The sequence below is a fragment of the Gracilinanus agilis genome, chromosome 2, assembly GCF_016433145.1.
Source record: "Gracilinanus agilis isolate LMUSP501 chromosome 2, AgileGrace, whole genome shotgun sequence".
Classification (NCBI taxonomy): Eukaryota; Metazoa; Chordata; class Mammalia; order Didelphimorphia; family Didelphidae; genus Gracilinanus; species Gracilinanus agilis.
Genome location: NC_058131.1, coordinates 645,367,064 through 645,418,057, shown reverse-complemented (window position 1 = coordinate 645,418,057; position 50,994 = coordinate 645,367,064). Strand labels below are relative to the sequence as shown.

The 50,994-nt window shown below is 36.9% G+C and overlaps 2 protein-coding genes across 8 annotated transcripts in view; both read right to left on the bottom strand.

Moving 5' to 3' along the window:
- LOC123238234 (cytochrome P450 2C19-like) overlaps window positions 1–7,586 on the bottom strand; it is a 27,123-nt gene extending 19,537 nt beyond the window's left edge. The window contains exons 1-3 of one of the 3 annotated variants that reach the window (XM_044665720.1): window positions 7,146–7,586; window positions 3,996–4,158; window positions 1,410–1,559 (exon numbers count right to left, since the gene is read on the bottom strand). In XM_044665720.1, coding sequence (XP_044521655.1) covers window positions 1,410–1,559; window positions 3,996–4,158; window positions 7,146–7,325 — 493 coding nt within the window. In that variant the 5' untranslated portion in view covers window positions 7,326–7,586. The remainder of the gene's footprint in view (window positions 1–1,409; window positions 1,560–3,995; window positions 4,159–7,145) is intronic. The other 2 variants (XM_044665721.1, XM_044665722.1) reach the window with 2 other exon arrangements.
- A 5,035-nt stretch (window positions 7,587–12,621) lies between these two features.
- LOC123238233 (cytochrome P450 2C18-like) lies at window positions 12,622–46,782 on the bottom strand. Of its 5 annotated transcripts, XM_044665717.1 has the most exons (10): window positions 46,683–46,782; window positions 41,568–41,680; window positions 32,440–32,602; window positions 30,464–30,613; window positions 26,616–26,776; window positions 25,834–26,010; window positions 21,989–22,130; window positions 20,217–20,404; window positions 14,617–14,758; window positions 12,622–13,359 (listed from the first exon to the last, which is right to left on the bottom strand). In XM_044665717.1, exons 2-10 carry the CDS (start codon window positions 41,568–41,570, stop codon window positions 13,169–13,171), a joined length of 1,317 nt encoding a protein of 438 aa, XP_044521652.1. In that variant the 5' UTR covers window positions 41,571–41,680; window positions 46,683–46,782; the 3' UTR covers window positions 12,622–13,168. The 5 variants fall into 5 exon arrangements, with proteins under 5 accessions (XP_044521652.1, XP_044521650.1, XP_044521649.1 ...); XM_044665715.1 differs by lacking the exon at window positions 46,683–46,782 and having other exon boundaries at window positions 32,440–32,598; window positions 41,564–41,762; XM_044665714.1 differs by lacking the exon at window positions 46,683–46,782 and having other exon boundaries at window positions 41,568–41,762.
- Window positions 46,783–50,994: the final 4,212 nt, after the last annotated feature.

Genomic DNA, 50,994 nt, shown 5'->3' with positions numbered 1-50,994 from the left:
GAGGAGGAGGAGGAGGAGGAGGAGGAAGAGAGAGAAAGAGAGAGAAAGAGAGAGAGAAAGAGAAAAGGAAAGAAAGGAAAGAATGAATGAATGAAAGAAGAGAAAGGACACTATTTTCAATTACTCAAAAGCTTTCTGAGGCTGATGATAGAAGGATGTATCAAAAAGAGAAATCTTGTAGAAGTAAAATGCTATGCAAACCTCAGAGTGATATAAAATACTAGGTTGACTATAGTTATTATTTTAAATGAAATTGTTAATTATGAAACTGCAATGTGTTCCAACTACACATTTTTTTCTCTTCTGGGTCTTGGTCATTGTTATTTCTTTCTTTATAATGAAGAACTTCAATCTTAGAGTGAAATATATTTTACCATATATGCCTTGTTAAAGTCAATTGAACTGCTATCTACTGGCTTCAAATAAACAAAGGAAGTATGGGTAGTCTATGGTAGACAGAAGGGGAGTAGTGATTAAGAGATGTACAGGAATTTTTTCTACATTCAAATTGAAAAAATTGTGCATGCGTGTGTGTGTGTGTGTGTGTGTGTGTGTGTGTGTGTTTAAGAAAATGTTTTTAAAATTGCCTTTTGTGGGTAGGATCCTTTTAATAGGTGTTGAGGTAAAATGAATTGATCAGAAGAAAAAAAGAATGAAGTGGTGAGGCAGAAGTTTCATGAAGGATAAGAGAAGGTCAGAGCAATTCCACTTGATCTTGGCAAATCATAACATCCAAGTCTGATCCTCACTCTTCTCAATATAGCAAAGTATTAAGTTACAGAATTCTTTAACTCCTAAAAGAAAAAATGCTTCCCATGAAGGATTTTTTTTCTTACTAAGAGCAATAGAAATTGTGCCTATGTCTTCTATATAAAGGCCCCTTAATTTTTGCATGATGGCAGCACAGAGGTGAAAAGGGAGCAGTTGTCACAGAGCTAAGACTAACATCCTGGGATTTTGATTGTCAGCTCAGCCGTCTTTCTACCATGGCTTTCTCAATAAGCCATCAGGACTGCTATATTATGTCTGCTGTCTTTTTTTTAAGCCTTCAGAGTTCCCAAGAATGATCATGGGCTTTTATGGACTTCTACTAGAGTAGGACTTTAAGATCAAACACAGCCCATGTAGTTGCTAATTGCAATAGATTTCTTGAGATTATCTTAGTCTGACAACTAACAACTTTAATCAGAGAATTAACAACTTTTCCCATTAGTGATGTAAATAAATAAATTTGTTCAAACAAATTATTTGATTCATATTTATCATTTTATCTTATATTTATCATATTAAATATTGTAACATTGTTTAAATAATGAATAAAATATAAACTAAAAAAACTTGAAAATAAATATAAAGTGAATTGATTTAATAAATAAATTAGTAAATGAAAAAAGTAAATAAACACCAACCATTTGATTTTTTAAATTCCTCCAGCAGGTACTTTGCCTCTTCTTGGACTTGCTCCTCAATGCTCCTCTTCCCCATCCCCAAATTCCTCAGGGTCATGAGGGAGAAGCGGCGGAGTTGCTTCCATCTCTCTCCATTGCTGAAAACTACCCCTATGAGAAGCATCAGAGAAAGAAAAACAAGAGATTCCTCAATGTCTTGATTTCTAGCAGAAGACAAGAGGGAGAGAGAATGGAACTGACACTCTGGGAGGCATGGAAGTGAATACCTGCAGACTTACAAGTTCTTTTACGTCTCCTACCCCAAAGAGTCCAGACTTAAGGATTCTTGGCCCTTCCACCCCTATTTTGGAATAATGAGCATAAGTGTGATAGTTCTCACTTTGCTTTCCCCTCTATCAGCACTATTCTCTCTTCTATCTCATAACGTGGCCCTGTCATAATAATCAGATAATCAGAGAGATAATCAGACACTCAATTCACCTCGTTGTAAAATCTGGAGGCCACGTTTGATGTATGTTTTAGAGAAACCAAATACACTAACCTTATGTCTATATCTCAGTTTTGGTCCAGGGACTGCGATGCCTTTTAAGGAAAGTTGAAATTCTTACCTCCCTACTTTATGGAAAAAAAATCAAAATAGACAACTCTGCTTCTAATATTTTTTTGAGTTACTAAATTCTGGCAAGTCACAATAAAAAGAGGTGCTTTCCATAGCATCTATTGTCCACTGCCACTCCCTATTTAATCCCTATTATATCAAAATATAAAATACAATTGCATCTATGTGAAGAGAGAGACTTTCCATAGTTAAGACATAGATCTGTTGTAAGATAGATTAATAAATTATTATTTAGGAGACTTAGCAGGCAGTCCTGAAGGATTCTAAATGGAATAAGGACGCAAGAAGTGTGGTTGCTCTTTCTGGGATGGACTCCATGGTGGTTGGGGACAAGTTGTAAATGACCCCGGGGAGACCTCATAGGAAGTGGAGTTTGTACCTTGATTTCCTGGGATCCAGAGGGAAGACTGTCATCTGCTTGTGGGAGATTTTTTTTTAAACCAGAGGAGTTAAGTTAAATATTTATCAGGATTCAGAAGGGTGAGTAGGAGACAGGAATGGATAATAGTCTGGGACCAAATAAATTAGGGAAACTGGGTTTAGCTGGAAATGACAGTTGATAGAAGTGACAGTTAGGCCTTAACTGTCACCCTGTTCTACCTGGACAGGAAGTCTGTGAAACCAGCAAGTAAATGACTAGAGGGCTTATAAACAAGTTTTATTTAAGGAAATTATAATCTAAAGAAGGGAGAAGGGGTTTCTATTCTACCAGTTTATGGGCAAGCCTCAGGGACAGGGAATGGACTTATCTACACTAAGCTAAAACTATAGCAGGGCAGGGCACAATGGAGATCAAGATGGAAAGTGGGATCCTCACTGCTGAGTCCTGTCAAAATCCAGCAATGGTACAGTTTTTCCAGGTCTTCAGCCAGTACTCCTTCAGGTGGGTAGATCTGGGAGCTAACGCAGCCCAAGTTAACCAGCAACTCAGATTGGTTTTAATAGTCTCTACCAAAAATCTCCCACAAGCAGATGACAGTCTTCCTTCTGGATCCCAGGAAATCAGGGTAAAGCTTCACTTCCTCTGAGGTCTCCCCAGGGTCACTTACAACTTGTCTCCAACCACCATGGAGTCCATCCCACAGAGAGCAACTACACTTCCTGCTTCCCCATTCCATTTAGAATCCTTCAGCCCTGCCTGCTAAGTCTCCTAAATAATTATTTATTAATCTACCTTACAACAGATCCTAATGTCCTACAAACACAGGGGGCCTTTTCTGAAGCATCCACACTCTTGATACTCTCTGAAAGTGATTGGTTTTTAAGACTTGGAATAGTTGATTCCCTAAGGGTCAAAATGGATGTCTTGTCAAGCTCTGACATCATTTTTTTCTTGAATTTGGCCACTAGATTAGTAGATATAGAAATTCCTTGACATGTTATATTTGAATCTCAGTAATTCATTTGCCTTTCATGATAGACTGAGTGATAAGATAAAGGAAAAGACACAGGTCAGTTTGCCAGAGGATTTATGTTCAAGTTTATCAAGACCAGGACATACAAGGTTTGGGTAAGTTTCCAGTGGACTAAACTAGTGTAGGTATGAGTCTGTTGATCATTGGGCCTCTGACCAAAAAAATAATTTGCACCATTTAGAGGATGAGATAGATCAATGGACCTTTGAGAGTAACCAAAGCGTAGAAAGTTGTATAAAAGTATATAAGCTGGGTGGGTGAGACTCTGCTTTCCTTCATCCTTCTATAGTATGCACTACTACTATTTTCCTCTCTCAATCCCACTGCTTTTTTCACTCTTTTTATCTCTCTCCCTATCTCTTTCTCTTTACTTCAACTGAAAATTATTCAGATTATAGACAGAGATAGAAAGATGTTCTTTACTCCACTTTATCCTCCCCAATAGCCTCTGTTGTAAAGGATTTGGTTGGAAATGGGCATATTTCTACACATTTCTTTTCTTTGTCCTCTGTTTTATCTGGTTTCCCTACACTAAAACAAGGGGAAACTTACCCAATCCTTTGCTAACAGCATCGATAATTGGGAGGCTTCCTCTGGCAGCAAACTCTTCTCCATGAGCAATCAAAGCTTCTTTCACTGCCTCATACCCATGTAACACGACAACACGTTCAGAACCAAAGTATACAGTATACACTGAACCATAGACTTTTGCCAGCTGTGGGAGGAGATACAGATAGCATTGACAAAGTGACCACTGAATTGACTGATAAACAACTCAGGTTACCACCACTGATCTTATTGGAGAAGTTCTTGATCTATTATCAGCACCTTCAAGATGTTGATGTTGATAACAGAAAGGAGACAGACAAAACACATGCCCAACCCAGAACTCAGACGGGTCAAAAGCACAAACTCCTATTCCCTACTGAGGGGTAGTAGCCAGTAGGATGGTTCATGAAGGACCCCAAGATCTTATACATCCTATGAAAGGAAGGTTAAGAAGTTAAGAAATTTAAGAAGAGAGTGTCCTCAGTGAAATCCTGGACCAAAGGAGGCAATGTTGGCCAGATCCTTTCCCTGAATGGAAATCCCACAAACATGCAATAAGCTCATTAGATTTAGAAGTGGGATAATACTTTAATGGACCATAAAATCCATCTAATTTCGCAGGTAAGGAAATTCAAAGAGTGGACAAGGGCACCAGCTGGAAGACCTGCCAGGTCATAATGATTATATGTCATATAAAATTGCATGGTTATAGAGCATTTTCAAACATGTTAATTTCATTTGACCTTCACTCTCAATCCTATGAGGCAGATAAGACCTTTAACCATAACTTCCCTCTCAAAGATAAGGAAACTAGAAAGACTCAGAAAGAGGAAATCACTTGCCCAAGGATAGAAGGTCAGTAAGTGAGAAAAGCCTGGATTTAAATGCAGGCTCTTTCTAATTCCATGTCTGATGCTCTTCCTAGTCTCCCAAGCTGCACCTCAAAGGCTTTGAGAACTATAGAGTCTAGACCTTGATGTAGAGATACTTAAGAGCTCAGAACCTGCTGCTTTTCCTGAGTCCAGGCTTGCTTTCTGGCAGACACACTTAAAATTATACACAAGGCTGCAAACAGAAGCTATGTCAGTGCTCTCACAGAGGCATGTGCAGGGAAATCATTTTCCATTCTGATCTAACAGAGGCTGGAGGTTCCTGAATGTTTGCAGAACCCTTTTTTATCCCCTCAGTGATGAAGGCAGCCAACTCAAAAATATTTTCTTTTTACCTATGATAGGTAAATTAGTAATGATCTCTTAATTGTCAAATCCAATGGCCTTTTTTCAATCCTTATTCTTTTAAATCTCTCTGTAGCCTTTGACACTGTTGATCATTCCTCCTTGTTATTTTCTTTTCTATAGGTTTTCAGAATACCACTCTGTCCTGGCTTTCATCTTACCTATTTTACTTCTCATTTTGCTTTGCTGGCTCCTTGTACAGGTCACACCCTCTAACCAAAGATGTGCCTCAGGGATCTGTCCTGGGTCCCCTTCCCTTCTCCCTCCATACTACTTCACTTGGCAATCTCAACATCTCCTATAGATTTAATTGCCATCTATTCTCAAGTGATTCTCAAATCTACCCATCCTGCTCCTTTCTTTTTTTAAAGTAACATTTTGTTTTCCCCCAATTACATTTTAAAACAATTTTTAACAAAATTCTCTTAAAAATTCTACTCATTTTCAATCTCTAATTCTTTCAGATATCTTGAACTGGAAGTCCAGTAGACATCTTAAACCCTCTAAGTCCAAAACAGAACTCATTATCTTTCCCTTAAACCCCTCCCCTTTTCAACTTTCTTAATATTGTAGAAAGTAACATCTCCTAGTCTCTCAAGCTTACTACTTAGGAAACATTCTGGATTTGTCTCCATCTCTCATCCTCTTTACCCAAACTGTTGCTAAAGACTGCCAATTTCACCTTTGCAACATCTCTCAAATAGACCCTCTTCTCTCCTCTGACACTGCCATCACTCTAGTGCAGGCACTCATCACCTCACATCTAGACTATTAAAATAGTCTAGCCCAGTGATGGGCAAACTTTTTAAAGAGGGGGCCAAAGGAAAGGAAATGCTCATCTGTCAGTCTGTTTCTAAGGCAACTCTTTCAAAGTTTCATTGCATTGTATCCTACTCATGGTATTTTTGTCAGATTAGGAATAATGTCCCACAGCAGGATAGAACATTTCAGGGGGCCACATCTGGTCTGTGGGCTGTAGTTTTTCCATCACTGGAATCTAGACTGTTAGATCTATCTAACAATAAGTTCTAGTTCAGCCAGCAAATAGTGCAGGTTTAACTATGGTATTCCCCAACTCACTAAATTCCAGTGGCTCCCTATTGCCCCCAGGATCAAATACAAAATCCTTGGTTTGGCATAGTACTTGTCTCTTTACCTTTCTAGTCTTCTTACATCCACTCTTCACCACATACTCTTTGATCCAGTGACACTGGCATATTTGCTGTTCTATAAAAAAAAAGACACTTCATCTCTCTACTCTCTGCATTTTCTATGGATGCCTACCAACCCTTTAATGCTCTCCTTCCTCATTTCTGCCTTCAGGCTTCTGTGGCTTCCTTTAAATTCCTACTAAACCCTCTTCTTCTATAGATGTCCCATCCTATTAATTCTAGTACCTTCCCTCTTTTTAATTTCCTATTTATCTTTTATATATCTGTTCATATTTGTTTACCATTAGATTGTGAACTCCTTGAGAACAAGAACTATCTTTTCCCTCTTGTATTCCAAATCAGAACAGAATATTTTGTATTTCCAAAACAAATTAATGCCTGGCACATAGCAAACATTCAGTAAATATTTGTTGACTGAGTGACTGCACTAATAGTGAGAGCTCCCTGAATTTGCAGCCAAGAGAAAGCAACTGAAACATTCAGACACTGGTGTCTTTGAAAATGTGATTCAATTAACCTCAATTACTTTGTATCTTTAGACTACTACTAAAACCTAATAACATCAAACTATTGCTGATTCACTATATCCTTGCAGCCACAGCATAGATATGAATAAAAATATGGACTAGATAACGCATAAGCTAGCTTCTAAAATTGTTGTAGGACAATCTGTTTAAACACATAATTTCCAGAAACACAGACAGCTAAAAGCCAAAATAGATATTAAAAAAATAATGCTAACTTACTGAACCAAGGGATTTATCGATATTCTTTGTGTCTAACTGCAGCAAATTTCCAATAATTGGAAGGGGGAAAGGGCCAGGTGGAAGCTGTCCTTTTCCATGGCTCTTCCTCGGTGATGAAATGAGGAACAAACAAGAGATACAGAGCACCAAGATGAGAAAAATGATCACAGATGGTTCCATAAGAATTCCTCCTTAACCCTGATGGATGAAGAGCTTAGAATCCAAAGTCTGTGAAAATTGCAAATAATAGATCAATTAGCCAATAATTCCTCCTTCTTTAAGATAAAAAATGGTTTCATTTCCAATGGACTTTGACTTACTAATCTCTTTATTGTCCTATTATGCCATTATTATTTGGTTTTTCAGTTTTTTCTTTGAGAACCAAACTATGATTTCCTTTGTATTCGACATATGTCAGCAGTATCTTGCCTAAAAGTTATAATGTCAGAGAAAATGGGCCACTGAAAGGTTGAAGAGACTTTGTTGTGGTCACCCAACTAACATATCTAAAGCAGATACTGAACTTAAGTCTTCTTGACTCCAGTGTCAAGTCATCATTTACTACTTCACACGGTTGTCTGCTATAGGATAGAAGGCAAAATTTACAAAGTGCCCAGACACAATTAAGGGAACAATTCTTAGGGCTTTTTGATTTTATTTTTTACAGGATGTCTGAATTCATGGATATGATACAGAAACTCCCTTCACTAAAATATAGTTGCCTAGACCAATAACTGCCCACTCTATTGACGTGCCTCTCTGCTTTAAATATGGCCTGTTTTTAATACATGTGGGCCCATTAGAGAGTTTGCATTTGGGTTTTCATTTCATCTACTGCAATACAAAAATAATTTTAAAAGTTAAGAAAGGAAAAAGAAACCTAGCCAGATTTCTGATCTTTTGGGGTGTCTTAGAATTTTTTTCTGCATAACTAGGCTTTAGCAGTGGAGTCAAGAAAGACTGGATCAGGAAAAAGGAGTTTAAGAAAAAACAACTCTCAGGCGTCTCCCCTCTCACCCTGTGTTGAGAATCCTGGCTCACTCTGTGGAAGAGGGAAAGGGCTAAGTCACCCATGACCTGTAGAACAAAAGGCTCACTCCCTCGGGGAAAGATCAACCCATTTCGGGGCCAAGTTTCTTCAACCCTAATCTGGACAGGCTCAACTGAGCTGAACGGCTTCTAAAGTCTCTTTCAGTTCTAATTTTGCTTAATGGTCTCTCTTATTCACTCACTGAGCCTGCTGGAGAGGCAATAAGGAGGGCACCAAATAGGTAAGATACATAGACACAGAAACAGAGTAGTAAGATACTGTATGTAAAATGACTCTGCGAGGATCTTTAGGGAGCATTTAGTGCTGACAAGTGCTGCCCCTTTTCACTCTAGCCAGACTGAGAGCACAATTTACAAAACAATCTTCCCTCTAAAGTAACTACTCAAGGGGCAAAAGTCAGTTTTTTCTTTTCACTTTCTCAAACGATTCAAGGTTTATTCTGAATAAGGAGGAGAAAAGGAAATGGGAAAAGACATACAGTGTGGAGAGGAGATGAGCATAATTTAATGAGGTAGGATTCTGAGGGGTCCTGAACTCGCTGGGGAAATAGGAAGAGGACCATGAAAGATCAGCCCCACCGTGGAAGGAAGTTGCCACGAGCAGCCTGCGCACAGTCCTAACCGGAGGTTCTTCGCGTCCTCCCGGGCTGATGCCAAGTGATCAGCTCTGGCTCCTGCGTCTCTTTCAGCCGCTGTCCAGTTCCCTCTCTTTTAAGGCTTTCTAGCTTCACAAAATAGCTAGCTTCTGAAGTTTCTGTATTCCTGGCTTATCTTCTCCAAGTCAAAGTTTGGACCAATAGGATAGATTCCCCGCCCCGGACTGCCTCTCATTAGCTCCAATTAACCTATTATCTCCCAGAATGGGACCTCATAGCCCAGGCAGAAAGAGCAAAATGGAGAAATAGCAGATCTTGTTGGCACAAGCCACTCCAACTTCCTATCTTACCAAACTTCTGACAAATAATTACTGGGATTGGAATGGCCGGCCAGAAAGGAGGAGACACACTGAGGTAGTTCAGGCTGGCGAAGGATCCTCGGAAGACATTTATTCCAGTGGTTTAACCAAGAATCCTTCCTAGTCTTTGAAGATTTCCAAAGATGAAAAAAACTCACTACCCCTAAGAAGTAGCTCATTTGACTTAAGGATAGTTCTGGTTATTAAGAAGTGTTTGCAGCTCCGTGTCTTGAATCAATCGTTTATTAGGCACAGACTCTTGTGCCGGGCACTGTGCTAGATACTGGGCATACAAAGACAGCCTGTGAAGCATCTTGTGACTTCAAAGATCTTACATTCTATTAAAGAAAACAGCAGGTACATATCTGAAATGTAGATAATGGTGAAAGCTGAATGGGGGGAATGTACTAAGCTGAGTGGCTTAAGAAAATCTTTACATAGAGGATAATTCTTGAACTGAGTCTTAAATGAAATAATAATAGCTAGCATTTATATGACATTGTAAGGTTTCCAAAGCACTTTGCATGTATCATTTCCTCTGATCCTCATAACAACACTGGGCAATAAGTGCTATTATGATTCTTTTGATCCTAAGAAGGATTATGATCCAATGACACCAGCTCCAACTTGGAAAAGTCTGCTGTTAAATTTTCAGTGTGAACATTTAGACTTCAGACATTTTGATTTTTACAAATCTGGGCTTGATTTAATGTTAGTTACCTCCTCAGAGGCTATTTACTAGTCTATGGGTGGGACTTAATGTTAAGGTCACAAGGGATTATATATTGACCTACAGGGGCACTTTCTCTCTCTTTTGCCCTTATTGAGCTCTTGGGTGACTAGATTATGGAGGGAATCAGCTGACCAGTCTTGAGCCATTGATTAATAAATTAACTTAAAATTAAGAAATGCAGCCTCCTGAGAATTTCAGTCATTAAAATACTTAATTTCTGGAATAGATTTGATCCTTAAATCCATGACTCAACATTTCATCTGCTTCATCCACTACAAATATCTCGATACAACTTGGAGAAAGATATCTTCTGTTTAGTATATCAAACACTCACCCAGGAATTCCAATGACAATGTATAGTATCTCAGCCTACAGTTTTTTGCATTTTATTTCCAACATTAGTGCCACCAATGAAATTACCTCCTGCTTCTATAGAGCCAGTTCTCTCTTGGGGCTCATACTAGTGCTCCTGTTTCCCTGAACTCAATCTCTGATTGTTGTAGGATGGAAATAGCAAATGTCACTGTATCGACAGTATATGACTGAGCATAAGCAATCACATCATACCCTTTGATACAAGGGATAAGCATTTTCTACTGAATGTTTCTCAAAACCATAAACAAAGATCCTCCAGAGCAGAGACTCCTTGAGATTCACACCATGAATTAATTATTTCATTCCAGTTGGTCTTGATGACACCATCAGGGTCCATTCCCAATGGACTGCCATGGTCTCTGTTATAATCTGTGAAGCCACCAGACATAATCTGAACTAATGCTCAGAGTCCAATTGAAAAATGATGATGGAACCTTCCTGATTCCAGGACCAGCATTCTAATCACTACACCACCCGCCTGTCCCTAAATGTCTCTAGTTACTTCAATGGATTCTCATATGGCATAATTCCCAGCACCAAATTCTAATATCTTTTCCATCTGTCTTCTTTTCTCTACCATTACCCTAATATAAACTCTCATTATTAGCTGTCTGGATTGGATAATTTAAAGTTGGGAGCACATTTACAAGTTTGGAGAGTGTATTGAAAAGGTTGTCATATACTTAGGCCAATGGCCTACAGGCACCCCTGAAGAGTTGGGAAGTGAAGAGTGGAGCTTTAATTTGAGCAATGGATGACATATTTCAACCTCATGTTCTGATTCGATCCAAATGAGCACAGTTAGAAGAATATGTATCCTCTAAAAGCATTGTTGGTAATCCTGCCTCTTAACAATATTTCTGTAATTTCCTATCTATATGTGTATCCTGTTCTGTAGTAGGCTTCCATATGTCACCCTCTAATTTACATACATGTATATATAGTTATTGAATATCCTATAATTTGATATTAGTATAATCTAGTAATGTATGTGTCCACTTGACTGTTCAAAGAAAAGAAGGGAAGAAGTATATCCCTTCCACTAATGTAGAGAAAAAGATTTTTCATCTTTTTATGTCATAAACTCTTTTAGCAGTCTGAAGAAATGTATGGACTCCTTCAAATCATGTTTTTACATGCATAAAATGAAATACGCAGGTTTATAATATAAACAAGTTATCCTGAAGTAGCTTTCAAAATATTAGAAGACTAAATGTAGTTAAGAACTGCCTGCTAGGGATTGTTCTGTGCATCACCGAGTTAGAATAAGAGACTGCAACTCAGGATAAGGACCAATCAATCAATCACCACTGCAAATAGTAATATGGAACCAAGAATTGTATTCATGGTCATTTCTTTCTCCAAGGAGACTATAATATGGATGGACAACAAAGGAATCACAAGCTCTTACAACAATGAACTTTGACTAGGGAGGAATTGAATTTCCCAGTTGAAAAAGATATTTGCATACTCCAGGGTTAAAAATCCTTGGTCCCTTGATGGTTCTGTGAACTGATACAACCATTCTGGAAAGAAATAAGGAACCACATCCAAAGGGGCATAAAACTTTACATACTCTGACCCAGAAACACTACTCCTGAGTCTATATCCCAAAGAGATCAGAGATAGGGGGAAAGGATCTACTTGTAAAATAAAAACATTTTTAGCAGCTCTTTTTGTGATAGCAAAAATTGGAAACTGAGGGGGTGTCCATCATTTGAAGAATGATTGAACAAGCTGTAGAATATGGTTGTAATGGAAAACTATTGCATCACAAAAAATGATGAACAGGAGGAGTTCAGGAAAACTTATATAAACTGATGCAAAGTGAAGTGAACAGAACCAGAACAGTCTATACAGTAACAAAACATACGATGATCAACTATGAAGGACTAAACAATTATCAGCAAAACAAGATTCCAAGAGAACCCAAAGGGACTCATGAAAAAAAATTTCTATCTGCAGCCAAAGAAGGAAATGTTAGGATCTGATTATAGAACAAAGCTTGTCATCTTTCACTTTATTTCTTTGGTAAGTTTTTTTAATGTATGTGTAATATATACCTTTTGCCATAATATGAGGAATATGGAAATATGTATCGCATGAAAGCACTGATATAACCTATATCAGACTTTTTACCATCTGCCTTGGAGGGATTGGGGAAGAGAGGGAGAGAATCCAAATTGCAAAATGTCAGGAAATAATTGTCAAAAATTGTTTCTACATATAATTGGGGGGGGAGGGATTTAAGTTAAATGATTAAAAAAAAATCCTCTGTCCTAGGGGAGAGCTATGTTGTTGATAGGAATTGACTAACAGTAAATCTCTTTTCTTCTGTGCTCATTAAATGACTCAACTCTTTTAGTGTCTCTTGAGTGTGATCTATGCTTTTAATATTTAAGCTTCTATTCTTAATTAGAATAGGCAGGGAACTATTACGAATTATTGAGTTGCTATCAAGTAGCGTACATGCTGAGAGAGTATTAGTTGAGGCACTTAAGGAAAAGAAAAAGGCTGCTATCCATTACTAGTGGTTTATAATGGACAAGTATAAAACATTGTACCTGACAATAAAGGACTTACAGTCTAGTTTAGGAGAAAGGATAAAAACGACTAGCATACTTGAAACAAGAATAAAGGAAGGGCACATAAATGAGTATTAATTTGAATAGTTCAGACAATAAGTAAAATGGGATATGGCTTCTGAATTGTGATTTGAAAAATGGGTAAGAATTCAATCAAAAGAATTGAAGAGAGGAAATATTTCAGCCAAAGGGAATGCCTGGAGAGTGTTGGGGTGTGGTTGGGGGGAAGAGGTAATCTATTTTGTCAAATGTCAAAGGAAATAATGGAAGATTAAGCTAGAAAGGTAGGTTGGGAAGTTGAGAAGTTAGAGCCAGAAGTATTCCTTTACAGGTTTTGGGAAGGTAGGAAGCAAAGCTTAAAGGACGGGGGTATATTGCCAAATCCACTGGCAACTGGAGTGGTGTCTATATCCTTTGGGTTAATAAGAGATTTCAAGGTAAAATTCTGCAAAATGGTAGTAAGAAACAGAAACAATTCCATCCGAGCCAGGCCCTCACCAACACATATTCTTTTTCCTGAAAGAAACAAATGCAAATATTTGTTATTTGTGGAATTGTAAGTCATTTAGAATAGTGATCTCAAACTTAAATAGAAACACAGGCCATTATATACCATATCTAAGGATTGTGTGGCTGCATGTTGATTTAGAAAACTACATGTTAACATTATGTATGTTTTATTGTATTTTTATTTATTTTAAAATATTTTAATCTAGTTCTTAATGTACCCAGGAGTATTGAGAGCAATTTGTTTGATATCTCTGATCTAGAGCATTCCTTCTGACTTATGGGTTCTTCTCTTCTACCCAGTGGCATTATATAGAAGACTATTCTTTCCTTTCCTCTATATTCCCCATTTGGAACATCTCTTCTTATTCCATGACCCCTGATGGGTGAACATAGCCCTTTGCCCACTTTCAGTGCAGGATTAAGAGTGAAGTTTTGGGACAGTGCCAGGCCTGGAGTTAGAAGAAACTGGGCTGGCCTCAGATACTTCCTAGCCATATGATTCTAGGCAAGTCACAACTCCATTTACCTAACCCTTACTGCTCTTCTACCCTAGAATTGATACTTAGTAAGGAAAAAAGTAAGATGCTTTAGTTTTAAAGAGTAAACTTTCTTGGTCCTTTTGAAGCCCTCAAAGCCTTTTCTGTAAAAGAAGAACTCCCTCTCGCTCTCTCCCTCTAAATCAGTCTTCCAGAAACAGAGTAATTCCTAGGATTTCAAACTTAGAGGAAAGGGATAATTGCCCCCAGGGAGAGAACAGAGCCATTCACCCAATTGCACAAAAACAAGTTCCTTTTCATAATTGTAGTGAAAGAAAATGAAAGGGCAATGATTGTTGGTTCCTCTTTGGGTAGCTTCAGACACAGTTCTGGGCAGGGAACATAGCTCTAGAATCAATTTCCTTCTTAGTGCCAATCCAGCTGCCTGTTTCATCTCCACTCCAGCAGCACTGCCTTTTTTAAAAAAATAAGCAAGAACAACTGCCCCTAAACCCATATACTAACCATTCCTTCACTTGATGACTTATGAAACATTGAGAAGATCAGGAACTTTGGCCACCCTATTCTGAGGGTTTGTAACTGAAAGATACTTTGGTGATAATCTAGTTAAATCCTTTTTTGGACATATAATGTAACTGAGTCTTAGAGTAATGAATTGACTTTAACAAGGTCACACAGGTAATAATTAGCAAAGCCAGAATGAAACCAATGTTCTCTGAGCTATTGATCCATCTTTTATAAGCACATTTAGATTAAATTGTCTTACCTGCTGAAAAAGGCATAAAATAGTCACTCTTCTTAAAGTTACCGTTTTCATCCAGAAAGTGACCTGGATCAAACTGGTCTGGATTAGGGAACTCTTCATTGTCATACAGAACAGAGGTCAGTAATGGTATAATGGTAGTGCCCTAAAACAAAGAGATACAGATAAACAGAATTAGAAAATAAGAATCCTGGAATGTTAATGCCAGAAGGGACCTTGATGGTTACTCTATCTGACAATCTTTGCACTGAAGTGACTGAATATTAAAGGTGGGCATAAGAGAATAAGTGGGAAAAAAAGAAAATATGGCTTAGTAGTAATAAAGGAAAGAGGACAATGACATAAACTATACAGAGCTTTCATGCCTATATATAATAAATACATTCTTCAAGAAGAGAGATGGAAGGAACTGAGTGTGACTAACACCAAATAACAGTATACACCCCCCCCAAAAGTTCAATTATCTCTTATCAGAGAGGAGGTTACTGGGAACGAATATGGGGGATCATTTTTAGATCAGCTCTCTGTATACATTCAAATTGGCAACTTATTAGCACAAAGATAAAAACTAATACCAATAATACCAAGTTAGAAGTATAGCAGGATTGATAAGGGAGTACTTTATCAATTTGATGAGCAAAGAAGGTAATGCTTTTGTTTGGACCATTTATTTTACTATAAGCAGAACTGGTATGGGCAGATCTGGAACTTTGGAGAAAAAGTACATGGAAGTTACATATGATCTCACCCATGTGGGGCAAAAGGAGAGTTCCTGGATGCCAAGTTCATGGCTTCAGTCTAATGAGATAGTGGCACCACCTCTTAGACTGAAAATTCTAGGGAGAGAAGGGAACCATGTACCCAAAGGGAGAGAATCTCTGACCCTTAACTGAATAGAGGAAGTTCTTGGGTAGGAACATCTCCTGGAGAGAGAAAATGATATCCAGAATCTAACCTATTAGTATGTAAGGGAGATTAAAGCTGAGAAACAAGTTTTTGGAGTAGATAAAAGAACTGTGCTTGTGGCCCTGCTGGAACTGGTGGGGCAACAAGGAACTAAAGCTGCAATGGGAGGAACACAAGTATCTGTGATTTGCCCTTTATTTACTATGCTATTGAAATATCATAGGCCAATGGGAAGTAAGATTTCTATCAACACCAAGATCACTTCTCTTCAAAGGAGTGTCCAAGCCTTCAGGAGAGTACCATGAGGCTAGATTCCTATGTGACATTATTACTCCTCCCACACACAAGCTGTCTTTCATCTCTTGATCTTAAATCCTGGACTTAAAAAACCTCATTGTTATTGGCCAAGGAATTTATTAAAAATATCAAATCAAAAAGAAACATGTGAATAGTTCAACTATGTGTCACTTCCAATGGACAGTTTCAATCAGATTCAGCTCTATGAAAGGTGAAAGAAATCCAATTATCCCTAAACATACTGGAATTTCTTCTCTATCAACAGCAAGAAGCTAATAATTCCTTGACCTACCTTAATAAAAATTTAATCCTGAAAAAGGTTGAAGAAGCAACATGGAAGGAAGTCTATTCTAGATCTTATTTTCCCCAATGAGGAAGAATGGTTGCTGAAATAGAAATAATGCCATTGTGATAACTTTGGGGAGAATGTTATTATCTTAAAGTTTATTAGAAAAGAGGAAAGTAAGTCAAGCATACTATGGTCCCTTTTCCTCTGTGACCATTACAAATAAGGGTCCTAATCCAAGCTCTGATATTTGCTACCTGTGACACCTTGGAAAAATCCTTTCATAACTTTAGGCCTCAAATTGTCTTTAAAGTGAAGGGGGTTGTGAAAAAAAATTAACTGAAGAATGTATAATTGTTCTGATGAAGACTGAGCCTGAAAAAATGATGAAAAATTCACCTTTCTCACTTCTTTGCAAGAGATAAGGGACCATGGGAGTGGAATAGTACCTATGTGTCAGATTTGTTTGAAGTGTTAGATAGTTTTACTGAACTGCTATCTCTCCTTCCCTTTCCTTTTTATTTTTTGTTGTAAGAGACATTTGTAGGTAGGGAAAGGGGAAAACGTGTATATTCATAAATGAAGGTGACATAAACACAAAAGTCAGGTATAATTTAACATGAATACTAGATTATAGAACAGCATATTTCAAAAAGTTCAGAGGAAAAATAAGTAAGCTCTCACTGACCAAAATTCTACAAAGGGAGTTAAACAAGGGACAGTAAGGAAATTCTCAAAAATGAAATCCTGGAGGTAAAAAAAAAAAAAAACATTTCTGATATCGAAGGAAAAGAATAATTGCCTGAAAGCATCAGTGTAGATTCTCAGAGAATTCAGCATCCAATTTGGATTTTTAAAAGAAATAAACAAAAGGTAGGGGAAAAAACAGATAAAAGAAGCTTGTCATGGTCATATAGCAAGAGAGGTTAAATACTCTGGGGCAAAAACTAGTCCACTTTAGGCACAGGAGGAAATAAAATGGTCTCTATGGTCCAATTAGTTCCATTTTATTGGCTTTAAGGAGTTTATTTTAAATGGAAAATTCAGAATTCAGTCACAATTATTGAGTCACTAATTGTGAAAAGTCCTGATATTAAAAGATTGGGCTCTTTATTTAGCCTTCCACTTATGTCTATCACTAGTTTTTTACTGGTTTCCTTGTTAAGAAAATATTCGGTTTACTGGAAACATTTTTGTAACCAAAAAGCAGATTAGATTAATAATATCTGTAGATAGACAAAAGAAGTTGAGGAAGAAGTTGAGCTTTTCTAGGTTCCTTCAATCTGGGTTTTCCACTGCAGGATTCTTATAGAGTTAACATCTCTCCTTGATATCTCCTATATCTGTGACTGAATCACAGAACTAAAGATGTACAAAGTTGGAATCAATTTCAGAAGCCATTTAATCCAACTTCAGTCCTGAAAAAAAGATCCCTTTTACTTTATACTCAAGAAATTGGCTGATTATCTCCAATAGAAGTGGCACCATCTCCTGTCACAACCTATTCCACTATGAGGAGGCACAAATTATAAAGAAGTTTTCTCCTGTATCAAGCTGAAACTTGATTCTTTGTAGTTTCCATCCATTATTCCAAGTTCTGCCTCTGTGTTCAGGCAAAACAAGTCTAGTCCCTCTTTCAAAAGACAGCCCCTCAAATATTTGGAGATATCCATCATGTCCTCCATTGATTCTCTCTTCTAGGCCAATATGCCTAGTTCTTTTAGCTAATCTTCATATGGAATCATCCTGAGGGAGACATAGGCATTTGTTGAGTATGAAGTAAAACCAGATATTGACAGGGAGTGTTCTGATAACCAAAACCTAGTTTCCAAAAACCCAGCATTTTATAGTGCTTCTCAGGCCACTGATATTCCACTTTTAATTCAGTCTCCATAGTCGCCATCATCATTATAGAAAACCATTATAGAAACATTACAACCATTATAGAAAAGAAATCCATTACTCTGACTAATATCAACTTCTTCTCATGATCAACTTGCCCCAATAAACATATAAGACTAAGAACTCTGAAAATAGCAGTGTCTCTCATATCACCAAACCTCTACCAGTCTAGCTACCACAACAATTTTCTAAGGGTAGATCAATTTTGGAAATAATTGTCAACTCCCTCTGTAGGTGTTACAATCCTCACTTTGTCAGAAGCCACAACCATGAAGGATGCAGAAAGAAAAATTCTTACCACCAAGAATTGTCATTAGATTTTTTAGTTTCTTGAGGGAAAGGACTATCTTTTGTCTCTTTTTGTATCACCAGCATTTAGCACAATTATCTGTTACATAGTAGGTGTTTAATAAATGCTTATTAATTAAGTGATCAAAGGCCTTGGTTTTAGCTATCATGAATGGTAGGATTAAGTTAGGATTTTTTAAAGATGGAGGAGAAGGGGCATGTCTGTAGATAGCAGGAAGGGAGCCAGTGCATAGGGAAAGTTTGGAGATGAAAGAAAGTTAGAATAATAGTAGAGAAAATCTGTTGGAGAAGAATCTATTGGATGGATGGCATAAAGCATACATAGATATGCTGTAACTGGTTATATTTGGCTAGCCACATGTTGAAGAGAAGACTCTTAGATTGGCTATGTGAGAATTTATTTTTCATATATTGTATTAATTCTTATATCAGGACTCTGAAGTAAAAAGACCCCAATTCCCATATATTAGGGATTATTATTGTGTATTTCTATATCCAGAATCTGAGTCAGAAATTCTATCCAGCCTATTCCTTTTTGCACTTTCTTTGTCCTTAGGAATTCCAAAGAGCACCCTCCTTTTTAATAGAATTTGGTTAATAAATGAAGGGGAGGAGGGTTCTTTTTTGGAGTGCATGCAAACCTTCTCCTGTCCATCTGCTGGTGTGGAGAAGGACTGATGTTTTGATAGATTACCTCTAATTAGATTTCACCAATTAGAGATGTCTTGGGATATTCAAGGGCTGAATAATGAACTCCAAAAATTCTTTTTATTAAATTGCCCAAACAAGATTCATGGTCTCTGGTCATTCAAGATATTGACCTATATGTCACTTAATCATTTATGATGCTGACCTAACCAATAAGTTGATATAATCAGGAAGTTTATATTCTTACCCCAAAACGCTCTTGAGTTAATTTTATTTATTTATTTTTAAAACTCTTACCTTCCGTCTTGGAATCAATACTGTGTATTGGCTCCAAGGCAGAAGAGTGGTAAGGGTAGGCAATGGGGGTCAAGTGACTTGCCCAGGGTCACACAGCTGGGAAGTGTCGAAGGCCAGATTTGAACCTAGGACCTCCTGTCTCTAGGCCTGGCTCTCAATCCACTGAGCTACCCAGCTGCCCCCCGCCTTGAGTTAATTTTAATTGTAACAGCTATGGAGGCATCAAATAGTTTCTCAGCTTCAGCTACAGTCTTATCACCCCATTTATTTCTGCAGATCTCAATGACTCCTTCACTTAATGCATTTGATGAAAGGAGTGAAATAACTGACCTTGAGAGTTTCAAAAAGTTTAGAGAGCAAGTCACAAGAACCCAGGGCTGAGAGTCAGGCCATGATTAATGTTTCAAGGAGCAAAGAGCAAACCTGAGGAGAACTTTATAGCTCTCTACCCACTGGCAACTGAGACAAGGATTCCCATGGCTGAGAAAAAGTCTTTGGATGTGAATGTGATGAGAATAATGCTATGTAGGAACTGAGTTAAGTTGATCCTATATCCACCAGAAATTGAGGTTGTGCAGAGGAGAGTGTGCCCTGTAGTGTGCCCAGGGAGAAATATTCTGACTATGCCTTTAAAGCAATTTTTTTTAAAAGTTAGTTGGCATTAAGTGCCTCAATAGGACTAAACTGCTAAACACCACTCCCTAACAATGGGGCAAACATAGCCAGTGGAGCCTTGAATGGATGACAGTAGAGAAAAAGCCATCCCAAGCCCTTTAGTGTACCCTAGAACCTCAAGGAGAGATATGGTTCACCTAATTGGTCTTGAGAAAGTGAACCATATCATATATACTACAAATCAATTAGGGAGGAAAAGAATGATCCTTTTGCTGCAGTGTCTTCCCAGTAATAACTAGATAACACAAATTCATGTTATACTCTTGGGAGACACACTTCTGACCTTGGGGATCATGTGTTGTCTGAATGTAACATCTTGTGTCACTGAATGAGTCAGATTGGCTGGGACCAGATCAATGTATCTTTGTATTTCATGGATTACAGCATCTGTGTAAGGCATACTATTTCTGTCCTTCAAGCAGGGACTCCGGTTGTGGCCAATAACACGGTCGATTTCTTCATGAATTTTATCTGTCATGACAGAAATAGAAATTATATTAAAAGTGATGATAAAACTTCATAACCCCCTCAGTTTCTCTTATTTCTCACCCAGAGCTCCACTGACAAAAATTCAACTATTTATGGGAAAATGAAGAGTTCATTTTCCCTTGACCCAGCTGAAAATTTATTTAGGTTCCAGCAAGTAATCTAAATCCTGTATCCTCAAAGTACAGATCTTGCAATGTTGTAGAAAAAATACAGAACAAACAGCACTTGAATAATAAAGCAGTGAGAAAATAAGAAGGGGCTATAACTGAACAAAATATTATTAATAAATTCACCAGAATCCAAGTTACTTATTTACAGAGTTGTGTGAATGGCAGACAGTCCAGTTGTGCTAACTCCAGATAGAAAAGCATGACTCATAAGCCATAACAAAAACACTCCTCCAAATCATTCCACTGTCCAATCTGTTGCAGAGGATTAGAACTAGACTAAGAGTAAGCTTCCATTTTTTAAAAAGAGTTCTGTTTTTTAATTCAAAGAATTCATGTTTAAGTCACACCTTGCTCCTTATACTAATTATGTGACACTGGGCAAGTAAATGAACTTTAGGCTTCAGTTTCCTCATCTGTAAGACAAGGAGATTGGATGAGATGGTCTGAGGTGCTTTCTATCTCTAAATCTATGATCCTATGACTTAATGGTCCTCTTTTTCCTAATTAGTAATCAACAAAAGGGCTAGATATTGTTTGTGAATATGTCATAGCCATAGTTCCATATAGTACACTTCTCTGTACTATATGGCAATGCTCCAAGATATATTATAAACTTTTAAAAGAATCACTTTTTAAAAAAAATTATTTTTGCCCTGAGAGAGCCCTCATTATAAGTTGGTTATTTTTACTGCATCATTGGCAGGATTAGTCATACTTTATTTACTCTGATGTTTGAGGAAAGGTAAAATCATTGAGTGGAATTGATAATAATAATTGATGTTCACAAAGAGTTTCAGAGTCTGTGAAATGCCTTCCATACAGTATTTCATTTGATTCTGAAAGCAATTTTACTAGAAAAGTATCACAGGTATTATATCTAAATAACTATCATATAAGTGTCATAAAAGCAATGATGCTGCCTGAATTAATTTACAGATTTAGTGCAAAATCAACAAATATATAAAATATATACATATGTATATAATGAACTAAAAAACTAGAAGAAAGTGGAATAATATATTTACCTCATTTTTTGGAGACAAGAGAAATATTGTTTAATTTGAGGGAATACCATTCAAGAAAAATATGAATGAAAAAGAACTTTGCTACAATACAGCTCCCATATCTCATCATGACATGGAGCTCATTCTGGGTTTTGGTGGCTGCAACAGGGAAGATTACAAGCTCTTAGGAAAGTTCTATTGAGTTTGAATGGCTTCAAATATGCACCTGGAGGCGGGCTGTGTTTGTCACCTGAGGACCAGCTGGAATATGTGATCATTAAATACATTAAAATGACAATAGAAATATTCCCAAGGAGAACATCAACAGGACCACAAATCCATCTCTTGCTTACTTTAATTACCATTATTGGGCATATTGTCCACAATCCTACCTGTTATCTCAGGATGTTTTAGTAGAAGTAGAAGGCCATATCTCAGAGTGGTGCTGGTTGTCTGTGTTCCTGCACCAAATATATCAGACACAGTACAGACCAAGTTTTCCATGGTAAATTCAGATTGAAGCTTTTCCTTTTCCTAGAGATAATTGGATGGAATTATATGAGAAGAGAACAGAATTCTTCAGTGGTAAGAGTGATGAGTTTTGGAGACCAAGGACCTAAATATGAATCCTAATGCCAATGAAGATTCTATATCACCTTGGGAAAGTCACATATCCTCTCTAAGTCTCAGTTTCCTCATCTATAAAATAAGGGGGTTAAACTTAATGAACCCTAATGTCCCTTTTACCTCAAAAGAACTACAATCTTTTTTATGATGGCAAAAAACTATAAATTAACTTATTAGTGGTAGAAGCCGACTTATACAATGTTGCGAAGGTTGAAATAACAAAACTTGGCAACAGGTTCAATATCTACAGTAAGGAAGAGTGAGTAGTACAGGATGGCATTGAGTTTTCAAGTTTTGATGAGTAGGAAGGATAGTGGTGTCTCCAACAGTCATAGACAAGTTCAGAAAAGGGGGAGGTTTGGGTTTTGGGGGGAGTGGGGTTGGGATATTCTTGGAATCATATGTGACAAAGTTTAAAAAGCTCTACCCAGGCCCTTTTAGCATTTTTTCCTATAGAGATTTGTAGGGACCACAACTGGCATGATGGGAGTTCTCAAACAGTGAGAAGAAGCATCACATAATAAATAGAGGGGCTAGCACTAAATTCAAAAAGATCTCAGGTCAAATTCTTCCTGAACAGATAATAGTTAGGTGACCATAAGCAAGTTCTAAATCTGTCAGCTGTTTCACACAACTAAAACTCTAAATTACAGATGAGATGCAAATCAATTACAATGAAGGGACTTTCTACTCTTAAAATTATACATCCACACATATCCACATATACACTGAAAAAAACATAGTCAAGACCAAATTAAGTAGAAAATTTGTGTCAGAGAATAACAGCCTAAGCAGAATCAAAGTTGGTCAAAAGATGAATTAAATATGTCTGAAGTAAATTTTTTACCAATTCACTTGAGATTTATTAAATGATTCTGCACATAGAATTCAAATGCCCAATTTTTCCAACAGGAAGAATATCACACATATTACTAGGGTCATTAAAATGAGCTATAGAAAAGTTCATGATTTTTCCCTTGTAGCCTTTCAGGTAATAATAGATCATTTTATAATTATTTCACATTTCAACCCTCTGTAATAAATGGGACTTTTCACATGAACATAGTTAATATCTACACCTAAAGATCTCACTAACATTTTGTCCACTCATTCTCAGTATATGATTCAGATGATTCCCACATCTATATATGTAATCCTAGTCTCTCTCCTCCACTCCAGTTCCACATTACCAACTGGACTTTGTATATTTATAATGGAATGTCCCACAGCTGTTTCGAACTCAACATGTCCAAAATGGAATTCATTATCCCTATTCTTCTTCTCCCAACTTCCCTTTTATTGCTGAGAAAGCTTCCCACTCCCCTAGGCTCACAATTAATTCATCTTTAGCTCCTTGTTCTAACTCATCTTACCTATCTTACAAATCTTGTCATTGCCCAAGTTTTACTTTTAACATCATATCATCTATTAAACATACTCCCTTCTCTCCATTTACACAGCCTCTGTTCATATTTACATCCTTATCATCTAGATAAGAGTCTAGGTTATGGCAATAGTTTTATAATGAGCGTCACAGGCTCAAATCTCTTCCCACTCCAATCTATCCTTTTTTTAAATAATTTTTTATTTTTAGAAAAATTTTCCATGGTTACATAATTCATGTTTTTACTTTACCCCCTCAACCTTCCTCCCACCCCACCATAGCGAACTCGCATTTCCACTGGTTTTAACATGTGTGATGTCTGAAGTAAATTCAATTCAATTCATTAACTAAGTTTAAATCTCAAAAGAGCAAGATAGTTCCTGGTGCTATGTTCTGAAAGAGCTAAGACTCCTTTCTAATAGAAATAGTCAAAGCCCCATAGCAGTTACAATTCATTAGAAGATGGAAGCAAATGACTTGCAGGGAGTATCTCACTGTGGATCAGAAGATGGCTACACAGTGGAAATACTGTCTAGTGTGCAGTCCAGCAACCAACCCCAGCACAGTATACCTGAAACTCAGTACCTCTGTCTTGTTGGCATGGGAGAGAGAGATTTTCCTTATCAGTTATATTGCTGTTGTTATAGTAAATGTCTTTCACTTGAATTAATGTATCTTCCTCGCTATCTTCTCACCATGATGTGTACTTTCCAGCTGTCATCCTTATCTCCCATCATCCTTTTCTCCCCCTCTCTCACCATTGACTTTCCAGCTCTCTTTTTACATGTTATCTCCCCTTATGAAATTGTGAACTCCTTGAGGACAAAGACCTCTTTGCTTAGTGTCTAAAACAGCAAGAATTTTATAAATATTTTATCTAGTCTATCTATTTTCCTTTTTTTCTTTTGGTGAATCTGGCCAGAGAAACCTAAGCGGTGCTCTCAGGGCATACTTAATTTCTTTCAGTCCATTTCAGGATATCTACCAGGGCATCAGGTACTTTCTTCAGTCATCTGCCTTATTTCTCATGCTTTTCACCTTCTTCAGTTGTTCCACCGTATTTTTATAATTGCATGAGCAGTTTGTTGTATTCGTTTTCTAGTTGATATTTATTTCCTTTTATGTGGTGTGGATTATTCTTTTCCTTTGTCTTTTTTTATGTTGTTTTGTGTTTTTTTTTAGAGATAAGTGAGGAATCTGGCTCATTTTGTCTTCCCTCTGTCATCATTGCTAGAGAGTCCTCTTTTATCACATCAAACCCATCTGTCATTACCACCTACAAAAACAACTCCATATCAATCTGACCACTCAGTTTATTCTCATTCCCCCACAACTATCTATCTCTGTCCCATTCAGATTGCCAATTTGTTTCTATCATTTCCTTCAATATCAAGATCAAAACATGGCTCTTCTAGAATATTTTATGTCAACCCCCCCTGAATTCTATTGTGCCTTGTTAATTTTAACTCCCTTTATCACTGATATCTTCAATTTATAATCTACTATTTCACTCTTCCTTTTATGTTCCTAGAATCATAAGACCCTAGGATTTACAGCTAGAAGAGTCCTTTGTTTTTCTGATTGTTTAGTTGCTGAGTTACATCCAATTCTTCATGACCCCATGGATCACAGATATCCATGGAGTTCTGTTGGCAAGGATACTAGATGGTTTGCCAATGCCTTCTCCAGTGGATTCACTAGATCCTTTTGCCAGGCAATCAGAGATTAAATTAATTGCCCAGGGTTGAACAGCTAGAAAGTGTCTGAGACTGGATTTGAACTCAGGTCTTCCTTACTCCAAGCCCAGTGTTCTTAACTTCTGACCTTAAAACCTTAAATGCCATTAATCCCAACCTCTTCATTTTATAGATAAGGAAATTGAATAAAGAGAAGTTAACTTGACATTTCCAGGGTTATACAGCTACTAAGAATCTGAAGCTATAATTGAACTCAGGTCTTCTTGATTCCTCTTCTTTCTTCCTCAGCCAAAGCTCCTGCACCTTATATTAGTCTCAGGTTCCTTCATAAAATTACTTCCTCCAACTAGCCTATAAACTCTTTCATGACAGGGGCCAACTCCTAATATTTTTGTCTGCCCCTGAGTTCCCCACATCATTCCCTGAAGATGCACATTTTAAGGCTTTCTGGTCTCTTTATATTTACTTGAGAACAGCTTCCAGTACAACTCAGAAGAACTGACATACAGTCTTATTTCTCTCACTGTACCTGCTCCATTTTGATAAGGAAAGAGTCAATCAAATCCTGAGGGTTGTTGGGGTCCAGGGCGCCTTGATGTTCCTTCACTTTCTCCAAAAAGAAATCATGCAGCATTTGACAGGTTTTAAATAGCTTGTGGTGAGATCCTGGGAGATACTTTACCAAAAGTGGGAGGAAATTATAGATCTATAAAAAGAAACAATTATTCATTTCGGGGTAGCTATATGACATAATTCTTTACTCTCGGATTCAAAAAAGAAGATTTTGATTAGGTAAGAAGAAGGGGTTGGGGCAAATCCCTTAGGAAAAAAAATGACTTTTATCTTTACTCGCCCTCTTCCTTCCTGAAAACCCCCTAAAATCATTGTAATACCCCTCTATACCACCTCACCAGTCCATCTAAGCCTCCACTATCTATGCTTAATTACCACTTGAAAGGTTTCTTGCCTTCCTATCATTTTCTCAGAGGTCAATTTTGCAATTTCCAAAGAGACAACTGATACTTACTAACCCTGTCCAGGCTCAAGAGTTAAGGGCAAAACTCAGCAATCCTCTGGCAATGGATATCTTTAAAAGGAACATGGAATTTCAGTATCTGTACCATATAGGTAGAGTACTTCAGGAAAGGGCCTGGAGACCCTCGATCAAATGTCAGTGGGGTGACAAAAGTCATTTTTATTGAAGGGAGCATCTGTTAAGATTCATATTAACCCCTAGCCTTGATCCAGGGAGTGGTTTCTCTGAATTAAAAAAGAGTGCCATCTCTCCCAGAAAGAGAATTCTGCTCATACCTGTATCCATGGGGAACTCAGGATCTTGACCTTTTCATCTAAAAGCTTCATTAAATGTAGAAATTTCTGATCATGATATTCAAACCTCTTCTGGAAAATGATAGAGCAGATGACATTGCAGGGAGCACACCCAAGGATGAATGTGGGGTCACAGGGCATCCCTAAAAAGAATTAAGGAGAGAGTTTTAACATTATTTTTTTTATTTAATGCCATTGAGATTGCAAAGAGCAATGGCCTTGAGGAGCAGTGGCCACCACCATTACCTTACAGTCTCCTCCAACAGGTCTATAGTTTTCATTAAAGCTGAGAACTCCATAGTACAGAAAGGTTATTAAAAAAAAAAACACTTTGAGGGATCAGTTAGAGGTTCAGTGGTTAGAGAGCCAGGCCTACAGATGGGAGGTCCCGAGTTCAAATTTGACCTCAGACACTTCCTAGCTGTGTGACCCTGGGCAAGTCACTTAACCCCCATTGCCTAGCTCTTACCACTTTTCTGCCTTGGAAACAATACACAGTATTGATTCTAAGATAGAATAAAGTTTTAGGTTTGTTTTTTTTTTTAAGAATTTTGAATGTAGTTGATGACTTAAATCCTTACAACAGGTCTTAATGGAAGATAATTGAGAAAAGGCCAAAATATAAGCATTTTGGGTAATAAGGGTGTTATGAGTCTCAAATAGAATAATGGATATAAAGCATTTGCAAAGCACTATGTAAGTCCCTGATTAGCCTATAGTCACTAGTCCTCCAGTCTAATGATCGCTTTATTCCTTAAGCCTTCGTTCTAATGCATTCTTACTGAGTTCAAACCAGGTTTATAGAGCAATGTGGGAGGTTGTTGGTAAATGTTTAACGATGACTATCTGGAGGGAAAAAATGTATGCGCACACATTTTTACCTTGAATCTGTGTTAATAATTTCTTTAGCCCAGACCAGGACAAAACAAACTTCAGCCAGAGCCAAATCAAGTCTATCCCCTCTTCTTGTATGGTCCCTATATTTGTTTTTTTGTAGGTAAAAATAATTTTTCTATCCTACATACAAAATGTAAAATCATGTTCAGCCTGTCGTAAGGCAATAATTTATTGACCACCTGACCTAGATAATAAACAACAAATCAATTCCTGATTTCTAATGAATGCTGATTTCTGAGGTATAAATGTTCACATGGAAAAATTTTCAAATGGACATAGCAAGCTGCTGGCTCCAGTACACCTTTAGCTGGTAACTTTCAGAAAAGGCAATACCAGGAACAGCTGGAGTCAAGAGTCAGAGTATAAAGAGTTGAAAAGCAAGTGGAAGAGGATGAAATGAGTAAAGATGAGTCTTTAAAAAAGTGTGCCATCGATGAAATGGAGATGTATAAGATGATAGCTTAAGGGAAAAGCTGGGTCAAGTGAAGATTTTTTTTAAAGGTGGTAAATCTGAGCATATTTGTTTCTGATAAGGGATGAAGAATAAACTGGCGTATAGGGAAAAACTAAAGGAGAAATAGGAAGGGAGAGAAAGAGAAAGAGAATGGTGAACAGTAAATGGTCCTGAAAAAAGAACAGAAGGGATGGCACCTAAGGCATAAGTAAACTTTACCAAGGGGGAAGGTCAATTGACGCTGAAGCAATAAAGAAGACAGGTAATGGACAAAGGATTTTATTCTAAATTCTCTGAGACTGAGCTTGCCTTCTTGGGATGCCCTAAGCAACCCCATTTTTATCTAGAGGAAGCACTTATCCTCTATAAGCCAGAAATCCAGAACTATTTAGCAATACAGGTATCATGTGCATATGCACCTGTCTTATGCCTACATGGGTGTACTGATATTGTCCTAATAAAGCTTATTGCTCTTTTCTTCCTAGTATTAAATTATTCCCATTCAAATATTCTAAAGTGAGAGAGTATGGATGATTGGGTAATGGGCGGTATTTGACAGTGCCGTTTCCTTGAAACTCTCATCCTTTCCTCCCCAGCACACACAAGCATATTTTATCTTTTATATTTTAAAAAGTACTTATTACATAGAAGTTATAGGTTCAGTTTATCTATCACTTTGTGCCCTTCCCTGATGCCCTATGGACTCATCATATTGGGATTCCATAGCAGAAAGAGGGAAACTTCTCTGCCAAACAGCTTAGCATGGAGTGGCACAGGAAGATCGTGGAGGATAAAGGAAGCCTGGTATGGTTCCAAGCAATTCTTATGAATCAGCTTAATGACTTACTACGCTGTTCATAGCCCTCTTTCCTGTTCTTTTTTAAGCTCTTCAGAAAACCATCAGGAAGTCTACAAAGTCATTTGATTCTTATAACTCATCTTCAAGAAAAGAATGCTTTTTTATGGAATTTCTTAAGAAGGTCAACAGAACTGGTCCTCCTGGATGTTTGAGAGCAATGTTTCATTTGAAAAGTAATAAAAAGTTCCTCATTGCATATAGATTACTCTAGGTTCTAGAAGGCTATACCAAAGAGCCCCAAAATTCTGCTGCCCAAGGACCAACCTGACCAAGTAAATAGAGATTCATTCAGAAATTGGCCACTGTCAAGGCAATAAGGGAAAGGGGAGAGAATAAGCATTCATTAATCACCTGTTACCTTCTGGCATTGTGCTAAATATTTAAAAATATTATCTCATTTGGTCCTCATAACAACTCTATGAGGTAGGTGCTATTATTATCTTCATTTTACAAAAGAAGAAACTGAGGCAGACAGGCTTAAGTGAACTGCCCAGGATCACACAACTAGTTTCTGAGGTGAGATTTGAACTTAAGTCTTCCTGATTTCAGGTCCAGTGTTCTATTTAAGGCAATCAACAAAAGAGGAAACATTAAGTGTTTATATGTGACAGATAATGACTTATTTAATCTTGACAAATCATGCAAGAAAGAGGAAGTCCAAATGGTAGGGTCTTGTGTGGGGCTTTGCTATTTGTGTAGTAATGGCTCCAAAATGGGTGGAGAATGGGATGGTTGTTATAGAACTTGGGCTAATACCCAATGCTCTTGACTTTCAATCCAGTGCTTTTTTAAAAATTAATTTATTTGTTTTAAACTATTTTTCCATGGTTACATGATTTATGTTCTCTTCCTCCCCCTTCCCACCCTGCTCCTGAAGTTTACAAGAATTCCACTGGGCTATACATGTATTATCACTTGATAACCTATTTCCAAAATATTGATTTTTGTAATAGAGTAATCTTTTAAAACCAAACCCCCAAATCATATACCCATATAAACACGTGATAAATCATATGTTTTTCTTTTGCATTTCTACTACCACTGCTCTTTCTCTTGATGTGGATAGCATTCTTTCTCATAAGTCCCTCAAATCCAGTGCTTTTTCTAACAAGAGCACAAAGACTCCTCATGAGACTAGTATGAACAATTTAGGATGGCTATATATTTTTTTCTCTCGTTTCCATTCTTCAGGACTCTTAGAGATGATTGGTGGACAGAGGATTGGACCTAGAGTTAGGAACACCTAAGTTCAAATATAGTCTTAGACACTTTCTGGCTATGTGATCCTGGACAACTCACCTAACCTCTGTCTTCTTCTATTTTTTTCCTCTGTAAAATGGGAATAGTAATAGCATCTACCACCCAGAGTTGTGTGAAGGTAAAATAAAGTATAAATTATGAAGCATTTTGCAAACCTCTGAATGCTATTTAAATACCAGCCATCATTATTATTAATGTTGTTATGGACTTGTACCAGAACAGGACTGAGCACTCAGACAAACATAGGGTAGTTGAAGACTACAACAGATTCTTTAGAGCCTACCTCAGTCTTTATAAGTTATCAGAAAAGTCAGAATTTTTCCCTGAGATTAGTTTCTTTTTAAGTAAGTAAGTACTAACCATTCTTTTTTTTTAATGCCTCAACCAGGCACTTTGCTTCTTCTTGGACTCGCTCCTCAATGCTCTTCTTCCCCATCCCAAAATTCTTCAGAGTCATGAGAGAGAAACGGCGGATTTGCTTCCATCTCTCTCCATTGCTAAAAGCAAGTCCTATAAGGAGAATTAAGGAGATAAGAATAGGGAATTCCCTGCTGCAACAAACTGAAAAGTCAATAGCATTAGACTCAGAAAATGTCCATCTCCTGTTTTGAAAAATCTATGCTAAGGTCTCTCAACTTGGATCTACTAGAATACTTTGAAGTGTAGGAATTGTCAAGCACCATAAGAAAGATAATTTTGCTCTTTTTTTAGCTCGAGTAATCTGGACCAGGTACCCAATTCCCAGTAATAGCCAGATGACTAATTTTTAAGCCCTTTCTAAAAGAAATGGCACAGTTTTAGGGAACAATATAGACACCCTTACTTCATATTACTCTGGTCCACATATTTATCAATGCTCAGTTTTCAAAGATTTGATATTTTGGTTGCTACATAACATTGCAGACTAAAATAATAATAATAATAATAATAATAATAATAATAACATTCAGCACTATATTATTTGTAAAGCATTTTAAATATGTTATCTCATATGATCTTCACAATAGCCTTTTGGTGTCCAGGTACTACTACAATATCCATTTTACATCTAGAGAAACTGAGCATGAAAAAGGTTAAGTGTTAGTCTATAGTCATGCAGCTAAGAAGTATCTGAATCAGGATTCAAATCCATGCATTTCTGTGTCAGTTGCTTTGATGAGATCATTTTTATTCACTTATTTCTAGTACTTGGCAGAATTTCATTTATCTCATAATGAGTTTTTTTTAAAAAATAAGCACCTATTGAGCATCATTACCTTCTGCTGTTAAAACTTAAAAAATATAAGTGAGGGAACATTTAGGTGGCACAGTGGTTTGAAATACAGTTCTAGAGACAGAAGGTCCTTGTTTCAAATCTGGCCTCAGACACTTCCTAGCTGTGTGATCCTGGGCAAGTCACTTAATCCTCATTGCCTAGCCTTTACCACTCCTATATCTTAGAACCAATGCACAATATTGGTTCTAAGACAGGAGGTAAGAGTTTAAAAAAATAAATCTAACTGTGTTTATATCTGAAGAGAGAGACTTGTTAGGATATAAGATAGATTTTTACATAGTGGAGGAAGGAGAAGAGGGAGGCTTGTCTCATTTTCACTATTGCTGATACTCTCAAACAGAGTGGTTGGTTTGCGAGATCTTAGGAAGGGTGGTTTCTTTAAGAGTTAGCATGGGTACCTCAAAAATAAATCTTTTCAGATAAACCTCATTTTTATGTGGTTAGAAGACTAGTAGATTCAGGTATTATTAATCTATTTCCCCAGATTTCAGCAAGGCATTTGGTAATATTTCTCACAAACTTATTGATAAAATGGAGGAGAAGACAGCATCCAATAGGCAAATTCTGCTCATGGCTAGAAATACCAGGAGAGTGGTCTAAGGTGGGGAGAACAACTGAATACACTGGCAAGTGGTTGTGAGAATCTGAACTGAGGAGGTCTTTTTGTAAGTAAAGAGAAAGGAACACAAATACCCTAAATCAATATAGCTACTGTCTTAATGCTATAGGCTATGATTCCATGTCTCTGGTTCAGGAGATTTGGGTGAGTGACTCTCATTTTTTTAAAACTGTTACCTTTCCTTTTAGTATCAATATTCTATATTGATTCCAAGGCAGAAAAGAGGTAAGAGCTAGGCAATGGAAGTTAAGTGATTTTCCCAGAGTCTCACAACTAGGAAGTACCTGAGTCCACATTTGAACCCACGAGTTATCATCTCTAGGGTTGGCTTTCAAACCGCTGAGTCACATAACTGTCCCCACGTGAATCTATTTCTACCAATTTCTTGGAATGCCTACCTTTTCTTCAATCTCTGCTTCATCTAGATTCACAGAAACTTACCCAAACCTTTGTTAATAGCATCAATGATTGGGAAACTTCCTCTGCCAGCAAACTCTTCTCCATGATCAATCAGAGCTTCTTTCATTGCCTTGTACCCATGTAACACAACAACAGGTTTAGAACCCAAGTACAGAGTGAAAACTGGGCCATAATCTTTTGCTAGCTGTGGGAGAAGATATAGACAGCATTGAGAAAGTCACCACTGACTCTGCTGATAAACAGACTTAGACTTCTCATTGGAGAAGTTCTCAATATATCATCTGTCTCTTTCTATATCAATATCCTTCATTAATATCAATACAAAAATGTATGCCCCTCCTCCATAGCCAACACGCATTTCCACTGGTTTTAACATGTGTCATCAATCAAGACCTATTTCCATATTATTGATAGTTGCATTGGTGTGATAGTTTTGAGTTTACATCTCCAATCATGTCCGCATCAACCCATGTGTTCAAACGGTTGTTTATCTCCTGCGTTTACACTCCTATAGTTCTTCCTCTGAATGTGGGTAGCGTTCTTTTCCAAAAATCCCTCAGAATTGTCCTGGGTTATTGCATTGCTGCTAGTACAGAAGTCCATTACATTCTATTTTACCACAGTGTATTGGTCTCTGTGTACAATGCTCTTCTGGCTCTGCTCCTTTCACTCTGCATCAATTCCTGGAGGTCTTTCCAGTTCACATGGAATTCCTCCAGTTTATTATTCCTTTGAGCACAACAGTATTCCATCACCCGCATATACCACAATTTGTTCAGCCATTCCCCAATTGAAGGGCATCCCCTCATTTTCCAGTTTTTTGCCACCACAAAAAGTACAGCTAAAAATATTTTTGTACAAGTCTTTTTATCTATGATCTCTTTGGGGTGCAAACCCAACAATGCTATGGCTGGATCAAAGGGCAGGTATTCTTTTAGAGCTCTTTTGGCATAGTTCCAAATTGCCATCCAGAATGGTTGAATCAGTTCACAACTCCACCAGCAATGAATTAATGTCCCAATTTTGCCACATCCCCTCCAACATTCATTACTCTCCCCTGTTGTCATTTTAGCCAATCTGCTAGGTGTGAGGTGGTACATCAGAGTTGTTTTGATTTGCATTTCTCTAATTATTAGAGATTTAGAACACTTTCTCATGTGTTTATTGATAGTTTTGATTTATTTACCTGAAAATTGCCTATTCATGTCCCTTGCCCATTTATCAATTGGGGAATGGCGTGATTTTTTATACAACTGATTTAGCTCCTTGTATAGTTGAGTAATTAGACCTCTGACAGAATTTTTTGTTATAAAGATTTTTTCCCACTTTGCTGTTGCCCTTCTGGTTTTGGTTGCATTGTTTTTGTTTGTACAAAAACTTTTAAATTTAATATAATCAAAATTATTTATTTTACATTTTGTAAATTTTTTCTAACTCTTCATTGGTTTTAAAATTTTCCCTTTCCCAAAGATCTGACAAGTACACTATTCTATGTTGACTTAATTTACTTATAGTTTCCTTCTTTATATTCAGGTCATTCACACATTCTGAATTTATCTTGGTGTAGGGTGTGAGATGCTGATCTAAACCTACTCTTTCCCATATAATTTTCTAATTTTCCCAACAGTTTTTGTCATATAGTGAATTTTTGTCGCAAAAGTTGGGCTCTTTGGGTTTATCATATACTGTCTTGCTGACATCACTCACCCAAAGTCTATTCCACTGATCCTCCCTTCTGTCTCTTAGCCAGTACCATATTGTTTTGATGACTGCTGCTTTATAGTATAGTTTAATATCTGGTACTGCTAGGTCACCTTCCTTCAAGTTTTTTTTTTCATTATTTCCCTTGATATTCTTGATCTTTTGTTCTTCCAAATGAAGTTTGTTATAATTTTTTTCTAATTCAGCAAAAAAGTTTTTTGGTACTTTGATAGGTATGGCACTAAATAGGTGAATTAATTTGGGTAGAATGGTCATTTTTATTATGTTAGCTCATCCTACCCATGAGCAGTCAGTGTTTTTCCAGTTTTTTAGATCTAGTTTTAATTGTTTGGAAAGTGTTTTGTAGTTGTGTTCATATAATTCCTGTGTTTGTTTTGGTAGATAGATTCCCAAGTATTTTATATTGTTTAGGGTGATGGTGATTTTAAATGGTGTTTCTCTTTCTACCTCTTGCTGCTACAATGTGTTGGAAATATATAGAAATGCTGATGATTTATGTGCATTTATTTTGTATCCTGCAACTTTGCTAAAGTTGTTGATTATTTCTACCAGCTTCTTAGTTAATTCTCTAGGATATTTTAAGTAGACCATCATATCATCTGCAAAGAGTGATAGCTTAGTCTCCTCATTGCTCATTTTAATATCTTCAATTTCTTTTTTTTCTCTAATTCCTAATGCTAGTGTTTCTAGTATGATGTTAAATAATAGAAGTGATAATGGGCATCCTTGTTTCATGCCTGATCTTATTGAGAAGGCTTCTAACTTATTCCCATTGCATATGATGCTTGTTGATGGTTCAAGATATATACTATTTATTATTTTTAGGAATAATAAATAATAAAGGTCTTTCTATTCCGATACTTCTAGTGTTTTCAATAGGAATGGGTGTTGTATTTTGTCAAAGGCTTTTTCAGCATCTATTGAGATAATCATGTGATCTTTATTTGTTAGCTTGTTGATATAGTCAATTTTGTGGATGGTTTTCCTAATGTTGAAACATTATTGCATTCCTGGTGTAAATCCCACCTGATCATGATGGATAACCTTCATAATCACTTGCAGGAGTCTTTTTACTAATATTCTATTTAAGATTTTTGCATCTGTGTTCATTAGGGAGATTGGTCTATAGTTTTCTTTCTCTGTTTTTGGTCTGCCTGGCTTTGGAATCAGTACCTTACTAGTGTCATAAAAGGAATTTGTCAGAACTCCTTCTTTGCTTATTATGTAAAATAATTTGTATAGTTTTGGGATTAGCTGTTCTTTGAATGTTTGATAGAATTCACTTATGAATCCATCTGGTCCTGACAGTTTGTTCTTAGGGAGTTCTTTGATAGCTTGTTCAATTTCTTTTTCTGATATTGGATTGTTTAAGTATTCTATTTCTTTTGCTGTTAATCTAGGCAATTTATATTTTTCTAAACATTCATCCATATCACCTACTTTGCTATATTTATTGCCATATAATTGGGCAAAATAGTTTTTAATGATTGCCTTAATTTTCTCTTCATTAGAGGTGAAGTCTCCCTTTTCATCTTTGATACTGTTAATTTGGTTTTCTTCTTTTCTTTTTTTATTAGATTTACCAGTACTTTGTCTATTTTATCTGTTTTTTCAAAGTGCCTGCTTCTAGTCTTATTTATTAATTCAATAGTTCTTTTACTTTTGATTTTATTAATTTTTCCTTTGATTTTTAGTATTTCTAATTTAGTTTCATCTGGCAATTTTTAATTTGTTTGCTTTCTATTTTTTTAACTTGCATGCCCAATTTATTAACCTCTGCCCTCCCTGATTTGTTAATATATGCACTCAGTGATATAAATTTTCCCCTTAGATGCTGCTTTGGCTGCATCCCATAGGTTTTGGTAAGAAGTCTCATCATTGTCATTGTCTTCAATAAAATTGTTTATTGTTTCTATGATTTGTTCCTTAACTAACTTATTTTGGAGGATCATATTATTTAAGTTCCAATTATTTTTTGGTTTGCCTCTCCATGTATCCTTGCTCCTAAAAATTTTTATTGCATTATGATCTGATAAGGTTGCATTTCTTATTTCTGCTTTTTCCATTTGTTTGCCATTTTTCTATGCCATATTACATGGTCAATATTTGTGAATGTCCCATGTGCTGCTGAAAAGAATGTGTGTTCCATTTTGTCCCTATTTACTTTTCTCTATATATCTATTAGTTCTAATTTTTCTAGGAATTCATTCACCTCTTTTATCTCTTTCTTATTTATTTTTTGGTTTGATTTATCTAGATCTGATAGGGGAAGGTTTAGGTCTCCTACTAGTATAGTTTTATTATCTATTTCCATCTTAAGTTCTGCCAGTTTCTCCTTTAGAAATTTAGATGCTATACCATTTGGTGTATATGTGTTGAGTATTGCTATTGCTTCATTGTTTATACTGCCTTTTATAAGGATGTAATTGCCTTCCCTATCTCTTTTAACCAGATCTATTTTTACTTCAGCTTTGTCAAAAATCACGATTGCTACTCCTGCCTTCTTTTTCTCAGTTGAAGTCCAATAGATCTTGCTCTGGCCTTTTAGTTTTACTCTATGCAAGTCTGCTTGTCTCATGCATGTTTCTACATATGGTAGGATTTTGGATTCTTATCCACTCTGCTATTTGCTTCCATTTTATGGGCAAATTCATCCCATTCACATTCAGAGTTATAATTATTAACTGTGTATTCCCAGACATTTTGATTCCCTCTCCTTGTCCTGCCTTTTCTTCTTTTACTATTTCCTGCTATACCAGTGTTTTGTTTTTAATCACTTCCCCTAATCCCCTCCCTAATTGTACTTCCCTTTCTCCCCCCTCCCTTCTTATTCCCCTCTTATTCTTCTTTAGGTTCTTTTTAAGCTTTTTTCATTTTATTGATTTTGTTTTATTGTTTCTTCATGTCTCATGAAGTCATTAGCTTTTATTTACCCAATTCTAATTTTTAAGTTATTATTTTCCTCCATGAGCTTTTGAATCTCCTTTTGCATTTGGACAATTCTACTTTTTAATAAATTCTTTTCTTCATCGAATTTTTGTGCCTCTTTTTTCATTTGACCAATTCTGCTCTTTAAATTTTTATTTTCTTTTTTGCATTAATTTAATTTCTCTTCTCCTTTTGCATTTTTTCTCTTATTTGATTTTTTTAATTCCTTTTTGAGCTCTTCCAAAGACTGAAACCAATTCCCATTTTTCTTTGAAGTTTGTGTGCAACTGCTTTGATCTCACCATCCTCTTCTGAGTCTATGCCTTTGTCGCAATAATTTTCTATGGTTAGGTTTGTTTTAGTTTGTTTGTTTTTGCTGTTTGCTCATTTTTCTTGCCTCTTTTTTTAAACTTTTGCTTTTATCTTAAAGATGGACTTTATTCTCAGGATAGAGAAGGTACTTTCTTAAACTTCAGTTTTTCCTTGCAACTACACTCAATTCTAGTTCTGGATTTCTGCAAGTTTCTGTTCTTCTAAGGTGGAATGATGACTTGTTTGCTGGGAGCTCCAAAAGCCACCTTCCACTGCTGATTCAGTATCCTCTTGAGACTGATGGTGGTTTGTAGGGCTCAGAGCAATGTGAACTACCTTGCAGTGGGGCTCAGGGCCTCACCTCAAACATGGGCAATGGCTCTGGGCCTCATACTAGGATTACACAGGCCATATACACTATGGACTATCTTGCTCTTGGGCTTAGAAGCTTGTTCAGGCTTGAGTAAGCCTCTGGGTCTCCCATTATTACAGTACCAGTCAGTCATAGACTGCTCTGTGCTGTTGTTGTTGTTCTGGGGTTTGGGTACCCATTGCAGGTGTGGGAAAAGACTTAGAGTCTCATTCTAGGCTAACACCAACTGTGTGCATTGTGGATTTCCCTGTGATATAGCTTGGGGCCTTGCTCTAGGCTTACACTTGAGCTTAGAACTTCAAGTAGTGGGCATGGGGTACTTTGCTATGGGCTTAGGTAAGGTCTTAGAGTTTCAAAGTTGGCTTAGAGTCAGGTTCAGAACTGGGGCAGTAGGTGGGGAGTGGGTGGCATATAATCCTTAATGAATGGCTTTTCTGTCAGTTTTTATCTCCTCTCACCCCAGTGAAACAGACCCTCTCTTCTTACCTTACATTCTGTTTTCTCCAGGAGAGTTGCTTCACTCCATGCCCTTGTTGGTTCTGTAACTAGTATTCATTTTGAGGTGTTATTTTAAGGTTGGTTTGAGAGGATTCTCAGAGTGGTTCCATCTTTCCCTGCTTCTCTTCTGCCGTCTTGGCACCATCCCCCATCCTAAGTTTCTTATTATTTGTTCTTCTATTCTTTGTCTTTTGCTCATGTTGGGATTATTTTTCCCCTTAATTTTGTCTATATACTGAAGTTTATCTACATTCTTGGGGTCAAAGGAGTGTTGTCTTGTTATTGTACTGTGCCTGAGATTAACTCAGCTTTCCTGGTTTCAAACTGAGCACTCTGCAGAGGCAACCTGGTTGGTTTGCTTTGTGGAGATTTACAGCTGTTGGATTCAACTGGTTAGAGTTGGGTTCTGCCCAATCCCATGAAGGCTAGACTTTATTGATCTGAGTTCATCCTGTTGCTGTTTGTGCTGGTTCACAATCAGCTTGGGTACTGGATTTTGCAGAGCTGCTTTCTTCCCACTGCAACTTGCTCTGCATTGTATTGGTTTCTACCCTTATCCCATTGAGGCTGAACCAAGTCAGCTGTTCTCTTTTTCCTGAGGCTTGTTCAGCACTCCCACCTTGTACCCCAGTGAGATGTGTCCCTCTTGCTATCTCTTGATGATGTTCTAGGCCAGAACACTAATTTATCCCTTCTTCTGTTGATTCTGGCATTCCAGTATTCATTTTGAGGTATTTTTGTTCTTCTGTGGTCATTTTAAGGGTGGTTAGTGGGTGCAGGGTGTTTCTTATTTAACCTTCTTGACCTAATCTGCCATTGCTACTACAGTAGTCCCTTGCCACTGCCACTGCTGCTACAATGGCTGCCACTGATCATGAATTGCACATATTTTTAAAATCTTATTTTTATAAAAGTATAAAGAATGAATATGGCTCAAAAGAAGAAATATAAAAAAGATATCCCTGTCCCAACTCTTTGTAGAGTTTGGAGGTCCACAAGTGTGGCACATTGCACAGGTTTTCAGAATTTTTTGATTATTGCTCAGTTGTGGGAATATTTCCTCTTTTTTCATTTTTTGCATTTAAATATACTATTTTTATATGGAATGACTCTCTGGAATGGGTAAAGGGAGAAATACTAGAGAGATTATTATTATCTTTTAAAAAAGAAAATAAAACATTTGAAAATAAGAAAGGAAACAGTTATCTATGAAAATAATCTTTGCAGCAATTTCTCTGATAAAGAACTGCAATTCAAGATCTATGAAACTGATTCAAATACTTAATGGCAAGAGCCTCAATAATTGGAATGCAAATGGGCAGTTCTTAAAAGAAAAATTCAAACTCTCTACAAGTATAAGAAAAAATTCTCAAAATCACTAAATATTAGAGAAATACAAAAGGAAACAATTCTGAGGTTCTACTTCATACTCAGTAGAATGATCAATGATTAATGATTAAAATTTTAAATTGAATATATCTCATATATTCTGGAATATAGAAAATGGATAGAAATATGGATAAATAGAAAATGAAAATTGTTGAATAAGCTATAGGACAGATAGGAAAGTACCTTGCTTTGAGCTGTGAATTGCTCTAGTCATTCTAAAAAGAAATTGTCCTCAAAAAGTCACTAAATATTACATGCACATTGACACAACAATATCGTGAGTAGGCATGTGCTCCCAAAGAGATGAAAATAGAAAGAAAGAAATAATTATAGCAGTACTTCGGGATGTAGCAAAGAACTAAAAACTGGGAGTGAAAGTGGGATAAATACGGGAACATCTATTAACTGGAGGACAATTTAGCAGATTTTACTATGTAAATTATTTAAATATTATTTTGCCATAATACATTACAAAAGGAACAGTTTCAGAAAAAACTAATAAGATTTTTATGAACTAATACAGAATGAAGTGCATCTCTGAATACACTTTGTATATGGAAATGTCCATGTATAACAGGATATTTGGAGGGGTCATATTAATTCTGTAGAAGAAAGGAAGTAGTTTTAGAACCTTGGTAAGAACCCTGGGTTTCATAGTTCTAGAGGACCAAAGATCTGCAAAATTCCTAGAGTTGGATTACAGTCTCTGTCACAGAAGAGAAATCTTGAATTGCTAGGCTTGAGAATTTCCTAATCCAGGATTTCTTTTTACCATAGAGATTATAGCTTTAGTCCCTATCCCTATGAGTGATATAAAGCACAAAAGATTCATATACATAAAAATGTAGATGGCAGGGTGCAGGTGAATATTCTTAAGTAAGTCTAGACTCTACCAGGGCAGTTAGTATCTTTTTCCAGGTAGATAAAACAACAACAATAATTGGTGAATATTTCCCTTGATGAGATTCCAAGGTATCTAGTGAATTTTCTTTTCCCCCTTCTCTCTCCATTTCTATTCAAAAGAACAAATATTTAAAACATAACTTTATTGTTTCTTTTAAACTGCTTATTTATTATTTTCAATACTTTAAAGATAGTTATCTCTAGATAAGCATAGGATTAGCCTTAATTGCTTTTGAGTTATACCTATACAAGTTAAAAATGGGAGTTGGTAGGAGATAAATATCAATAGAATAATTAAAATGGGTTCCCAAGTCAGTCAGAGAAGTATGGGGTTCAGTGAGTAGCTGAACCAAGTAGTCAAACTTGGATTGTCATCTAGGGGCTCTGAGCAGTGATGATTTATATTTAAAACCAATTTTCTTAAGTTTACTAAAATATTAGAGGAAACATGTACTTAGACCTAAAGACCATTGCTCTTACATTAAAACTGAGCTCATTTCTTATTGTAACCTACTTGAGCAAAAATTTCCAGGTTTCAATTGAGAGAAAAGTAGAGTACATTAGTCAGTAACAAAAGAGAAAATTAATGCCTGAATTGACCCAGTTGGAGAACACAGGCATGGTCTGGGAAGAAATAGTGCCATGCTTCTGTTTCTCTTGGGAGGAAAAACAAAAGAGGAGTAAATACCCCAATATTCAACATCTCTGCATATCAACAATGGCTGTTTATACATATATTGATATTTTTCAAGTTCATAATAAAAAAACTTAAAATCTCTTTTTAAAAAAAGATTAAGTTTTATCTAGTCTCACATATATCTAATTGTTATACCCTACTTCCACTGTGGTAATGGACCATGATGGCTACAACTGAAGCAAAATATTGACTAGATAATTTGTATGGCACTTCCTTTCTCTAACATACTATAGTCATTAAGATAATTTCCTTAAAGGTAGCCTCTAAAAACAGAATGCCATTAAGAGCCAGAAATGAAACCAAAAGGACAGAGTAATGCCTACTCACCATGCATAAAGATTTGGGGATATTCTTAGTATCCAACTGCAATATATTACCAATAATTGGAAGAGGGTCAGGGCCAGGTGGGAGCTTTCCTTTTCCAGACCTCTTCCTGGATGCTGAAATAAGAAGCAGACACAAGGTACAGAACACTAGGCCAAAAGCAGTCACCATAGATGAATCCATTGAATTTCTTCCTTGCTAGTGTTGCTATAAAAGGGTAAAAGTCCAATGCCTGTAAGAACTGTAAACAAGAAACTAATCAGTTAATAACTCCACCTCTTTTCTGTAGATGGTTTCGCTTCAAAAGGACTCTACCCTGATGTTAAAGATTCAAAGATTAGGCTCATTCCCCAGTGGATTAATAGTTAATGGATATCAACAGGCAATTTTCAAAGGAAGAAATAAAAACTAATTTTAATCCTTTAGAAAAAATACTCCATCAGTCATGAATAGAGGAATGTAAATAAAAATAACTCTGAGGACTCACTTCCTATACATTAGATTAGCAATGCTGGCAAGAACAGAAAATGACATATGTTGGATGAGCTTCTGGAAAGCAGGCACATTGATGCACTGATGGTGGAGCTGTGAATTAGTCCTACCTATCTAGATAGCAATCTGGAACTGTGTCCCCAAAGGCACTAAATTATGCATAGCCTTTAACTCAGCTATAATGGAACTAGATTTATATTCCCAAAATGTAAAAAAAAAAAAAGCATATCTGCAAAAGTATTTATAGCACTTCTTGGCAAAAAATAGGAAATGAAGTAGATACCTATCAATTAGTCAATGGTTAAACAAATAATGGTACATAGATAAAACAGAATATTATTGTGTCTTAATAAATGAAGAAAGGGATTATTTTAGTGTAGCTTAGGAAACCTTGTAAGATTGATGCAGAATGAGATGAATAGATCCAGAGGACTATTAATACAACTTATTTAAAGACAAACCACTTTGAAAGCCTTAAGATCTAAGTTGGAAAAGTTGACCTAAATTTTAATTAGTGCTACCACTAAGGTTAAGGGATTGTTTTAAGATTCTTTCTCCAAGTTGTGAATTGATCCAACCATTCTGGAAGGAAATTTGGAATTATGCCCAAAGAGCTTTAAAAGAATGCTTGCTCTTTGATCTAGCAATACCACTACTAGGTTTGTGTCCTGAAAAGAAAAAAAATGGGAAAGGATCTATTTATACAAAAAAAATTACTGCTGTGCCTTTTGTTGTGTCAAAAAATTGAAAAATGAGGGAATGTCCCTCAATTGGGAAATAGCTGAACAAATTCTGATATATTGTGGGAATGGAATACTATTGTGCTAATATGGAATGTTGAATTGCATGATTTCTATAAGAACTAAGGCACTACAAAAACCTCCAACGAAGGTCTAATTACTCAAATTTGTAAGAAGCTAAATCAATTGTACAATAAATCAAGCCATTCCCCAATCAATAAATGGCCAAGGAACACGAATAGGCAATTTTCAGATAAAGAAATCAAAATTATCAATAAGCACATGAGAAAGTGTTCTAAATCTCTTATGATAAGAGAAATGCAAATTAAAAGAACTCTGAGGTACCACCTCACACCTAGCAGATTGGCTAATGACAGCAAAGGAAAGTAATAAATCTTGGAGGAGATGTGGCAAAATTGGGGCATTAAGGCAGGTGGACTTGTGAATTGATCTAACCATTCTTGAAGGCAATTTGGAACTATGCCCAAAGGGCTTTAAAAGACTATTTGCCTTTTGACCCAGCCATATCACTGCTGGGTTTGTACCCCAAAGAGATCATAAGGAAAAAGACTTGCACAAAAATATTTATAGTCATGCTCTTTGTGGTGGCAAAAAATTGAAAAATGAGGGGATGCCCTTTGATTGGGGAATGGCTACACAAACTGTGGTATCGGTTGGTGATGGAATACTATTGTGCTAAAAGGAATAATGAATTGGAGGAATTCCATGTGAACTGGGACAACCTCCAAGAAGTCATGCAGAGTAAATGGAGCAAAACGAGGAAAACATTATACACAGAGACTGATACGCTGTGGCACAATCAAATGTAAAGGATTTCTCTACTAGCAGCAATGCAATGATCCAGGACAATTCTGAGGGACTTATGAGAAAGAACACAATCCTCATCCAGAGAAAGAAGTGTGGGAACAGAAACACAGTAGAAAAACAACTGCTTGATCACATGGTTTGATGGAGATATGGTTGGGGATGCAGACTCTAAGTGATCACCCTAATGCAAATATTAATGATATGGAAATAGGTCTTGATCAATGGAGCATGTAAAACCCAGTGGAATTGCTCATTGGGTAAGGGAGAGGGGTAGATGGAGGGGAGGGAAAGAATATGATTCATGTAACCATGGAAAAATGTCCTAAATTAATTAATTAAATAAACTATTTACAATTTTAAAAAAAGAAGAAACTAGTCATGGACTAGGGCAATTATGGGCAAACTATGACCAGTGGGCCAGATGTGGTAGAACAGAAATGTTCTACCCAGCCACATGACATTATTCCTAATCTGACTAATACAATGAGAAGAATACAATATAATGAAACTTAGAAAGAGTTGCCTTAGAAACAGACTGACAGATGAGCATTTCCTTTCCTCTGACCCCCTCTTTAAAAAGTTTGACCATCAATGGACTAGGGTAACACAATAGCTTGACTGGTAACAAGTTTCATAAAATGATTTTATATAAAGATGTTCTCATCATTTCAAAACGTGGGGCAGTCATTTTTCAATGCTTTTTGGAAAGAGCAATTCTTTTCCCTCTCTTAAATGATCCAGGGGCGGGGCAGAGCTAAAATGGTGGCAGAGTAGCAGAAACTGTATGAATCTCCTTCCAACCAATCATTACAAAGCATCACAAAAAGACAGAAATCAAAAGTGGATGAGTAAAGGGGCTCTCCCACTGGATACAGCCTTAAAGGTGGGCAGTGTTTGGGAATTTCCATGCTATAAGGGGGTAAAACTGCACTTATTGAAGCACAAGCTGATCACCCCTCCCCACATCACCTGTCATGCCAGAGTCAGAGCCGGGGCCAGGGAAATCTCTAAATTCTCAAGGGCTGGCTGAGGGCATCACAGACTTACCCTGGGGAGCAGTGCAAGGCCTTGGCAGTGAGACCTGGGACAGTGAGGAGCCTGGACAGCAGAGTATGGAGACTGGGCAGAAAGAAGGCTGGCCACAGCAGAGGCAGTAGGAACTGGAAAAATAGCCACAGAGCAAAATGCTTTAAAGCTGGCTACACAAAGAATATCACAGAGCTGCCTGCCCTCCTCACTCAGGCTTCTGACTGGGAAGGGAAGATATTACCAAGGCAAAGCCCTGCAAGACAGAAGCTAAGAAAGCAATGTACACCAACATGCAGGGACCCCAATCCACTAGTACAGTGATGGGCAAACTTTTTAAAGAGGGAGCCTAAGGAAAGAAAATGCTCATCTGTCAGTCTGTTTCTAAGGCAACTCTTTTGAAGTTTAATTGTATTATATCCTATTCATTGTATTCATCAGATTAGGAATAATGTCCTGTGGCTGGATAGAACATTTCATGGAGCTGCATCTGGCCCACGGGCTGTAGTTTGTCAATCACTGTACTAGTAGCAAAGGGAATGAGCAGCAGCAAATAAAGCTTTTGACCCTATATAATTTCTATGGAGAAAAAGAGCAAAATATAGAAGCAACAGCAGAGAGTGATAAACAAGCAAACACATCCAAACTTTCCAAAAAATGGAAATTAGTCACAATCTCTCAAGGAACTCAAAAAGGATTTCAAGAACCAAGTCAGAAAGATAGAAGAAAAATGGAGAAAAAGTAGGAAAAAGAAATGAAAGTAATACAAAAAGAAAATAATAGCTCAAAGGATAAAATTGCTTGCATGGAAAAAGAGAGAGAGAAAAATCAAATGAAGTAATAAGCAAATTGGAAACCAGCATTGACCCACTAGAAGCCATATAAAGCAGGATAGAGCAAATTGAAAAGGAAAATCAAAGGATCATAGCTGAAAATCAGTCTTTAAAGACAAGAATTGGGCAAGTAGAAGCTAATGATCTCATGAGACAGCAAAAATTGATAAAGCAAAATCAAAACAATAAAAAATAAAAGGAAACATGAAATATCTCATTGAAAAGTTAAATGACATAGAAAACAGATCCAGGAGAGACAATTTGAGAATTATTGGTCTACCTGGAAAAAAAATGACATCATATTACAAGAAATTATCCAAGAAAACTACCCTGATATTCTTGAACAAGAGGGCAAAATATATATTGAAAGAATCCATAGATCACCCCCTACATTAAATCCTCAAAAGACAACCCCCAGGAATGTAATAACCAAATCCAAGAGCTTCCAGGCCAAGGAGAAAATATTACAAGCAGCTAGAAAGAGGCATTTCAGAGATAAAGGAGTCCAGTAAAGATTACACAGGATCTGGCAGCCTCAATACTAAAGGACCACAGGACTTGTAATATGACATTCAGGAAGGCAAGAAAATTGGGTCTACAACCTTAAATGATCCAGGGTCTCATCTGAATCAGGAAGAAAAGAAAATAGGGAGAAAGGAGCACATGTGGATATGATAAGGCAAGTAGAACTTGATGGAATGGGACTCCATGAGGAGCTCTGAATTTCTTAGTCAGGGTGGTGTAGTGGAGAGTTTTGAACTTGGAGTCATAGGATATGGGTTTTAAGTTTTGGTGCTGATATTCATTGCTATTGTCAGAACCTAACTTTCCTCATCTGTAAAATGGGAATAAAAATATTTGCACCCGCTGCTTTACAGGTCTGTCATGAGAAAGTATTTTGTTGCTATAGAAATGTGTTGTTATTGGACCTTAGAAATAGAAGGTATTTTAGATTTAAATATTACAGGAATCATACCTATGCCATCCATTGCAAACACCTAATTTTAACTGAGCCTTAGAGAAGTTAAATAATTTGCCTAATGCCACATAGATAAGTATCAGAGTCACAATTTGAATCCTAACCCTTTACTTCAAACCTCATGATTTTTAACATAGTATTTCAAACAGGGCAACTACCAAGGACCATTCTCACTGAAATAAATTAAGATACCTTAATCAACATGCATGAATCAACACACCTGTCTCTTGATGCCAAACTCTAGTTCAGTGAGTCTTCCTGGACTGATGATGTCTGGTAAACTGAACTAGATTACTGCTTGCTCAGATGGGAAACTCAATTCTCTCTTCACAATTTCTTTGGTTCTGCTCCAATTGATATTCCGTTTATGTAACTCTGAACTTCTCACCCCACCCCACATTTAAACCAATAGGATTGATTCACTCCTTTATGACTAACTTGTGGCCTCTAGTATTGTTGAATTTGAACAGATCAGAAATTGACCTCATGGCCAAAGGAGAAAGAGCAAGATGAAAGGAAAAGAGACAGCATTAGCACAAATCACTTATTAAGTTCCAAACTACATTCTATACCTCCTGTCTTCCTCACTTCCTCACAATTTCCCAAACAACTGCTGGAACACCCATGAGAGGCTAGAGAGTTGGAAATATTTAACTTCAATTTAATTTGTTTAATTTAATACTTTAGGGCAGTGATTCCCAAAGTGGGCTCTACTGCCCCCTGGTGGGTGCTGCAGCAATCCAGAGAAGTGGTGATGAACACAGGTGCATTTATTTTTCCTATTGATTGCTATTAAAATTTTTTAAAATTTAATTTCCAGGGGGCTAATTAATATTTTTTTCTGGAAAGGGGGCAGTAGGCCAAAAAAGTTTGGGAACCACTGCTTAGGGTAAAGGTATTGAAAGAACTATTTACATTTATTAATTTTTTTATTAATTTTCTTTAAACCCTTAACTTCGGTGTATTGTCTCCTAGGTGGAAGAGTGGTAAGGGTGGGCAATGGGGGTCAAGTGACTTGCCCAGGGTCACACAGCTGGGAAGTGGCTGAGGCCGGATTTGAACCTAGGACCTCCTGTCTCTAGGCCTGACTCTCAATCCACTGAGCTACCCAGCTGCCCCCAACTATTTACACTTAAAAAGATATTCCCTTAACTACACCTAAGTAAATCAAGGCTACAACAGAGCTATAATAACCAAGGTCTTTCTGAATATCTAGTAGAAAAGTGATGGCAAGAGTCACATCAAGCAAGAAACTACACAAAGATATAAAATGTGTCACAAATGTATTTCTCACCTATTAAGAACTAAATAAAGTATGGGAAGAAGAACATAGTAGAAAGAGCACAGAATTGGAGTCAGGACACATGGAGTCTATAATTAACAAATGATGTGGTCTGAGCCACGTCATATCACTTTTAAGGACATCACTTCTTTATCATCTATAACATTAAAAGGTTAGACTAGACAATTTGAAAAATCCCTCTAGGATAAAATTTTGTAATCCTGAAACCAGCAAGGAAAAATTCTAGGTACTTATCAAAAATGATCCCCAATAATATTAGAAGCCTTTGCACCATGTAAACCTTTCATTTCCTAGTCCCCCTAAAGCTAGTGATTCCCCCAAAGTTATACCTAATTTTCACATATTTGTAGGAACTTAAATTTAGACCTGAATGAGACCTCAAATAAAGAAACTAAACACCAAAAGGTTGTGGCTTAATGAAGTTCACACAGATAACTTTAAGTCTTACATAAGGATATATTTGCTATAATATTAATGCATACCCAGAAAGCCTTAGACTATGGTAACCTGCTGTTGTGAGGATTACTTAGTTAGTAGTTTATATATAGTTTATGTGGACCTAGCAGGAAGGGCTAGAGAATTCCAAGATGGAATGAAGAAGGAGGAAGTGTTTTCTTGCTCACTGAGAGAGACTCCATGGTGGTGGGGACAAGTTGCAACTGATCCTAGGAGACCTCAGTTTACCAGAGATCTTGAAGGAAGACCTTCACCTACGTGTGGGAGATTTTGGTAGAGACTATTAATCCCAACCTGAGTTGCATGTCAACTTGGGCTAGATTAGCTCCCAGAATCTACCCACCTGGAAGAGTACAGCAGGTGGTCCTGGAGGAGCTGAAACAACACTGGAGTGAGTCTGGACTCTGCTGAGAGGATTCCCACTTCAATCCTGCTTTTCTCTGGGCCCTGTCTTGCTTAGGTCTCAGTTTAGTGTAGTTAAGTCCCTTCCCTGATCCTGTGGCTTGTCCTTAGTCTGAAGAGTGTAGTTATCCCTATTCCTATCCTTTATCTTAGTTGTTCCTGAATAAAGTGTTATAAAACTCTTGCCTTTGCTTTGCTGGTTTCCATAGTCCTAGTCTAGATACTGCAATGTGGCAGTTGGGCCTAATCTCCTTAGCTGTTAAAATCTAGTCTCCCTATTTTTGTTTGGTCCCACCTTCTGTCACTCCTGTCACCCTCACACCCTTCTGGACCCACATTTTAATATTTAAGTCTATTTCCCTGGTTGTTCCCATTACACTGCCATTTACTGGTAAATACTATGGGACTGTGATTAATGTCTCTCTGTCTGAATTCCAGGAGAAGGGAGCAAAAGAGTCACAAGGTCATGGAGACTGACTGAGAATCTGCAAAGTGCCAAGGAGCAAAAGGTCATGCAGACCATGGATTGAGAAAGTTCTACGGCAATACTGTAGGTCTTGAAACTAGTGTTTGAGGTTTGGGGTTGCACATTTCTAACATGTTAGAGGCCAGATTTTCCATGAGCTTCTTTTCCTAGTAAGCACCTAAGATTGTCTATCAGTATGGCTTATTCCCTGAGAAGGTGCAGGCAAATCAGACCAGGGAAAGACATTTCCCTCACACACATATTTGGTCCTGTTATTTCTCTTATATATAGAATGGCAACATTCTGTAGTTCTGGCTCCTGAATGGGTAACTGCAAACTGTTTAAATCATTTTAATTGGGCCTTGATACAAGGACCTGTTATAAGTTTATTTTTCCTTACATTTTTTGCACATAAGATTTTGACATTTTACATTTCATTCACAAGTTAATTTTTTCTCTTTTATTTGGATTTTAATTGGATTTTATTCTTTTTTATTTCTTTTGCCAATTGATTTCATACAACCCCGTGACTCAGTCATGCATCCTTAGCTGACCTGCAGTACCCTCTTCAGGGGAGAATGTATTATTGATTCTCCTTGGCAGGGGTGTGTGTAAGTTTTTTTTTTATTTTTTAAACATTTATTAATATTCATTTTTAACATGGTTACATGACTCATACTCCTACTTTCCCCTTCACCCCCCCGCACCTCCCCCAACCATGGCCAACACATATTTCCACTGGTTTTATCATGTGTCATTGATCAAGACCTATTTCCAAATTTTTGATAGTTGCATTGGTGTGGTAGTTTCGAGTCTACATCCCCAATCATGTCCACCCCAATCCATGCGTTCAAACAGTTGTTTCTCTTATATGTTTCCTCTCCTGCAGTCCTTCCTCTGAATATGGGTAGTGTTCCTTTCCATAAATCCCTCAGAGCTGTCCTGTGTCAATGCATTGCTGCTGGTACAGAAGTCCATTACATTCGATTTTACCATAGTATATCAGTCTCTGTGTACAATGTTCTTCTGGCTCTGCTCCTTTCACTCTGCATCAATTCCTGGAGGTCTTTCCAATTCACCTGGAAATCCTCCATCCTTTGAGCGCAATAGTATTTTCATACAAGTCTGTTTATTTATGATCTCTTTGGGGTACAAACCCAACAATGGTATGGCTGGAGCAAAGGGCAGGCATTTTTATAGCCCTTTGAGAATAGTTCCAAATTGCCAGCCAGAATGGTTGGATCAGTTCAAAACTCCACCAGCAATGCATTAATGTTCCAATTTTGCCACATCCCCTCCAGCATTCTTTACTCTCCCCTTCTTTCATTTTAGCCAATATGCTAGGTGTGAGGTGATACCTCAGAGTTGTTTTGATTTGCATTTCTCTAATTATTAGAGACTTGGAACACTTTCTCATGTGCTTATTGATACTTTTGATTTCTTTACCTGAAAATTGCCTATTCATGTCTCTTGCCCATTTATCAATTGGGGAATGGTTTGATTTTTTATACAATTGATTTAACTCCTTGTATAGTTGAGTAATTAGGCCCCTGTCAGAGTTTTTTGTTATAAAGATTTTTCCCAATTTCTTGTTTCCCTTCTGACTTTGACTACATTGTTCTTATTTATACAAAAGCTTTTTAGTTTAATATAATCAAAACCATTTAATTTATATTTTGTAATTTTCTCTAACTCTTCTTTGGTTTTAAAATCTTTCCTTTCCCAGAGATCTGACAAGTATACTATTCTGTGTTCACTTAACTTGTTTATAGTTTCCCTCTTTATATTCAAGTCATTCACCCATTCTGAATTTATCTTGGTGTAGGGTGTGAGATGTTGATCTAAACCTAATCTCTCCCATATTGTTTCCCAAATTTCCCAGCAGTTTTTGTCAAATAGTGGATT

Coding starts and splice junctions, on each gene's coding strand:
- LOC123238233 (XM_044665715.1), bottom strand. CDS start 41,747: ATGGATTCATCTATGGTGACTGCTTTTGGCCTAGTGTTCTGTACCTTG. Junction 26,011..26,615: donor TGAGTTCCCCATGGATACAG/GTATGAGCAGAA, acceptor TTCTTTTTATAG/ATCTATAATTTCCTCCCACT. Junction 14,759..20,216: donor GACAACACATGATCCCCAAG/GTCAGAAGTGTG, acceptor TCTTTGTTTTAG/GGCACTACCATTATACCATT.